Source organism: Panthera tigris, chromosome B4, assembly GCF_018350195.1.
Source record: "Panthera tigris isolate Pti1 chromosome B4, P.tigris_Pti1_mat1.1, whole genome shotgun sequence".
Lineage (NCBI taxonomy): Eukaryota > Metazoa > Chordata > Mammalia > Carnivora > Felidae > Panthera > Panthera tigris.
In genome coordinates this window covers 113,481,832-113,553,920 of record NC_056666.1, presented here as the reverse complement: position 1 = coordinate 113,553,920, position 72,089 = coordinate 113,481,832, and the positions used below count along the sequence as shown (strand labels likewise).

The following is a 72,089-nucleotide window of genomic DNA, read 5'->3' as shown; positions in this document are numbered from 1 at the left end:
CAGAGAATCCAAAGTGGGCTCTACACTGACAGCAGAGAGCCCAATACGGGGCTTTAACCCACAAACCTCGAGATCATGAGCTGAGCTGAAAATGGACGCTTAAACCAACTGAGCCACCCAGGCACCCCTAGCATGATTCCTTTTTAGGAGACATTTAGCTTGGATAATGCTGTGTTCCTTACTGAGTCATGAACCTGGCCCATTCTAGATGGAGAAGGAAACTGGATTTCCCATATCCTGAAACTCTTCCCAGCATTTAAAAACTGCTTTTCTGATTTGCTCAGTGACCTTAGGCGAGTCACAACCTCTCCCTGTGCTTTGGCTTTTCCTTTAGTGGAAATAAAATGGAAATAATAGTTACACAAGATAAAAAAAATGATTCAAGACCTTCCAACGAAAAATGCCACATGGAACCCAAAGATATTATTTTTATGACAGTTGTTAGTTGAGCTGCTTCTTGTCTCATCCCCTCTCATTAGGCCACAGGGCACATAATAAACACCGGTTTGCCCAGTGACTGGTATTTGATGATGTTGGCACAGAGATGAAGGAAGGAATTTCTCTCTGGCTTGTGTTTCACTATTAACCTCCTCACGTCTGGATCTCAATGTCTACTGGTGTAGAAACTGGAGACTGGCAGGAATCTCAGCTAGTGGCTTCATAGCAGAAGCAGCCTGTTCAGGAAACCTTTAAATAACGATGCTATTAAAATGTTGTCATTATTCCTTCCTTAATTCCTTTAATCAATAAACGTTGATTGAGTGGCTCTGTTTCCCAATCATATAGCAAGATGCATGGCAAACATTAAGCTCTCTGATGTTTGATGAATCAAAGAATTTGTCAGAGATGTAAGGTTTGGAGAACTGGTCTCCAACTGCAGTCTTGCATACCTCTTCTCTATCCTGACACTCAAGAAACATTTCTAAATGCAAAATAGCTCTTGTTACCCATTTCTTGAAGATCAAGACCAAACTTCTTGCTATGGCATAGAATAACCTTCAGGGTCTGGTGCCTTCTGTCTCATCTCTCATTGAGCCCCTTTTAGGACTCCTGAGCTCCAGCAGCTGAGACTTCTCTACAAGCCCCTGATATATAGTAAATATTTTAGTTTTTTTGAGGTCTTGTGGTCTCTGTTGCAACAAGCTGGTGCTGCTGTTGTAATGTGAAAGTAGCCATAGACAAAATGTAAATGACCAGGTATGGCTGTGTCCAAATAAAACTTTATTTACAAAAAACAGGTGATGCCACAGATTTGATCCATGGGCTGTCGTTTGTTGATGTCTGCTTTAAGCTTTTGTTCATGCTATGCTTATTCACTTGCCTGTTTGAAAGACCTCTTCTTCCCCCATTCATTTGGCCATTATCCATTTGATGGTCACCTCAAGCCTGAAGCCTTTCTCTACTACCCTGGCTAGAACTGGTTACTCGCTTCTCTGTATTCTATACATACCATTTGCTTATCTGTTTTTTCTCCCTTAACCTGATTTATTGAAATTTTATTCCTTCATTCATGCATTTATTAGTTCATTCATTCCATAATATTTAATGACTGCTCACTGACTGATAGAGTTGACTTTTGACTCTTTGTACAGCATCTACCAGAAAGCCTGGCACCTAAAGCATGCCTAATCCATGCTTGCTGAATAAAAGGGGATAGAGCACAAAGGAAGAAGTCCATTGCCAAAGGTATTATTTGTGGTTTTGGTTTAAGTGCCTCAAATAGGGCAATTTTCTTTACTGATTTTGAAACTGCTCCATTGTATGGAAGCATTTGGTCAGCCGCTTGCGTTTGGGGCTTTTCCTTCAAGGTTTCTGTAGATTGGTCTGGAATAGTGTGGTGGCTCCGACTTTTTGTCTGTCCTTATTTCCTTTCCTAAGTCCCCGGGGTCCCACTTTCTGGTGACACCATATGGCAGGACGAAGAGTAGTGGCACCAGATTCCAAACTCCCATGTGGACAGGTGACCAAACTCAGGCGAATCGGAAGTTCTACTACCAAAAGTATCTCTTTTTCTTATTTTTATACAGAAGATCAGTTGTTTTCATTGCTTTCTAAGACAGCAGGTCTATCTGGACTAAGGAGCTTAAACGGCTCATAGCATGAGGATATTAAAATTGCCTCTTGCAGTCTAAATGTTCTTTTTATTTTTTATTTTTTCACCCACAATCTCTGGCTCTTTGAGAGTGATTCTGAGGTATATGTAAAAATGAAGCTTCTTGGTTACTCATATTACAGAAATCATTTCATGGATCCACGAAGCCCAGAAATATTTGAAGTAAGGCTTTTAAACCCTTTTTTTCTTTCCAAAAATTTACAACCCGTTCTAAATGTAAGCAGAACATTTATTTAATTGCTTGTCACCAATAGAAACAAAATGACTTCATTTGGTTTCAACCTGGTCAGATGCAGATTTTCAGTGGTTACCAGGAAGGTCATGTGTTTGTGGTCAGGGACAGGGAGAAGAAAATGGTAACAGCTTGTTACAAAACAAACACAAAACCTCCACATGGTTTCTCATGTTACAAGAGCAAATAGGAAAGGAGCCCCAACTGGGGATTGTAGCACAGAGTGTAAATTGGGTAAACACTAAAGAAACTGGAGAATGTTCTGGGTCTCTTTACCTTCTTTTAAATATGACAAGCCAGTGAAGGAAGTGGCAACTGAACAGAATACAGGATTGTTGTTCACCAACTCACCCCGTAGGTAATAGAAAATTAAATAAATCAAAGTTCCATTGTGACAGAGTCCTTTTCGTGGGTGCGTCTATAATCTATCTGCCTTACCAGACATTTTAAGACTGATTACCTCTGTGGGGAAACCATGGTGAGAAGAAATGATGTGCCAGTGTTTCAGAGGAGGAAGGAAGGAGTCAAGGTTATAAACTCATCTTTGGTTACAAAAGAAAAATAAGGCATTTAGTGTTGGTAAATGACCAGGACCACAAAGGGTAGTAAACATAGCAAAAGCAAAGTGGAGAATGTGCGGTATTAGTGAACTAACCCCATTGCAACACGCACACAATTTGGTGGTAAAAAACTTCTAGCAAGTTCCTCATTTAGTAAGTTGTTGTCACAGTGTATTTTGAGTAGACTCACAGTAATGTCTTTGCGCGTGCGTGCTTAGGTGGGTAAGACATTGATAAATGAGTTTCATAAATAAATGTGCTGCTTGCCTAAGGTACTAAAGTTTAAAATAAGATACTGTCTTCACTCTTGTTTCTGGCATGAACAAGTATCTTACTTTTAGCAATTCCCATCCGGAGCTAAGTGTCACTATTTGAGACTGTCCAGCAGAATTGAAATTTACATAGGCTTCGTCTCTGCAATTCTACTTTAAGGCATTGATTCATAGTTCTGTTCATATATATGTGCAAAAAGATGTTTGTGGGAGCAAAAAAAATGGGAAACCACCTATTTGTCTATCAGTAGGGGGCTGGGTAAATTTTGGGACAGCCATACAATGAAACATAGTCCAGCTGTTCAAATGAAAGTGGTAAATCTAACTGTATGGATTTACAAGTAACTGCAATATCTTGTTAAGATTCACTAAAGGAACAGAGAAGGATGTGCAAGAAAAGGAGGTGTGCATATAGGCATATAGGCTTGTGCATATATAGACTATTTCTGGAAGGATACCCAGGAAATATAATAGTGGGTGCCTCTATGGCACAGACTAGGTTGCAGAAGTGGATGAAAATTTACTTTCTGCCTCCAAACTGTTTTGCACCATGAAATTTTTATTGGCCATGTATACAAATCATTTTTCAAAAAGAATTTGAATGAAAATGTCATTTTTACCAATTAGTTAAGGTTTTGCTGCTGGTGGGATCAGTGCCCAATGAAACGGACTAAAATCTATGGTCTGATTTGCAGACGAAAAATGGCTTAAAACTCTACAGAAGAAGGCATCTTTCAGTTATGTGTATATTTGGGAAGAGTATTTCAGTAACTAATGGACAAAAGAACACTGGTTCAGGCTGCGACTTTTATGCTGACAGCTTGGAATCCTAGAAAGAGCTACATAGGAAGTCCGGGGCCTCTTCTCAGGAAGTCATGGCAAAGGCCTCATGTTGTGAGGTCGCCCTGATTTCCAGCCTGTATAATTAAAGCCTCCTAACCCCTCGTACATGCTAATTCCATATCTCTCCAAGAGTCATCATTGCCATTTCTTTGCCTGTGGATGAATGAAGAGTGCTTGGGCAGATAAATACTTACTGGTTTTTTTGCATTAAAAAATACCCTGCTGATAAACTCTGTGGCCTTTAGAAACCAGTCACATGACAGCAACCTAGCAACTTCTCTCTTACGTTGGGCTCCTGGGCAGAAAAGTGGTAAGCAGGGAAGACTGGCCAACACACACTTTTCTGTGAGACCTGCTGCTGATTCAACGCTCGCTGCTTGGGGGGCAGGTTTCTGACAGGACGTTCTTATTTGACCTTTACTAGCCTGTGTTTTCTCTTGTAATGTTAGGTTTATTGTCAATTAACACTTTAACCGTCTGTGTCTTCTCTTGTCTCAAACAGACCGCAGGCTCTTTGGGTGTTAGACTGCTGTCTTCAATCATTCATTTGTTCATCAATGGAGCAAATACTTAATATGTAGCTATCACAAGTGGATGCTGTGCTAAGACCCAGGGGTGCAGGGATGCATGAGACCTCTTCCTTGCCTGCAAGGCACTGACAGCCTGCTCTTCACAATCTGATAGTCTCATTCAGATTTGTATCTCTCAAGATCACTGACACAGAAGGGGCTCAAGAAGGTGCTTAATAAATGCCGGTGGGTTGAGAAACTGCTCCAGCTATGAACCCAGAACTGCTCTGTGACACTGTGGGTGTGCCTTAAATTTTTCTGAGGAACTGTCAGTAAATCTTCAGACAGTTTCTTGAGACATCTTCAATAATAACATTTAGAAATGAAATTTCTTTCTTAGATCAGATGTTCCTAGTCCTGGGAATGGACTCTTTTAGGGCTGATGTTGAGGACAATTTTTCTGGCCCAACAATAGCCACAGTTATAAACCCCTTAGGAAGTGGCCTCACTTTCTACTTTTCACACAGACAACCCTATTCACTAGCAAAGGGCGCGGGGAAGAGAGAAGGCAGTTAGAGAAACCAATGTTTCCCGAGGATCCCTCATGGCCTGGAAGTCCACACGCTTTACTTCAGTTAATGAACCACCACCCAAGGAATAATGATACCATGTGGAGAAAAAGAAATGTGCATTTTTTGGTATCGGCCTGGTGGTTAGTAGAAGACAGATCTGTTTGTATGTATGTATGCATGCATACATATGCATGCATAATTTAAAAGTAAATATTTACCAAGCACTCTTCTAGGTGCTAGGTGCCTCAAGAGGTATAAACCATAGTCCGTGCCCTCAGGGAGGTAAATGATATAAAGAAACACATCCAAAGTTAAATAACCACCTGAAAATTACATTAAGAGTAACAGGCTTTAGAGCTGGCTGGATCCATAGTGAAAATTTAATCCAGATTTCCCTATAATGGCATGTGTACATCATTGGTAGCATGAAAATGGTTTGGATATTATACAAACATTTTAAAATGCCATGAAGTATTTACTTTAACATGCATTAGAAAAATCTATACCTAGCGTATTAAACCCTTGAATATATGGGTATTACCACTTACTGCACAGTTACATATGATAGTGAGTTGATTTAAAGAGTGTCTGAAGGAAAATATCAAGTAAGTATGAAGATGTGGTTCAGGCACATGGTAATAATTCTACTGGTCTTATCTGAAAGATCTGAGTTGGGAAAAGGCAGACCAAGTCCAATCTCTGGGATGCAGTGAGGTTACATGAGTTGTCCAAGGTCAGGAAGCCAATGGGGAACACAGACCAGAACCTGGCCACCTGACTGGTCCTCTGTCCCCACATCCTCATTCAATGACTATTTCCTGTTTTGCACATGAGGAAACTGTAGCCCCGAATAACCAGTCCTCTCTTTAGGGTGCACAGACTCATACGAGAATCTGACTATAAAGTAGAAAGGATAGAATTGGCCTCAAGAGGCAAACCATAAGAAACTTTCAAATACAGAGAACAAACTGAGGGTTGATGGGGGTGGAGGGGTGGGGTGGGGCAGGGAAAATGGATGATGGGCATTGAGGAGGGTACTTGTTGGGATGAGCACTGGGTCTTGTATGTAAGTGATGAATCATGGGAATCTACCCCCAAAGCCAAGACTACACTGTATATACTATATGTTAGTTAACTTGACAATAAATTACACACACACACACACACACACACACACACACACACACACACATATATATGTATATACATGAGGCCAATTCTATCCTTTCTACTTTACGTATATACATATGTGTGTGTGTGTGTGTGTGTGTGTGTGTGTAGAGAGGGAGAGAGAGAGAGAATTGGCCTCAAGAAAAATCAAAGTTAATATTTATAGAATGTTTTCTATGCATGCCAGTATTATAAAAATTTCATGCATACTTAGATTAATCCCCAAACCACCCCCTGAGATGTACTTAGCTATTTCTACCATCCCTCTTTCCATGAGGAAATTACAGAACAAAGATCAAATAACCTTCCTAAGATTTGAACATGCAGAGCTGGGATTTGAACCCAGGAAGTACAACTCCAGAATTTGTTCCCTTGAACACTGCACACATAGCTCACCAGTAATAAGGGAAGGGGTGCAAGAGGCAACCATCTCCTGGTAAAATTGGAAAGAATCTGCTCAGGCAGTAGCTCCCCCCCTGTGCCCTCTAGTTTCAAATTCCTCAGCTTGCCTTTTGTTCATTTCATGGAAGGCACCCTTGCTTCAAACCATCACTTTTTAATGCGAAAAACCCATGAAAGCAATCAGTGATTACCAAAATTAACACTTTAAAAAAATGTTTATTTATTTTTCAGAGAGAGAGAGAGACAGAGTGTGAGCAGGGGAGGGGCAGAGAGAGAGGGAGACACAGAATCTGAAGCAGGCTCCAGGCTCTGAGCATCAGCACAGAGCCCAGTGTGGGGCCGGAACCCACGAACCGCGAGGTCGTGACCCTAGCCGAAGTTGGACGGTTAACCAAATGAGCCACCCAGGCGCCCCCAAAAGCAACACTTTTATAAGATTAATTTGTTAGATTACCAATGGAACAATTATAAAGAAATAGTTCTACCCCAAAGGGAGGAGAGAAGGAGTCACGGGAGGTAAGTGGAGGGAAGGATAGATAATTTGGGGACATGGTGAGGCTGGAAGTCACACAGGAGGAGAGGCCCATGTAGGACTAGCCCAGTGTGCCCCAGGGGGCCACCAGGTGTTGTGAAAGCCCTGTCTGGTGTCCAGCGCCTGGCACAGCCCCTGGCACATGGCAGGTGCTCCAAAGCTTTGTCGAGTAATGGAAGCCTAGATGGAAACAGAAGCCAAACAGGGAGGCAGGCACGGGTACAGTGATTGGAGGTGAGAGGGCATCAGACACGCAGCTGACCTACTTTAGAACCGCTCCAGGTGAGCGGAGGAGGAGAGCACAGCGCCAGATTTCCAACCAACAGACAAAGGAGCTGTGAGCAAACCATTAACAGTGCTCCTGATCTAACTAGGACACCTTGCTTTGGGGAAATCCGTTTCATTTTTGTCACCTACTGGAGCAGCCCCAGTTCAGTCCTCTGGCCTAGACTCCCTACATGAAAAGCCCTCACGCTCCCTCCCTATAGGGTGCTGTGTGGTAGGCCAAGGCCACCTGGGGACCAGAGCCAGCCTCCTTGGTGCTGGTGCCAGAAGCGGCAGCCTTCTCTACCTCTCTGGCAGGTGCCGACAGCTGAGGCACCGTATGCACCTTTGGGGCAAAGAACTGCCAGAAACCAGGACCACGTTCAGAGCCTGAAAATTTTTCCCGAGGCTACAAGGAGGAGAAACCTGGAGGGCCTCGTCCTGCATTACATAAGCCGTGTGTGTTCGCAGGGCCCCGCTGATGCACGGAGCCCCGTGCCTCTGGGAATTGCGCAACTCTTACGCACAGGCACACTTGTTAAGTGTTGCAACATGACTCCACATCTTTATCAAAAATGTGAAGCATCCACCCAGCACACACTTAGAAAACACTAAAGCTCTTCTCCACCAGGTGGTTAAGGCTGCTTGATCCGGCTGACAGGAGAGAAGCGGCCCAGGGGGGCATGACTTACTGTAGCTCTTGGCCCACGAAGCTGAACACTCAGTACCTTGTACCCCACTAGCCTTGGGCAGCGTAGGCCTCTGATAAAATGTACTTTTTTTTGTTTGTTTTTCCTGGCAGTCTCATTTTGGGTTATAAATGGCTCATTATTTCCATCCCATAGATCCATTCTTGCCGCTCTCATGTTCTCTTCCTGCTTTCTGAAATAACTGGAAGATTGGTAAAATCATCACTGACGAACCCTGCTTGTTCTGACCTTGAGCAGAGGCCAAATTTCCACATAACTCATGTTGTCTACACTTGCTCCTATGGGGGAGAGGTTGGCTGGAAAGGCCCCCCAAAAGCAGGGGGTGTAATTCTATTTACACTAAGGCACTCGGTGCCCTTAAATGCCAGGAAGCAGCCCAGACTTTCGCTTGCTCCAGTCCTGCAACCTTTTCAGAGGGCTATTAGGCAATCATCAGAGGTTATAAAGTTGGAACAGCATTCCCCTCGGATAGGTCGTTTTCCCTGCAGGACAGCTTGGAGGCAAATTTTATTAAGTATCAAGTAGCTGACTGAAAGCAGTATAAATAATGAAGGAGCATATGACAAACCCAGAGTTGAATGTGGCTAAACCCCAGGCTGAATGTGTATGTGGAACGTGTTTACTGTTATCAGCACCCATGGAGATGTTTGCCCAGCAGCCACCCAGGGAAGGCATTGAACCATAGAAATGGTTATTAAGATTCAATCTTAGAAAAATCATTTTATCCTTACTTTTGAGAACTTGCTGACCACACAGTTAACCCTGGGAAGGGATCTGTAGATAGGTTGGATGTGCTTACATGCCATTTGCCCGTAGAACCGATCTTTATAAAACACCCTAAATTTGTCCAGGTAAGAGCCAGGGAAAAGCTGGGAAGCATGGTTTATAGTGGGGAGGAACTGTAAAGAGTCATCGTCAGGTAAAAGGAACCCCCCAAATTAAAGTCTTTCAAGGGAAACATGGAGTGAATTTTATTCAGGTCTGTTTCCTTTCATTGTTCCCTATCTTTGTTTTAGGATGCAACACAATGTAAACCATGTTTTAAAGAGATTGATCAGGGGTGCCTGGGTGGCTCAGTCAGCTAACTTCAGCTCAGGTTATGATCTCACAGTTTGTGAGCCCCACATTGGGCTCTGTGCTGACAGCTCAGAGCCTGGAGCCTGCTTCAGATTCTGTGTCTCCCTCTTTCTCTGCACCTTCCCCGCTTGTGCTCTGTCTCTCCCTCTCTCCAAAATAAATAAACATTAAAAAACAATTTTTTTAAGAGATTGATCAGGCCACAGATGATTGAGTTAGGAGAGGCCATTGAGCTTTCCAAAGCCAGTTTCCTAAACCAGCTGCTTTGTTACACCTGGTCCCCACTGGCTAGAGCTGTTGAGATTCTCTAAGATAATCTTGTGTTCTGGGGGGCGCCCAGGTGGCTCACTCATCAGTGTCCAACTCTTGATTTTGGCTCAGGTCATGGTCTCATGGTTTGTGGGATCAAGCCTCACATCAGGCTCTGTGCTGACAGTGTGGAGCCAGCCTGCTTGGGATTCTGTCTCTCTGCCCCTCCCTCATTCACATGCACACGCTTGCTCGCTCTCAAAATAAATTAACTTAAAAAATTGATTAGATTTTTAAAAAGATAATCTTGTGTTCTTACGATGGTGGGAGGAAGCTCTGGGAAGGAGTGGTATAAGTTTGATGTAGAATGGAGTTTGTTGAACATTTTTGCTCAAAGACAACAAATTTCAAAGGCATCCATGGTCCTTTCTGCCACTAAATCTTCCTGTATCCCTTGTAAGGAAAGATTTCTTCTCCATCAGGATCTAAATTGCAAAAGTATTTTGAAGGGTGGCATATTGTTAGCATCTGACCTCTTTGAAGAAGACAACGACTCCCTGACTATATCAATTCTTATATGTTTATTAAAAATCATACTTTGTGGCACACCTCAGTGGCCTTAGTTAGTTAAGTGCCTGATTCTTGATCTTGGCTCAGGTTGTGAGCTCACAGTGTGTGGGATCGAGCCCCCGCATCGGACACTGTGCTTACAGCACAGAGCCTGCTTGGGATTCTCTCTCTCCCTCTCTCTCTGCCTCTCCCCCACTCACACTGCCTCTCTCTCAAAATAAATAAACAAACATTAAAAAAAAAAATCATACCTTGTGTCCAAAGCCAAGACAAAGGGCCATATGCTTTCAGAGGCCAGAGCGACCACGAGGGACTGATGCAGTCAAGAAATGCTTCTTAGAGGGTGTGGGGCACGGATGAAGCCCTGGCCTTTCCTCAGATTCCCCTTCTCTCCTGTAAAGACTGTTAGCTCCCTACCCAGTACTTAATTTTTATTTCTTCCTTAATAAAACAACTCCAATGTGGCAATGTGCCTGGATAAAAGACTGCATTTCCCAGCTTGTCTTGCAGTAGAGGTGGCCAATGAGATCTAGGGAGATGCCGTTAGGGGGGCAGGGTTGTCAGATAAAACACAGAATGCCCAGGTTGAATTTGAATTCCAGGTAAACAAAGAATAATTCTTCACCTAAGTATGTTCATATAATGTATAACATTTGTATTGGCCAAATCTGGCAACTGTATGGGTGGGGCTTCTGGAAAGCAGAATAGAACACTCCTTTTGTCTTTTGCTTTCCTTTTTCCTTTTTCCTGGGACACAGGTGGGATGGCTGGGATTTCAGCTTCCACGTTGGATCATGAGGTTAAGGATGGCAAAGAGACTCTGAGGACCACATTCCTTCAGACTTTCTTCATAAGTGAGAATAAACCACTGATTTTCTTTAGCCACTTCTAGTACCTATCATTTGCATCCAACTGCTATTCCTAACTAATAGAGCCAAAATAAAAAGTGCACTATTGGGGCGCCTGGGTGGCTCAGTTGGTTAAGCGTCCGACTTCAGCTCGGGTCATGATCTTGCGGTTCACGAGTTCAAGCCCTATGTCGACCTCTGTGCTGACAGCTTGGAGCCTGGAGCCTGCTTCAGATTCTGTGTCTCCCTCTCTCTCTGCCCCTCCCCCATTCGTGCTCTCTCTGTCTCTCTCTCTCTCAAAAGTAAATAAAAAAAAAATTAAAATTTTTTTTTAAAAAACCGCACTATTATTTGGGGTATTTAGTTAAGTCTGCTTACCGTGTGTCCTCTTTGTCTTTGCCTTTTATGTAACATAAAGTCCTCCGCCTTTCCTTACTGTATTTTTTAAGGACTCTAAGAAGAACGGATGGTGTTCCCTATACCCTTTGAAATAATAGTTGTTAGCATGAGTTTTTACACTGTGTTATTGCCTGGCTTTTTTCAAATAGCACTTAGGTATTTTGAGTCATTGCCTTAGATAAGTAATAATAATGATAGTAATAATAATATTTCTAAAGCATAACAGTTTTTTTTTGAAATTTATTGTCAGATTGGTTTCCATACAACACCCAGTGCTCATCCCAAAAGGTGCCCTTCTCAATACCCATCACCCATCCTCCTCTCCCTCCCACCCCTCATCAGCCCTCAGTTTGTTCTCAGTTTTTAATAGTCTCTTATAAAGTGTAACAGTTCTTATCTGCACAAAGACTAGGCCTGAAAAGTCAAGTCCCATGAAATGATGCTCTAAAACTGCACAGCCATATTCCAAAACAGTAAAAGTCACATTTCAGTTTTCATAGTTCTACGTTGAGAAAGTTTTCTTTTATATTCAGTCTTCATTAGCCCTTTATTGACAGCTTTCCTTATGTGCTATGCAGATTAGCTAGGGATCATCATGTGCACAGGTAAAGCTAATTTGTAAATCTCCATCAACAATTCAGGAATGATGTAAAAACTGAACACCTTCAATCTTGTTAGCAATTCACCTGCTTTAAGTGTCCACTGTTAGGCATTTTGGAAAATGGAGGGGGTCACAAAATTGGCCTCTTTGAATGTAAACTTAAGCTAACTGGCTTAGCTCAGGGGATCGCCCAGAGAAAAAGAAGTTCCCTGGGCTGTGAACTGTGTAAATACCTGCTCTCCCTTTTGCAGTGGAATCTTTCGAAGGTTAAGTAATAAATAGTAAATAATCAACTAAGATTTCTCAGATTGGCTGCATTTACCTTTCTCTGAAAAAAAAAAAAAATCCCCATGAAGATGAAGCAACTTTGGAATGAGTGCAGTATTTCCTTTAAGGCATCCCCGGCTTCAGACATTCAGAGAACAAGATCAGGCCTGGCCTGGCTGGCAGAGACTGCCTGGGGCAGACAGCTAGACTTGTGGTGTGAGAGAGAGGAGGTGAGTTAGAATTTAACAGAAGGGAGCGGATGAAAACTCCCATTTCAGTTTCTCAGTTTCGGCATAGGCTGCTCAGCAACATCTATCAGCAAGAGGCATGAACGCAGTCTTGCCCATCATCTATCACTGGGGGTAAAGAAAGTCTGGGGATCATCCCCGGAATGTGAATTATGTTACTATGTATATATATGGTTTATACAAAGGAACAAGTGAACAAGTAATACATAAGTGGAGAGAGCTTGACCTGGAAGATCTGGCCTTGGTGTCTGGTGACAGGCCATAATGGCATGATGACCTGACTCAGAAGAAATGACAGAGGAGTCCACCTGTACCCCTCTACTACAGATGCAAATACAAGTCAGACTTGTGTGAGCCGTGAAAACAGAACATGAATCTCATAGTATTGACTTCAGAATGTTAAAAGAAAAAGAACTTATTTCTTTTGTCTAGGGCACACTAATTATATTTCTATCGAATCCGTTCAGCAAACATTTATGGAGTACCTACTATGTGCACGTATTGCGCTAGGTGCTGGGAATGCACCCAACATTACAGCACTGATAGCAGAAAGGTTAATGATGTCTTCGAACTTCACAAATAGTTTAGAATTTTATAAGGTCCCTCTAGTCCCTGCTCACAACAGTAGCACAGCCAGAGTAACCACCTTCCTTGTACTCTCTTAAGGTAAAGACATCTTAAGATGTCTTAAGATAATGACAATTGCTGTTCAGAAGTGCAGATAACACTTTAATGGGCGTATTTGTTATTTTCCCCCTTTTAATAGCCTTATTATAAGCCCCGTGGTAAAAATTAGACTCTTTTCTCTGCTACCAAATAATAACAACTTTGGCCAAGTTCTTTCATTTTTCTGGGGCTAAGTTTAAACGTTTAGAAAATGAGATGGTAGGAAGCAGGACTAGGTTGATTTAATTACTCCAGGTTTAGGATATGCAGTGAGAGGAGATTAAAAGAGACAGACACTTACAAGCCACTTACATGCTGTATGATCTCATTGTAGTCACTTCAACCTCTTAAAGTCTCCATTTCCCTATCTGAGAAATGGGGATAATATGCTATTTTCGCGAGGATGAAATGGATTAATGGGCACAGCTGGTTCAATGCAGGGCCTGGAAGATCCCCCTGGAAATGTAGCTATTTGTATCCTACTCAAAAACTATTTGAATCTTTCCTATTGTATTATGTATGTATGCTTGTGTCTCATCTCCCATTTACCCTTGCTCTGCCATCGCTGATCTCTTAGTAAGTGGTTATTTGAGGGATCTCAACCTATTGGGGCACAAACATGTAACGATTCTCTTTTTTTCCCAGTCAGTACTTTATTTTTTTATTTTTTATTAAAAAATTTTTTTTAAACGTTTATTTATTTTTGAGACACAGAGAGAGAGCATGAACAGGGGAGGGTCAGAGAAAGAGGGAGACACAGAATATGAAACAGGCCCCAGGCTCTGAGCTGTCAGCACAGAGCCTGACGTGGGGCTCGAACCCACGGACCGCGAGATCATGACCTGAGCTGAAGTCGGACACTTAACCGACTGAGCCACTCAGGCGCCCCTCCCAGTCAGTACCTTAAAAAAAATATTTTTTTAATGTTTATTTCTTTTTTGAGAGAGAGAGAGAGAGACAGAGTACAAGTGGGGGAGGAGTAGAGAGAGAGGAAGACACAGAATCCAAAGCAGGTTCTGGGCTCCAAGCTGTCAGCACAGAGCCCAATATGGGGCTCGATCCCACAAACTGTGAGATTATGAGCCGGTCAGGTGCTTCACCAACTGAGCCACCCAGGTTCCCCTCTCAATCAATACTTTCAGTGGTGCTAAGCCTAATCCCTTTTCCTATCCCTTAAAAACATCTAGGGCAAATTGTAGAAATTTGCAGTTTTAAAAAGCTGGGTCTGGATAAATGACTCTTATTCTCTTCCACAGCTTCTCTTCTCCCTCCAGCCTTTCCTGGGCTCAAGCTTCTCCAATGTGTGGGGCCCAGAGTGAGGAGGGAAGTGTCTGGCACCTCTGAACTGCCCACCCACATCTGTGGTTCTCTCCCCACTCTTGGTATGTGTCTCGGGCGAACACTACTGGGCATATTGGGGCCCCTGTGTGGTAGGAGCCCAAGGGGTGGTGGCACACTGTGGGATTTTGGAGGCCCTTGGGAGGCTCCTGACTGTGCAGGCCAGTGACCTGGCAGACCTAGCCCTGGAGGGACTTCCTCTAGGCCCTCAGCTCCCACTATAGCTGTTACCCTCCCTGCTGTGCCTGTTCGACTATGGCTTTCTCCAGCATCTAGAGACTTGTCTCTATGCTTGTGAATAATTTCATTGGTATTTGAATTGTGTTCCAAGAAAGCAATTTTCGCCTTTTAGATGCCTAGAGCTCCCTTGGGTGTCTACTCCTGCCTGAGACACTGTATAATTAAATATTGGTATGAGGGGCTACATCGTCTTCTTGATTTAATCCCATGATTTACTTGTCTTTTCACTAATTCATATTCAAAGTCGTTTATTAAAAACCAGGTAGGGGCGCCTGGGTGGCTCAGTCGGTTAAGCGTCCGACTTCGGCCCAGGTCATGATCTCACAGCTCATGAGTTCGAGCCCCATGTCGGGCTCTGTGCTGACAGCTCGGAGCCTGGAGCCTGCTTTGGATTCTGTGTCTCCCTCTCTCTCTGCCCCTAACTCTCTCGCATTCTGTCTCTGTCTCTCTCAAAAATAAATAAACATTAAAAAAAATTTTTTAAATAATAAATAAATAAAAACCAGGTAGTTGGTATAATAACTACTTTGTTTATATATATTATTTTCTATATTATTTATTTTTTCTATATTATTTTTCTATATTATTTCTTATTTATATAACATATGTTATATAGAACACATGTGATTACTTATACTTCCATCAGAGAAGGAATTGTTTAACACTTGTTAAACAAAAATGTTCTTATTGACTATATATTACATATAATATATTTTTATGTTATATTTATATGTAACACATACATATTTAATATAAATATTTATATATTAATAAGGTCATTTTCATTTAAAACTTGGTAAAGGAAAGAGCTCCTGCTGTGAAGGAAGAATCTAGTTGTCCATCTCATTGTGTCTCTGTTTTTTTTTTTTAAGAAATAGAAATTCTTTTTTTTTAAGTTTATTTATTCAGAGACAGAGACAGCACAACTGAGGGGGGTGCGGAGAGAGAGGGGGAGAGAGAGAGAATCCCAAGCAGGCTCTGTATTGCCAGTGCAGAACCTGATGTGGGGCTTAAACCCACCAAGCTGTGAGATCATGACCTGAGCCGAAACCCAAGAGTCAGACACTTAACCAACGGAGCCACCCAGGTGTCCCGTGTCCCTGTTTTAAATGTATGTTCCAGAACAATGATGTATCCCTTCCTTTTAGAGACTATATAATATATCCATAAATTTTCTAGTGCTTAAAATTTCTTTTTTGATTACAATATAACTTACATAAAATACACAAATTTTAAGTGTTCAGCTTAATGGAATTCTACATATGTGTCCATCCATGTACTATTAAGTATATACATTTGAAGTATTTTTTTTGTTCACACAGCTATCCCTTTCGTATGTCTATTTTATTTTCATTTCTACTCTTCAACTCTCTGATTAAAAAAAAAAAAAGCCATGAGGAGCAAAGGGTGAGAATAAAGAGAAAAGAGTGAATATTGATTGAATGCTGCCTTGTGGCAGGAATCCTTGCTTGGTTCCTCACACAGACTATCCAGTTAAATACTTAGACAAATACAATGGGGTCAGTCATGTTATCCTCATTTTAAGGATGAGGAAATTTGGCCTGAGAATGGCTAAGTCATTTGTTATGGTCTTACAGTTAGACAGATTTTGAAACTAGATCTTTGGTACCAAAGGTTTACCCTTTCTTTTAGACAGTTACCAAGAAACCATGATATGCTCTCTTAACTTGAGTTTCCCTAAAAGCTGAACCTGAGATATTTTATTTGAAAAGTGATCCCAGAGAGGAGAAGGTAACAAGGGATGTGAGACAAGGAAAGAGGGAAAACCAATTCAAGGATGAGTTATTGGTTTGGCCACTGTTGCAGACAACTGCATTATATATTACTGGAATCTTCTCAGGAGACTTATGAATTGTGTCTCAAAAATGGCTGCCTGGAAGACAAAAGAGGGAAGTATGTATTCATTAGCTTCTGTTATCTATTGGTCAAGGGTGGTCCCATGGCATTAACTCCCGTCTTACTTCTGGGTTGTAATGTGTTAGTACTAAGCAGGTTCCCCTAGGGTGTAATGCACCTTGCACAAGAGAAGACCTGGGAGGGGTTGCAAAAAGCATGTGACGGGGGCCCAGGTAAGACACTATCAGATTATACCCATGGACAAAGACCAACCGTATGGAACTTGGTGCCACAGCAGTGGCTGCAGTGGGAGATGGGGCTGAGAGGTTGTGAAGTGATGTGTGATGGGTATCCAGTACACATACCAAGAATGTTTTGATAATGTAAATTCAGATTGGGAAAGAGTTTTCTAGTAATATGCCTCTTCTTATTGAAGAGGATTCAACCTAAACCCAGGCTTATTCTTCTCTACTGGAGTTCATGTCCAGGCATGTTTGGAAAATTAATGAAGCAGATCTGATTGAGCCTATTTCGATGCATCAATATGCATGAGTTTTTGCTCTTTTCCTGAAGAAAAGGAAGGCATTTTTATGTATAAGACCCTTGAAAGAGATGTGAGAAAGATGGAAGGAACTAGGTGGTAGCTCCACATGCTCTGAACTCTGTGGGCAAAAAGGCTCAGTCTAAAGGAGAGGGTCTGATTTAGGGGGGATTCGATGCCTTGATACCCAGTATTACAAGTTCTTTAAAAGTCCTGGTGACAGAGTGTGATAATGAAGTAGGGAATTTGGGCATTCTTCCCACTTCTGCATGGTTCCTCAGGGAAGATCAAATGTTTATAATGCAATTAACACGATTTGGGTGCCTCCAAGAATGCTGTTCCATGTGGCCTGATTACCCCATATAGTTAGAGACTGAGGAAGTTTTTTTCAGGGATGTTAGTAGCTGTCAGGGTCTAAACCAGCCTCCAGAGATAGCACAGAGGTGGTCCAACCAGTGGGCAATAGGAAGAAGACTTGACAAGTGAGCAGAGTTCAGTATCCAGCTGCAGACGGCTCTAGTGCAGGTAGCTATTTAATGAAAGAGTGGAGACTAGTCATGAGACTTAGTAAGGGGATTATACCAGGAGAGAATAAAGTAATATTCCAGGCCCAGAGGAAATAATATATAGAGTAGGAATCTGAGATGTAGCTCGGGAAGGCATGGAGAGGAGCCAAATAGGATCCCAAATGGATGTAATTATAAGGCAACTGGGGCTGAATTCAGTTACTGAAAATAGCAAGCCTTGAGACTGATTGGCCTAAGGTTCCACTTAGCTCCTCTTCCTGGGATGTGTCTAAAAGCCCAGAGGGAGGCAAAGAGGCTGTTTGCTGGCTAAACAGGCAAGTGGGCAGCCAGGGCAGTCAGCCAAGCAGGTCTTCACTGTTGAATTATCAATAGGCTCTGTGTGTCTGAATCGCAACAAGAAAGCAGGGCCCAACTGGTGAAAGCCTATTTCAACAGGCCTTAGAAGACTTCTATTGTTTTTGTCCATCTAGCACCTCTTCTCTTCTGCCAACAGAACTACATTTTAATGGAGAGCTCCCTTCCTCAACATCTCAGAGAAGTGAGTGTGTTATCTCAGCCCAGTCAATCAGAATGCTCCACTCCCTTGGTTTGGAGATAGGCAGGAAACCTAGAAAGGCCCATCAGATGCTTCCTTGAGATTTGATATTTAGGAGCTTAAGGAGGGAGCAGAGCTCTTTCTCAGTCTTGGAATCACAAGCCGCAGAGATGTTGTAGACTTGAGTTGCTTTCTGCCAACTTCTCCTGATGCATGGGGAAAGTCATCTGCAGTAAGAGAGAATAAGTCCAACATTAAAAGAATAGGTAATGAAGAGAGACGAGAGATAGTTCCTAAAGACATTACTTGGGCCCTGAATCTAATCATATCTGAAGCAAAAGCCATCTCGGCTCTTTCAGGAGCAAATAAGATCTCTTTTACGTAAGCCAGTTTCAAGCCAATTTCAGTCAGGGTTCTGTCATTTACCATATAAGGAAAGCGGACTAATATGTTTTGTTTATTCATTGCTTCACAGAAACACATGTCTGTTGCCTCCATCCCTAGTTACCTTGAAATTTAGAGTTTGAACTGAAAACACTTGCTCAAGTCTGGCCTCCATTCCTCTTCATGAGGACACACGGACTATGAGGCAAACACATAGCCAGCGCTCCCTGTCCTTGGTGATGTCAGATCTTTGTCACTGTCCAGCACTGCTCTTGACATTTGCTTGTTCTTTAGAGTTCATTCCTTCCTCTTTCCCCATGGTCTTCTCTGACTGTGGATGGAATCCTCAGCCCTTTCCACTTTGAATCTTCCCTTTTGACAATGAGTTTCAAACCTATAACTCAAATCCTGACCTTTCTCCTAAAACCAGATACCTGTATTAACTTTCTATTTGTGGGTTCAGTGATCAACTCATACTCAGCAAGTCTGAAACAGAGCTCAGCAGTGTCCTGTTACTACCGATGGCAACACCATGAGCCAGTCATTCTACTAGAGGAACAACCCAAGGCAGAAAGTGCTAAATGTCAAAACAGCAGCAGCAAGAAAGGACTAAAGGAGCCTGGCAGAAGGCATGCCTCCTATTGGGGATCAGGGGAGTCACAGAAGAATTTCCACAATCTATGAAGGGAGAAGGGCTAGGAGAACGATGCACTAGAGTGCTCTTAGAATGGCAAGTTCTGTTCGCTGGCATATGCAAACACCAGTGACAGCTCCATTTTGCCTGGTTTTTCCATATTATGGAGTTAGAAAACTGAAATACCAGGATACCCAGCTTTCCTTGCAGTTATGCATTACCAGCCTCTGGAGCAAGAGAGTAAAAGAGTGTAATCTGGTGGAAGTCATGGGACAGCATTTAAAAAGTGGACCAGATGTGCTGGCATGCTCACCTTGGGCCTCCTCACCTTTCTCCATCATACCTAGGGATACACACAATTAATTGTGGGTACAGCAGCCATCCTGGCACCATGAGACCCCTCCCCCAAGAATGAAGATACGTTTGGAGGATGGCAGAGGAGAGAGACAGAAAGACATCGATGACATCATCTGGCTCTTGGGAAGCCCTGGATTGCTTTCCCTCACAAGCCTTGTGCATGGGGGAAAAATCTCTATTTGAGTAAAAAATCACTGTTAGTCAGATTGTCTATTGCTTTCAGCTGAATAAAATGTTAGCATATATAAATCCATATGTTAGAAATACTGAATACCACTCTAGAGAAACTGAAGTTTATTCTGTAAGCAAGGAAGATGCAGACATCTCTTTACATAGAAGTTAGGGGGATGCCATTTGCTGTCCACAGTCCATGACCTTTAAAGCTCAGTTACTGTCACCCCCACCATTCATGGAAGCTTCTTTCTCTCTTCTTGGCCACCTTTATCCTTACTCTTGGTTGTCAATCAAATATAGCTTAGTGGCACGTATGGTTATTGATTCTTCATAGATTTATATTGTGGGTGCCCAAAGAACTATAAGCACTTTGCACGTACTGACCATGTTTTAAACATTCTCTGTCTCAAAGTTCCCAGACTGGAGAGAATCACACCATGGTTCAGTGTTCAGGCACCACAGTCTTGGGTTTGAATCTTGACTCCATCATGGAATATCTGTAGATGTCAAGCAAAGTTTTCAACCCCTCTAGGGCTCAATTTCCTTATCTAGGAAACAAAGATTGATATTGAACTTGCCTCACAGGGTTATTGTGGGACTCAAATGAAATATTTTCATGAATTCCTTAGCAGCATTTTAGTCATTGTTCCTTATGTCCCAGAGGAAGGGCATTCGTGACCTCCCTGTATGCATGTGTTTTCCAATGTGACTCCTCCCACAATGGAGTGGACTCCACTTCTCCACCCTTGAATCTGGGCTGCACTTAGGGCATTCTTTGGCCAACAGAATGTGGCAGAAGATAGTGTGCTAATTCTCAGTCTAGGCGTGAAGAAGCCTGGCATATTTTCACTCTCTCTTTTGGGACCCCTGCCTTTGCCATAAAGAACACCCCCAGGAGAGCTGCTGGAGGATGGCAACCTTGTGGAATAGAGAGGAATCTTCCCAGTGGAGGTTCTTCTAGACCAGCCCATCTGCCTGATGGCTACAGATACATGAGTGAGTCTAGCCAAGATCAGGAAGCCCATACACTTAAGGCAGTAAATTTTGTGGAAATTTGTTAGGCAGCAATAGCTAACTGCTATACGTTACCTAACACAGAAGGGGAACTTTGCCTGCTTCATTCACTGCTACATCCCCAGTGCCTAGAACAGTGCATCACGTATCACATCCTCAGGTGCTTAATATATGTGTTGAATAAATTCCTGAATGTGATTATAACTGCTATTATCATGTTAAAGGGTGAGAGTGAGTAGTAAATGAGATATTGCTGAGAAAGCACTTAGCGCTGTTTCTGGAGCATAGTGACTTCTCAATTAATGTTAGCTATTGTCTAAGCCCAGTGAAGAAGAAATTCTCTGTCTTTCAGAAAACCTAACATTAACCACAGTTTTTTAGCCTGTCCTGATAGATAGATAGTTAGATAGATAGAAAGAAGATAGATAGACAGGTAGATCATAGATGAACTCCTCCAGGAAACCTGAAGAATAAAATTCCATAAGAACCCTTCTTGGAACCCTGGAGCCTGGAGCTAAGGCATTGTCTCCTACCAACCACTTTTTCTTTTTTTTTTTTGCCCCCTGGCTTCCTCTCCTCTGCTACTTTCCCAGCCAGGCCACTATGTGTTGAGTTTCCAGTTCCTCTCAACATGCTGCTTCCTCCCCACTAGATGGTGGGGAACCCTCTCCTCCAAGGCACTGTTGGTGACAGTGGGGCTAAGTGATATGTCTGGGAGTAGGACATGGGTGTAAAGCCTGGGGTAATTCCTTTCTCACTGCATTATGGGGCTGATTCTGTTCACCTTCTCATCCTCACCAAGCAGAAGGCTCACACTTTGTAATCTCTCAGTGACCTCAATAGTTCCCAAATTACATTTGGCCTCTAGAAAGATGAACACATTGTACCTTCTCTGTGGGACTCATTATTTCCATTCTGGAGACTGTCATTTATGAAATTCTGACTTTCTTTCATTTTTTATTTACACTGAGCAAAGCTAAGAATATTGTAATTGTGATGTTTTGAAAATACTTGTCACAAACCAAAGCCAAATGCTGATTAATGTTAAGTGTTTTGAAGAACCAAGCTTTTGGCTCATTAACTGGACTTGAATGGCATTACCCATCAGCTTCAAGTTCTGATAATTGCTCATCACAGATTGGTGCTAATTTAGTAATAATGGTGCTGACCGATTTGTATGTTTTCCCCACATTGAACATATACACACAGAAAGCCTAGGGTGAATGCCAGAGCCTGAGTTAGAAGACCTGGTCCCAGATTTGCCACAGTACCACGTTGGGAAAATCGGCTAACTTTTCTCAGTCTCTATTACCTTAAGTAAAATAAGGAGGTTGATGAGATGATCTTCCATATCCTTCTTCACCAAGTTTCTATGGTGTCAGTGTTTTGTAGTTTGGTCTTGAGTTGCAAAATAAACACATATTCATTTCAGGAAAGGCACAAACATTGAGAAAAACTGATACACATGGAATATGAGCAAAGATGTCATTTTACTTCCTTTCTTCTCTGCATCTTTTCTATATTAAGAGGGGAAGAAATGTTCCCTGTTGGGCTTGCAGGATAAGCCCTTAATCAAATGTTACATACCATCTGTTTGAGACAGTATTTGGTAAGTCAAACTTAAGTAGCTATAATCACTGTGGAATCTGAAACTGTTTCCTGTTATCCTGTCTATTTTCTGAAGCAGACAGGAGGTAGTCAGGCTTCTTAAGCTGGCACAAAACAGTAATATTCCAAGGAAGAAAGACACTTATTTTGAGGCCCATACTTTGAAAGTGCTTATTGAATTTGTCTTTCCATCTCTCTCTAGATATTTTCCCATTATTTACACTGCTTCTCCTCCTCCCCCTCTGTATCAATGTTATCTATGCCCTCATTATGGCTTATTGTCTTCCTCTCTATTCTATTTCTTGGCATAAGCCTTGGGGATTTTGACATACATGTTGATAATTCTTACCCTGGCATTAGAAGAGGACCAGGCCCAGAGATATCAATGCTGGCTCAAGGTCATGTTGCTGGTTCACACCAGAGGATGATAGATGGTCATGAAGATTAATTCAGACAATACATATTAAGGGCCTTATGGAGTATGGGCCCATGAGATGCCCCCCAACAGGTGTTAGAATCAAGGAAGTACAGAGCTTAGTATGGCTGCCTGTTCTGCTGTCTATAACTATTAGCCCTGGTGATTTATTTTTTGAGTTTAAAGACTATGAAAATAATTTCAAAGCTGCCCTAGTTTTCCTTCCAAAACATTTTCTTAAAGGTCCCCTTTCTCTTCTACTGTCTGGGTAACATGTAACACACCACATTTTTCTATTTGAAAGGCTGGAGTCATTCTCTGGAGCCATCAGCCGATTCCCGCAGGTTGCAGAGGTGGTGACAGCCAAGCAAATGGTGGAGATCATCTTGAGCTCACCACTGGTCCAAGTCCATGGGGTTGGATTACTTGGATATGGGCACCCCCATATATGAAATGCCTTCCTGGATATTAAGTGTCATGTAAACACAGCTCCTTCACTGCTGCCCCGTGAGTGTCTGTTGTCACCTGTCAGAAAGCAATGCCGCTTTTTACTGGATGTGGAGACAGGACACCACATATTCCTGGAGCCTTTGAACTTCTTAAGTTCTGATCCTGGACAGCAGTGGTGCTACAATAGCTGTAATTACCAAAGAACACTGATGGGAGAATGGGGGATTGTTGATAAAGGCTTGGGGTCTTTGGAGGTAGAGATTGCCCAAAGGTCTTGCCCAAAGGATAGAGCCTGATGGTCTGGTCTTCTGCACAAGTGCTTCTGTGTGTATGGGGAGAGCTACCCTCTATGCTAGTGCCTGCTCCAAGGCTGTGTCACTTCTACTTAAAAACCAGCTTACAAGGGGGATGCTAGTAAGACATGCTAACCCTCCCTTCAAAGATGAGAACGCTGAAGTCAAGGATCTAGCCCAAGGTCACCCTGCAAAGTCTTATTGGAGGAAGACATGGAATCTGAGCCTCCACTTGGGATCTAGATCTCATTGCTATTGCAGCGTGCTGTGGCCGAAGTTACATGGTGAGGCATTTAAACCTGAGAGCCAAGTTCTGGGTTTAGGTTACGCCTTTCTATTCTTTAACTTGGCCTCCTGCTGCTGGGTCAGAGCAGCTCCTTGTTCTAACCTGTTGGTGTTTCCTTAGACTGAAGAGAGTTACCATACTTCCTGGTCCTGACCTCCAGTAGGAAAGGGTGGGACCTCATACCAACACGTGGATCATACTCAAATGAAGTGATTGCTCTAAACTGTGAGAGCAGGGAGTTGAAGTCTTTGTCTTTGAATCCTATCAAGCAGAACTGGTCTTTAATGCATGATTTGCAATAATGGGGGTGATTCAGACAACCGTCCCCTCTCATGGGACCCTGCTAGGGAGGCAGCAAGAGGCTAGGACCTAAACTTTGAGGGCAGGGTGTACTGATTCAAGTCCAGACTCTGTTGTTTTCTGGCTGTGTTACCTTGAGCAAGTAGCTTAATCTCTCTGTAGCTCAATTCACAGGGTCTGTAAAATGGGTAAAAGAATTCCTTAGGATGACATCATCTTTACAAAGTCCCTGTTACATAAAGAATATTCAGGAAATATTGGTTTCTTCACTCCTCCTCAGCCCACACACATGTTGAATCCAGTAGTTGTATTTTGAAGATCACATTAAAAGAATAAATGTTATGCTTCGTAAGCTAAGTGGCTCAAGAGCTAGCAAAAATTAGGTGTTTGATGTTAGTAGCCATGCGACAAACCAAGTATAGATTTCCTGTTAAATAGGCTTGAAATACATTAATGAGAGAATATTTATGCTCCTTGGATGGAAGGACAGTACAATATTTGTGCCACTGGTGTCTTCATAGGCTGTGTGTTGCAAATAAATGGAACTCTCATTCTTCTTACACTACTGGGGTATTTGATCCCAAAGTGGGGAGCGGGGGGGGACTCTTTATGTGAAAACATATGACTGCATGTCATACCCTGCAATTTTAGTTACTGATAACTGAAAGTGCAGTACAGCTTTTTACATAGGAGTTTTATGATAAAGGATTAAGAAATAAAAAAATAATTAACCACAGGACAGATTTTTCCTTTTAAATGTAATCAGTTTGAAATGATGACTGCAATACTTTTTTTAAATATTGAGATCATTGCATTTGACATTTCTCTTTTGTTCCCTCGCCAAATCAAAAAGCAGATCTGTCCTCCCCACTTTGTGGACCACAGTTATATTTAATTAAAATCCCTCTATTTGTACTACACTAAGATTGGCAGTGGTCAAGAGAGGCAGATACTAAGCTATGTGGCTAGTCTTGCCCTCAAAGAATTTACACTCTGGTCAATCTTCAGATGGGTAATAGCAGCCTCCCCGACCCCCTCCAAAACCCTGCCAGAATAACCAAAGGGAAGTAGGCTATTCTCTCTCTCTGTCTAAATGAGAAGCCAGCTAATGTTCAACCTAAAGTAGAATCCTAGATTATTGAAACTAACAGGTTTTTGGGGGCACCTAGGTGGCTCAGTTGGTTGAGAGACCGACTTCGGCTCAGGTCATGATCTCATGGTTTGTAAGTTTGAGCCCTGCATCGGGCTTTGTGCTGACAGCTCAGAGCCTGGAGCCTGCTTCTGATTCTGTGTCTCCCTCTCTCTCTGCCCCTCCCTCACTCATGCTCTGTCTCTCTCTGTCTCAGAAATAAATAAACATTAAAAAAATTAAAAAAAAAAAGAATATAACAAGTTTTTTCTCCCAAAAGTCAGAAAAAGAAATAAAGGTGTTAATCATTATTATTTTTAAGGTTGTACATTAAGGAAAAGTAGCTTAAATTCTAAATGATTATATGTATTTCAAGTAGAAAATCTAGTAAATTTTCATTTCTTTATCTACTGGAAAAGTAGGATGCCTCTTGTAGGCTATGACATTCCAAGTTCTCATTTGTATACTGGTAGGCACAATGCCCTTGTAGTTCTGTATGTGCAAGGTGATAGTGTGCCCATCAGTTGTGTTGATGAGTATATTAAACATCATCTGGGTTTATACAAGTAACAGGCATTCATTCCAGCCATGCTTCCAGCTTATGTTAACAAAGTGTTTCATAAGATAGGAAAAGGATGTTCCTAATGTGCTGTCAACAGGGCATGAACTCCCAAGTTGTATTTTTTTTTATTTATTTACATATTCATTCAATTGTTCATTTATTCACTCATTCAACCAAGATGTATGTAATACTATGTTCCAAGTCCTATACTACATGCTGAACTTCAGAGATCATGTGATCCCATGGCCATCTTAGATGAACTAACAGTTTCCTTGACCTGTGGTGCATAGATTTTCAGTGGGTCTGAGGTTGGACTTTAGGGGATCAAGAAATCCCTTGAAATTAAATGCAATCATTAGTCTAAATTTTTGTATGTAAATTTTTCTGAGACAACAACCCAAATCTTCCATCAGATTATCAAAAGAATCAAGATCCCAAAAGGTTAAGGAGCATCTGGCCTGGAAGGGAAGAAAACTCAGCCCTGGCTTCAAAAGACAGCCATTCAGAAGACTGTAACCCTGCCTGGAGCCCAGGTAGCACTTCAAACATGTTCCCCACTCTGGTGCTCCACCATCAATGTGTCTCCAGCTCCGAGTCTCTCTCTTCTTGCTCCTAAGTTACTCTTTCCTTATATCTTCACTTTGAATTTCTGATAAGGGGCATTTGATCAGCCCTGTAAATTCCCATTGTTTCTGGTGGGGGCAGAGCCTTCTTGCCAGGACACCTCAAAGCTTTTTGGCTGCCCATTGACTGCTTTTGGGTCAAGCACCAATCTAGCTCTAATCAGTTATGCCAGATTGAGGGGAAGTGTCACTGGGAACAGATCCTGGCCGCTGCTCTTGTTTACGAATCCTCCTGGGAGAGACTGTAGGCGAGGATGTTTCCTGAGAAGTTACATACAGATGGGACAGTCCCCACTCTCGAGTATGGATGGATGGATTTAGGAAAATAAATTGGACTAAGCTATCCACTAACTTGCCAGATCCCTCTCAGGACAGGTTAGTCAGATAACTGGTCGTATGTAGAACTGTTATTTGCCTATTTAGAACCTGAAACTTTGGCCTTATTAGTCTTAGCTCAACCCAACTAACTGGTAATTGTGATTATGAAAAGCACAGACACTAGCACAAAGTGTCTTTATTTCTGGGCCGCCATAAACTCTTACTTGTCCCAAGTCAGGTACCAGGAATCTAGAGACAAGTAAGACTTGCAACCTGTGCCTGTGGAGATCACATAGGAATAGAAGTTATATTGTTTGATATAAATAGCTGAATCGACATGGCAATGGGCTGGGGGCCAGGAGGCCAGAGTTCTGGTGCCCAACTCTGCCACTTACTGGTTGCATAAGCTTGGCTCCATTATTTGAGGGCTCTGAACCATATTTATTTTAAAATGGGGATAGTAAAACCCACTCTGCTTGGCTCTGTGGCTGTCAGAGGGACTAAATAAGATAATACATATGAAAATACTTTATTTTAAATTGCTAAAGCAAAACAAGGCTTTAAAAAATTACTGCTTTAGTTTTGGGTATTATTGGCAGAACCGAACCATTCATTACTGGCGCCATGTTAGTTCCTATCATTAAATACATTCTTTGTCCTCTCAAGGTCTTTGTGAATAAGTTGAAAAGAAATCTGATCACGCTGGAAACATGCGTATTTTAGTGGTATGCATTTGGTTTCAAAGAACATCTGATAAAGGCTTTAAAAGTTTAAAAGTACAAACTGAATATTAAAAGCACCAGTTAAAAGTTAATGAAGCAAGGCCCATCAGGTAAGAGAACCCATTTACTGAGGGTGAATCAGTGCCTCTGTCTTTTGCAAGAATTTTCTCTCAGAACTATGGTAGAAATTTCCAAAGGAATTGATTGGCATAGTGCCTAAAGTCTTATTAAAGCTACACAAGACTTTCAACCATGGGCACCCAACGTTTCAGACTGATTATGATTTTAAGTGATTTATCCATGGTGAGTAAAGTATATGACCAAAAGTTCCTTTTCTGATTTCAGTCTGGTAGGATGAGTCTATGAGTTGCTCACTCACATAGTAAAGTAATAAGGGCTTTCTTCTGAGGTCTTTTGATTCTCTGCATGTCTCTAGTACTGTCTGGGCCATTAAAGGCTTGAATTGTTTATGTTCTTGAGTATTACTGAACTCTCTGTCTCCAGGCTCCCCAGTAGGAGTGTAAGATCCTTGGAAACAGGAACTGTGTTATATTCCTAAAAATGCCTATATGAATGTAATGAATATCACATTGAGAAAGCAAAAGCCATATCGAGCAGAACTCTGAAGAGGTGATAGTTATCTATTTTTGCCCTTTCTGAGTTCCAGAGTCTTATTGATAACAGTCAGGTATGGTTTGCTGGATCAGGTGTCTATATGTAGCACTTAAAATGGTTCCTTAGACTTGGCTTTCATGAAACCAACAAAAGGATATGTTAAAAATGACTAAGTCTGCCCATTGAAGTGAAGATCACATATAGTTTACTAATCATATTTAGAAGCAAGGAACTAAAAAATACCTATAGTGGTGTTCACCCCTTAAGTAAGAAACTGGCAGACATGTTCAACCACCATCATGGTTTAAAAAGTTGGGCTCTAGAGTCAAGAAGGCTTGAGTTTGAATCTTAGGTCCACCACTAATTAGCTGTGACCTTGATCAACTTACTTAATTCTTCTAAGACTGTTTTGCCCTCAGCAAATGGGGATGATGATAATACGTCCTTGATAGGGGCTGTTGGGATGATTAGATGAGGTGATCTATGTTAAAGTACTCCGTGGATGGGGCGCCTGCGTGGCTCGGTCGGTTAAGCATCCGACTTCGGCTCAGGTCATGATCTCACGGTCCGTGAGTTCGAGCCCCGCGTCGGGCTCTGTGCTGACCGCTCAGAGCCTGGAGCCTGTTTCAGATTCTGTTTCTCCCTCTCTCTCTGCCCCTCCCCTGTTCATGCTCTGTCTCTCTCTGTCTCAAAAATAAATAAACGTTAAAAAAAAATACTTTATAAAGTACTCCGTGGAGTGCCTGGCACATAAGGCATGACCAAGGCCTGGTAGCCATCCCCATTAGCCAAAAGCCAGAACTTTTGCACTGCTCCAGGCTGCAGCCCATTCCGTGTGCCTCTAACTATCCTTATCTCAAGGTCTTCTGCTCTTGCTTCTTGCTTTATGAGTCACCACAAATTGTTCTTCTCTTTGTCTTTGAACCCTGGGAATGGCTGCATGATGAAGGTTCCTGCCCGTATTCTGAGAGTCAGGCCTGTCTCATCTAGTGGCTGTATGCAGGGTTAGTGTGAGTGTGCAAGCCGTAGTGATTGGAGGAGGGCTTAAACCCCTGTAGGCCAAAAGGAGTCACTTTTCACTGGGGATGTAAACTGAAAACAGATTTCCCGTCATCTCAGGGCTCATGATGCATAGCACCATTAAATAGCCCAGCAGCAGAGGCTCTGGACATTATAGTTTAATCACTTCATGCCCAAAGCCATATGGCAGAAGGCAACTGGATACTGAAAGTGCTCCATTAAACGACTGCCTTTTAATTTAACAATCATTAGCAGCACATAGATACTGACTTCAAGCATGGGCTTAGGGGTGAAATCTGGAATGCTCTTTGAAGCTCTTTACTTTGGAGGTAGACCTCTGTTTCAATTGACATCTTAGCGTGCTTTTGGCATTAAGGATCATTTACTTCATAAAAACAGTGGTTTCTTATTGGGCTAGTGTGCCAGTGCTGCAGCTGGATGTCAGAATCCCACTGTGGGCTCTGAGGTGAGTGCCAGATCTGGCTAGTTTGGCCAGGGAGGATGTTAAGAGAGGGAATGTGAGTCATCCTAGGTTAGCTTATAATGGAGTAAGACAGCTCTGCTGTGGGAAGAGCCTTGTCCCCAGGAACACGGTATCTTACCTACAGCTGCTGAACTAGAGGAATGTGGAACTCTCTTTTTATGAATTGATGTGTGTTCTTTGCTGAGGTTCCAGACTTCTCCCAGTCTCCCTCAGCTTTCTTTCCAAGGACTGTTGGCACACTGAGGGCTTCTCAATTCAGGTCAAGGAATCACAGTTACATCTTGTCCACTAGGTTAGTGTTACAAATGTGTCAGCTAATCAGAACCCTCAAGCTTGGAGGATTGATGATGGTCTCTGAGAATTTTAACATAGTTTAAAATTTTAATACAGTTTGTAATGTTGCCAGATGGTTCCCAAATGGTCTCAATAAACTGAAAGTCCCTTGAGAGTGGGGACTGCCTGGTGGGTGTGTGTCTGCCCCATCTAGCCAATGTCTGACCCACAATACATGCCTTATGAATGAGGGAATGGACGGATGAAGCATCTGGAATAGGCTAAGGAAGGTACCATAGTTTACATTTGATGGAAGCAGCAGCATGGAAAGGAAGGAGATGGCTTGCTAGAAGGACAATGAATACCAACAAAACCACATGGAAGGATTAAGGGAAGGTGAGAAGACAGTGAAGCCAACATAAGCATAAGAGTTTGGCAAAACAGAAACTCACAACTAAAGACTGAGAGACAAAGTTCCCTTCTACACAAAAAGTTAAGTCTATTCTTTGTATTAAAGAAATTCTCTAACATCACCGACATTCCTTTCTCCAGTCAAAATGCTTTTGTCTCTGTTTCAAAATAGTCCCATCATTTCTATACTATATTTTAGCACATTTTTATCTTTTTGTGAAGTCAGTGGGCGAGAAAAATGTTCTTTCCAGAGAAAAGTACTCACCTTTCCTCATCAGTTCATTAAAAGCAGGATTTCCAAAGGGTCATATCCAGACCATCCCACAATAGATTGCCCTGGAAGCAGATGAAGGTGTAGGTGAATTCAGGCCCTGAGCCCCACAAGCTGTAAAGTTCCTATAAATATGCCACCACATTCTAATAAAGTCCCTGTGTTTTCCTCGGATTGAGGACAGCATATATTTCCTCTTTGCTTTCAGCAGCTTCTCTAAGAACAGAAGAGGAATTAAGCCTCAATACATTGATGGTGGCTACTGAAGATTTAGTTTCAAACCATCAGTTACTCCCAGGCCCACCTGACAAGTATTAAGTGAAGCCATGATGCAAAGTTATAATTAGAGATTGAAAATGCTGACCAGGAAGCTCACAGGGCCTTTCAAAATGCTCCCAGGAGCTTGCTCAATTTCAAAATGCTATTGGGACAACACAATTAAAGTCAACAATTGGGGGCTGGGGGGTGGGGGTGGGCGGTGACTCTAAGAATTTCAGAGTGGGAGAAGGGAGGTGACCAGAAGTAATATTTATTAGAAACTTGACTGCTCTCCCCCCCTCCCGCATTCCCCCCAGCTTTCCTGTAAGACCATCAATGGAACCACTACAGCATCAGGGGGAAAGACATCCAGATTCTTTCTCTATCGGACCTTTTAGGATGCAGAGTTAAGAAGCTGAATTCTACCCTGAGAAGGAGCAGAAGACTAGTACCCATATGGGAGCTGTTTCATGGTATAAAGAATTGAAAAGCAGGCCCTAAGCACATGCCTAAATACATGTAGAAAATTTGCTACAACTTAATGAGGTGGTATGGTTTTCTTTTCTGTCACCCTGAATGAGAGGCCTGTGACTTTCAGCACAGTACGTCTCTAATGTAGCACAAATGCTTATAGAGGACAGACTGTGTGCTAGGAATCATAATGGTGTGGGGACACAAAGACTGGCCTTGCCCTCAAGGAATCACAATCTAATGGGAGGAGAAAGACAAGTAAACAGGAACAAAGACTGAGGTGGATGTAAGGTGATTGGGATCTGAGGAAACGGGCAGGTACAGGGAGGTAAAAAGAGATGTTTCTGTTTGTGTAGAAAGTGACTAGCTGTTTGGTGCATCCAAGATGGTGGTGCAGGTTAGGTCAGGAGCTCCTGATCTGGATGGTAAGGTTAAGCAGAGTGTCAGTATATGAAGGTACTGGAAAGAAAACCAGCTTCCCTTTAGTTCAGTGGCGCCCACAAGTGGTAATGACAAAAAGCCAGGAAAGCTTAAATAATTGACTTCTAACATGTACATTTCGCTGACAGAAGTGATGGTGAACAATTTGGTCTGGTTAAGTAAGACATAGGACACCCCCGCCCCGCCCCCTCCCCGCCCCAGCCACCACCACCACATTGCAATGCTGGAGCAGAGAAAAGCCAAAGCCAACATAAAGCTCTTGACTTTACACTCTGGAGTTTACAGTGAGGATCAATTGGCAACAAGATTTTCAAAAGGTTAGCTCTATGATAGCAACACCATCGAAATGAACCTGAAATAATACATGAGTCAAGTGTAGCCCTTACCCTCCCTGCAAGAGACCTGTACAATGCCTTGTCTCCTAATTCTTCATTCAGAGCACAGAGCCAGGATTAGGAGTGCTTTGTATAGACTGTGTTGGGAAGAATGGTGGCGCTCAATGGAGAAAGAGTGCAGTGATCAACTAATGATGTCTGCCAATGGTGTGAGAAGGAGTGGGAGGCAGCATATGAGCTATGGATTTGCCAGTCCTGGACTAGTGCAGATGCTTAGACAGCTGTCTGTGATGTAACTATAGCACATAAAGCTAAAACTCATTCAATTGTAACACTTCTGGCATGAGATAATAGTGGTTTTGGTGACATATGTAGAGAATTTTCAGTCTTTACCAATACTTTTCAACTATGACGGACACACTTTGGTAGATGTTAATAGTCTTGAGCTTAGATACACTCCACTGCAGAACAGAGATGATTTATTTGTACTGTTCATATCCTGGAGTATGCATCTTTCAAGACTTTATATTTCCTATCTCCTGGTTTGATACTCAACAAATGTCCTCCTTGTTGCTAATCTGATTTTTTGCTTCTGGAAAAGGAAGGATCCTGGTTAATAGAAACAACATTATTGTTGTGGGAAAGCTATTTCTCCAGTGAGGATAACAATAGTATCTCTTCGATAATAAGTTCGCATTTGAGATTACATGCCAGTTCATTTTAAGTGTAAATTGAAGAGGGAGTGATTGCTCTTGGGAGTTTGGTTAATTAAGTTTGTCAGTTTGGTTACCCCACCAGGGGACTCCCACCCCAAGAATACTTTCTCCCATAGAGCTCTAACTTCAACATTCATAGAGGTTAGCTGGCTTGCTTGTTGGTGACTGAAAGTTGATCAGTGTTCTCAACAGCTTTTGATAACAAAGCTGGTCACCACCACTCTTAATAGTAGATGATCCTATAGCTGGTGTCAAAGATGATTCAGTTACACTGATATTATATCTTTTTTGATAGCATATTTTTAGTTCATAAAATTTTTGGGGTTAAAGATGTGATTGCAGGAAGAGTCAGGTTTGGGGCAAAGCCAAAATTTTGTTATTAGTAAATTTTCATAGCCCCTCAGAAGCATGTTTATTTTTTTATTTTTAAATGTTCATTTATTTTTGAGAAAGAGAGAGAGCGTGCACACATGTGCTCGCTCTAGTGGGGGAGGGACAGAGAGAGAGAGAAACACAGAATCTGAAGCAGGCTCCAGGCTCCGAGCTGTCAGTACAGAGCCCGACGCAGGGGTCAAACCCACAAACTCTGAGATCATGACATGAGCCAAAGTCAGACGCTTAACCAACTGAACCACCTAGGCTCCCCTCAAAAACATTTTTAATGAGTAAACATTATTATTAATGTTAGAGATTAATTACCTTCTGTGTTTAGCAGCATAGTAAATAAAATGAAGCATAAGACAAATACTTCATATTCCAGAGTATATAATCTAGTTGGGTACAGAAAATATGAAGATAATAGTAATAATACTAGGTAGTATATACTTTATTACAATATAATTAAATATGATTGTTGGAGCTTTCAAGAGCCAATTGCTACATTTTCCAAAATTCTGTTCAGCTGGTTACTAAACATAGGCATTATTAAAAAGTAACTTATATAAACTTCTAATAAGCTTATAGAAACTTATAGGAACTTTTCTAATAAAAGAAACTATATTAAAAACAAAGGAGTTAATAGTAAAAGTCCTCACTTCCTAATCATTTTACCACATTTTACTATTTACTCTTGAAGTTATATCTACTATATCTGTACCACTGTGCACCTATTACAACTGTGTTTAGTGACATCCCGTTGATGGCTCGAAATCAGCCATGGTGGGAGTATTTACTCCACCGAAATGGACAAAACCACAGTCCCTCCCTCTACCCCCAGCCAGTTGCGAACATCTTCCTGCCCAGCACTGTATGTAAACATTGAATAGGAAGAGTAATACTATCACTAGTCACTGAAGGGTAACTCAGGTTAGGGAGCCGGGGAGGTAAACATTTTAAGTTGGCTTTGAAACAAACTTATTTTTAGTGGGCCGGGACCACCCTTGGGGACATTTAGAACGAGGACACATCACAGAATGCCCACATGTCCCTTAACGCTTCCATACAGGTGAAATCAGGTTAACATGAATATTAAAAGCCTCTGTGAAGGTGGAACAAAGTAAATTTAAAAAGTAACAGGAAGCCTAAGGGCATGCGTATGGGTGTGTGAGTGTGAGGTACATAGAACAATCTTGCTCACTGTGGCTGAGAGGTCATAAGGCAGTTGAGTAACTAGGGTGATGGCCTGTGAGGAGCTAAAGGCCTTTCCGCGCTGAAGGCCCAGGGACAAGGTGTTCCTTTGATCTTGCTGTATAACAGTAAGAGAAAAAAGAAATTGAAATTTTAAAAATGGGAAAGGTAGGTTAATAGAGAGGGTGTATCTAGGTGGTTCCCAGAAGTGGAGGAGGGACAGTCTTTGAACTAGCACGTAGATCATTGAACTCTTCTACCCCCAATCTTTGAAGACCTCTTAAAAGCCTCCTGGGAGAGAACGGGGACAGTTACAGACTTTTAACCAAAGGAATTTTTTCTTGATGTTAAAAAAGAAAAAAAAAAGAAAGCTTAAGAAAAATAAACAGAGAGCAACAATGGCAGAAATAAGGTGACAATGGCAAGCATTAAGGAGTTTGGGAAAGGAAAAAACAAAAAAAGGAGAAAAGCTTAAACTTTTAATAAGTGGCCAAAGTGCAAAGTGTAGGCCGGCGTGAGGCATAGCCCTGAGAGGACCGTCATGGATCATAAGAAGGGGGAGACAGAGGGAGAGGAGGACTCTTAGTACACAGACAAGATCCATTTGCCACTTGGGGCAGGAGCCGATGTCAAGTGAGGAGAGGCTGTTGATTGCACGAGATCCTCATCTGAAGGATACAGATACCATATTTCATCGATGCTGAAGTACCCATTTTCTTACAATTCAACAACTTTGAGATCAGGATGCATCATACAGTCGATGGTATCAAAGTCACTATTGGTCAGTGACAGACATGATGATGGTTGTGGTGGAACATGTGGAAACTTGGCATAGATATTCATATCATGGCCCTGCGTTGCTTAACAAATACATATTTGTATCAAATAAACGTAACATAACAGAAGATGAAGCTCTCTAATAAGTAAACATGGCGTTGAGCTTTGTTGGTGTTTTTTTTTTCCCTCCATGACTTGTTAAATAATGGGATGTCTTATGATCAGTGGTACCTTATATTCAGTGAAGGACCGGTTAATTCATCCAAATTAACTGTTTGTAAATTTGGGTTCCATTTACACACAGTTCAGTCTTTTCACTGAGCACTTCTGTTGAACATGAAATGTGTGAGTTAGATTGATCAAAATGATCACCCAGAAGTCACTATTCTGTGTTCTTAATTGGCCAACCATTTACTAAATTCGGTTGTTCATTTACCATGATGCGTGTCCAAACAGGGACTGTTTTGGCTTGGTACTATTGGATCCTGAAGGTTATAATTACATGTAGATAGGTGAGTTTAAGGGCTTTTTTCTTAGCATCAAAGAATGAAGCCACCCTCTCATCTGTCTTCTTCGTGGCAGCGAATTGCTAGTCACTACATCAGACCAGTGGCCTCCTCCAACATAGGCGGCTGAGAGAAATCACCTGCATTTGGTACCCTCTCCGAAATGGCTCGTCAAGCACAGCGAATGGTATTTATAAAGGTCATCAGAAAGTGAACACTGCGTTCGGGAGATTTGGGACCATCACTTGGAGTGAATTGGGTTTGTGTGGGAGAAGAGTTACAGGTAAAGATGGTGGGTTAGACTACAACTGTGTACGGGGACAGATGGGGACAGGTCAAAATCAATGCACACAGGGCACACTGACATTCACATACAAATCAGCACACAGAGCATCTTTTGTTAAGCAGAATAAGCAGGCTAATGAGGGAATAGGAAGCTGCCAATGATGCAAAATTCTTGGCAACCTTTGTCAAAAATGAGGGCTTCTATTCCAGGTACAAAGTTGGAGGGCACAATCCATTTCACAGCTGGTGGCCTGTTTTATTTTTCAGACAAGATTGGAGAGAGGAGGTGGGAAACCTATCCCCGGATGGCACAGCTGAGACAGAGGTAGGAAGAAGGGGATCCGGCTCATTTATTTCCCTTTCATTAGGCCCCTGAAAAAAATAAAGACTGAGGATTTAATTGCACTGTTTGCTTCTATCTCTAGAAAAGCTGAATTAGTAATTGCATTAACTTGTTACTAAGCTTTGCTCTTATGGGGTAATATAATTCTAACTACTGCTTCCTAATTATAGGGTTTTCATTATTCTGCAAATCCCATTCAGCATGTGTTCCATTTTCACTTTTATGAAGTGCTTCGTGGGAAAATGGGGGCTGTGTCTTTGAAGGACCCAAGCTGAGCTGAAGCTGTGTCTTGCCCAAAGCCATTACCTCCTGTGAAAAGCAGGGCGCCACTGTGATTTTTATCCTCCTTTGATAAATAATGCTGTTGGCAAAGACCATATGCTCTGTCACATGCTGGAGTTTGGTGGCACGGCACAACAGAGGGTAATCACATCAAGTCAGTGATGGTTTTATTGGGTGGTGGTAATGGCAGAAGTAATGATAGTCATTAAAATCCTGCTGCAAATGGCCTTGGGCCTTCAGACCACAGTTAACTCAGGATATGTCAAGGACAGTTCACTCCCAAAAGCTGTCTGCAAGGGATTGCCCATTATTCCCATTGTTTCCAAGGAGAGCTTTGCGTTTGAGAATTACAGATCCAGCAGAAGGCAGAGGTGGACCTTGGATCTTCACCGTCTCTTGCATCTACACTATGATGTTTTTGATACTTCCAGAAGATCTCCCTTAGGGGGGAATCAACATGGAAACATACAAAATGGAGTTCATTCGTGGAAAGGTAGTAGGAAATATCCTTGAGGTATTCCACTCCAGTTCAACAAATACAAATTTTATTATAGCTGGATACATAAAGCAGTGCTAAAAGCTATGAGGGATTTGGAGAATAGAATGGTTACTTTTTTTTTTTTTAATGTTTATTCATTTTATGAGAGAGAGAGAGAGAGAGAGAGAGAGAGAGAGAGAGAGACTGAGAGAGAGAGAGGAAGAGGCAGAGAGAAAGGGATACACAGAATGTGAAGCAGGCTCCAGGCTCTGAGCTGTCAGCACAGAGCCCGACATGGGAGGAACCGTGAGATCATGACCTGAAGTCAAAGCCAACACTTAACTGACTGAGCCACCCTGGCGCCCCCTAGAATGGTTACTGTTCTATGGGAACAACTCTCTAGGGAAGCAGGTCTGTATTCACAAGGAACTCTATAATGCAAGGCAGGCTATGATATTATGTATGTGTTATAATATGTGTTATAAGAGAATTGGGCTGATGAGCAGGATGTAAATTGGTTCAGACTACAATGATTTGAGAAGACCTACCTGGGGTATAGAGGAGAAAGATGTGAGTTAAATTTTTCTGCAAATTCCACAAAGGTGACCTTGAACAAAGAATTTAATCTCTCATCTGTCAGTTTCATCATCTTTAAAAGGGGAGGAGCTATCTGAAAGATTATTGATAGGGTAAAGAACACTCAATACATCTCATTGAAAATCTGAGATTTTAACGAAGCCCTGAATTCTCGGTAGGACTGGACAGGCAGAAAAAAGAGGAAAAGAAATTCCAGGTGGAGGGGACTGCATGAATAAGGGCCTGGTAATAGGAAAATGCTTTTCTGGTTGGAGCATAAAGTTTGTGTTGATGTTTGTGTCTGTGTCTGTGCATGCACACGTACACGCGCAGGGGCTATATGTAAATGAGGATAACCTCCCGTCATCCTCTTCACTTAAAACAAAAACAGCCCCCTTAAAATATTGAGAAACCCCAATACAGACGCAAGTTTTTTCTTAGGTTACATCTGCAGAGATATTTGCACAAAGAAGGAGAAATAGAAATTTTTAGATTTCTTGACTCATAGAGTCATGCTTGAATAATGACTCAGGGGCAAATTGAAAATTTATAGCTGCTACCTTAACTATGGGATGATACTGTTTATAGTAGATAGCCTGAGTGCTGAAAAATACATCTTTCTAGTCTCTGGTTCTAACTGGCAGAATTCTACCTGTAGGAGCACAAACACTTGTAAAAGACCATAGGAAAACAGTAAGATTTAGCATAAAAATTAGACTAAATAGAATTTAATTAATAATATTACCTTACACTTACTTAGTGCTTTATACTTTACATATTACTTTCTTAACTACCTGATTTTAGGCTCACCACTAACCGGAAGAGGAGCATTTCTGATATTACTCTGTTCATTTTCCAGATGGGGAAACTGTGAGAAGTAAATGAGAGGATTCATTTTCAGAAATACCAAATTAAAAGCTGTGCTGTCTAGTATGAACAGCTTTTCGAACCCCACCCCCACCCCCACCCCCCATGGAGTCCCAAACCCTTAGACACTTGACTTCCTGGCTCTTCTCCCTCCTCTCCCCCCTCCATTTCAAGGGCTTATTTTTTGGGGGGCTTTGCAATGAGCATGCGCCAAAGAGCTGAAGTCTGCGTCACATCAAGGAATGTACATTTGTTCCAATCAGACTACTTTTGGCCTTACGTGGGCACAGGCAACTTCCGGGTAAGGCTGTAACCTCTGTAGTACTCAGCCAATGAGGAATCAGGGGCGGGACTTCACACTAGGAGATAACCTGCAGGTGGTAACTACTGAGTAGGCCTGTCCAGCAGACACCTGCTCTTGCAAGAACATTGGTTAAAGCCTCACTTTACTGCACTGTGCTCCGAGTCTCTGGGTCCCTCCTCTGATTGGGTTGGTGGGCTTATTTCCAACAGAAATCGAGGTTCCAAGAGGTTATGTGACTTGCTGTAGATTTTACACCTGACGGGTACTAGGATTGGAACTTAAAGAGTCCAAAGACTCTTGCTCCAGAGTTCTTTCTAGCACATGTGTTGTCTTAAGAGGATACAGTCAGTCCACTCCTCTTATTTGTTTGTTTACTTATTTATTAATTTTGGGGGAAACAGGCCCAAAGAGTTGAAGTGATGCATTCAGGAATCACATGGTTGATGGCCCTGCTGGACCTCAAACTCGAATTTCTTAATTTCTTGCCCAGTTTTCTTTTCATAACGCAACGCCGCTAGGGTCACAGGTGTCTGTGTCTGTGTCTGTGTGTGCACGCGCCGGCACGTGCAGGGGCTATATGTAAATGAGGATAATCTCCCTTCATCTTCTTCACTTAAAACAAAAAAAGCCCCCTTAAAATATCGAGAAATCCCAAGACAGAGGCAAGTTTTTTCTTAGGTTACATCTGCAGAGATATTTGCACAAAGAAGGAGGAAGAGACCTTAAACTCAAATTTCTTGTTACCCAGTTTTCTTTTAATAACACAATGCTGCTAGGGTCACGGGTTCAAACTAAAAGAGTTGCAGAATTTTTTCTCATGGTATTGACCCCATAGGATAATGTTGTTGGAAATGTCACGTGATAAAATTCCTATAGGTAATTTCAAGGAAAATAAACTAGAACTAAAATGTATGACACACTATGCATTGAACTCTTTAATTACTTGACATGAATCAACTCCTTTAAATTCTCCCAAATACCCTCCGAGGTCACTGTGGTTATTTTCATTTTATCATTGGGAAAACTGAGGTACAGAGGGGTTAAGTAGTGTGGCCAGGGACACACAACTAGAAAATGACAAGCTAGGATGCAGATCCCAGATTCCGGTAAGGCCCTGGAACCTGACCTGTGGGCACTCAGTTATATACCAATATTTGTATATAATAGCCAGAATATACCAATATTTGGATTTCAAAACTGAAATGAAGTCACAGCTTAGGAAACCCTTTTAACAAACTGAGTAAATTAATAATGCAAAAGCAGTATAGGGCAAATGTTCAGAACAATTAAGCATACAAAAAATGTTAATTATATATCATTTTATCTAGTCACTTGCTGAGTACATCTACTACTTGGTTCTTAAATGCACAGCAGGTTTGGAAATTATATGCCACTTCATTTCTTTAAATAGTCGATGCATTGCATTTTTGTTCATTCAGATCAGCATTTCTGTTATTAGTCTGAACCTGAGTAGTCCCTCCTATCTTTAGAACACTACTCCAGGGTTCAGTGGAGAGAGCAGAGGGAAGCACTAGTGAGCACTGTCTTTAGAGTCAGACAGGCATCCGGCCATGTTATCTTCTGTTCCTTAGGACGGATCAGATCTCAGCCACTGTCTGTGGATTCTATAGCCAGCACAAACACTCAGGAATTCCTCTGGGCTTTGCATGTTCAGGGGCAGAAGAGGTGTAGCTTCCCCTTGTGAGAAAATTGTACTCATCAGCTGACATTCAGCACAGTGGAGGAACACAGACCCCTGAGGCTCCTAAGCGCTGCATTTCCACATAAGGCACCACCCAGGACCCCTCTCTGCATGTGCAAGAGAAAGCTCTTGTGGAGAGTTGATATTACTCTAGAATCCTTGGGGGAATGCAGATAGAAAGCCAGCTGGAATTACAAGAAAAGGCACCCTCACTTTTTATTCCTTTTTGTCTCCTTATTTCCATAAATGCAAATTCTGCCAACAACCTCAGTGGTTTAGTGGTGGTTCCTGAATTACAGGAAAACTAAAAGCCATTTGTTTTGCTTCTTACTTATAAGAAGCAATAAACAATTTGAGGGGTGTCAACATATTCCAGCCACATTTGTCTTCTCCCAAGTAAATAAAAATGGGTAATAATAAGAAGAAGTTATTGCTTATTTAGTCCTTGGGATGTGGCAGGCACTATAGACCCATGATCTCACTTAGTCCTTACAGCAACAGGCATTGGATGTCACTACCTTGTCAAGTACAACCATGGCGATCAACATGACATAGCTATTTGAACTTAAAACTGAGGTCCCCCCTCCCCCGCGCCTGGGCAGCTCAGTAGGTTGAGCATCTGACTTCAGCTCATGTCATGATCTCAGGGTTTGTGAGTTTGAGCTGCACATCAGGCTCACTGTCAGTGCAGAGCCTGCTTTGGATCTTCTGTCCCCCCACCTCTCTCTGCCCCTCCCTGCTCGCACTCTCTCTCTCAAAAATGAATAAACACTAAAAAACAAAAAAACCCCTGAGACCCCTCCCCCCCATGCCAATATGACTTAGTTATTCACTCTGAAATATTTGCCAGGGGAAGGTAAGAGTATAAACCAATAAATAACTTCTCTGTTTGCTTTGGGAAATTCCTGCAGATCAACTTATCTGAGATAACAGTCTGCTCACCCTCAGCAAATTTCTTGTTCTCCTTAAAGCACAGTTACCCATCAAGACTTGTGCTTTAAGACCCTCACATAGCTGTAGTCATGAATCCTAACCTATAATGTCAGGGTCTTAGCCCAATTGTAGGCAATTCCCTTCTTGAAAGACTTACCTGAAGTCGCTTGAATTCAGACCCGCAAACTCTATAAATATCCTCTCCCAACCTCCCTTTCCTGAGATGCTAAGGCTTTGTCAAGGTGATGTCTCCTGCATTCAATTATCCGATAATATTTTGGGGAGTTCACTGATTCTTATTTTACAAATGAACAGGAGAAGCCTGGAGAATTTCAGTCATCTGTCCTAGTTTATCCATTTAAAGGGTTCCTATCTAAGACTATTTGACCCTGTCCCTTGTTCCTGATTGCTGTTACTCTGCCTTTCAGTTGAAGTAAAAATTCAGTTTTTGGTTTTTTTTCAGTTTTCCTTCTGAACCTATTTTACTTTCTAAGATTTAGAAAAATTCAAGCCAGGGCGCCTGGGTGGCTCAGTTGGTGAAGCAAACATCCAACTTCAGCTCAGGTCATAATCTTGCAGTTCTGAGTTTGAGCCCCATGTGGGGTTCTGGGCTGACAGCACAGAGCCTGGAGCCTGTTTCAGATTCTGTGTCCCCCTCCCTCGTTGCCCCTCCCCTCCCACACTCTGTCTCTCCGTCTCTCCCCAAAATAAACAAACATTAAAAAAAGAAAAGAAAAATTCAAGCGATGGTCTATAGTCCTGTGAAAGGTAGTTACTGTGTGACCTTATACGTTTAATCAGCCATAGAAATTTAACAATGTATTTCAAAACAAACTGCAGCAATGGTGGTCCACCAAAATCCTCTAAGGGAAGGATGTCAGTCAAACAAGAGCCAAGAGAGCCAGACTTATAATCGGTGTGACTTATAAACTGTTAGTAAATTATTCAGCTGGTCTATTTGATTCCTAGGGTTCCCATAACAAATTACCACAAAGTTGGTGGCTTAAAGCAACAGAAATGGCTTCTCTCACAGATCTGAAGGCTGCAAGCCCAAAATCAAGGTGTCCGTAGGGCCATGCTCCCCCTGCAGATTCTGAGGGAGAATCTGCTCCATGCCTGTTTTCTAGCTTGTGGTGCCTCCTGGCACCCCTTGGCATTCCTTTTCTGGGGCTTTGTAACCCCAATCTCTGCCCTCTTTTTCACACAACTTTCCCTCTATGTCTGTGTGTCTTCTCCTTTTCTGTCTCTTATAAGGACACTTCTCATTAAATGTAAGTCCCACCCAAATCCAGAATGATCTCATCTAGAGACCCTTAATAATATCTGCCAAGACCCATTTTCCAAATAAGGTCACATTCGGAGGTTCCAAGTGGACTTATCTTTCAGGGACCACAATTGAGCCCATTATCCCTTCAATGCTCACATGCGCTCTCTCTCTCTCTCAAAATAAATAAACATTTAAAAAATAATGTAAACAATATGTAAAAATAGCTCATTTTAAAAAGATGCTGTCTTTAAAAAAATCTACATTAAAGCACTATGGGGGATTGTGGTGATGATATGATGTTTGATGATAGGATGCATATATGGAATTTGTAAAACCTTATTCATAACATTGATTGATGTAGATACAATAGCTTTATGAGCAGATCAGACTTCAGAGATGTATCACATGCTTATTTAGAGCCTTTGATGTTCCAGGCACTGGGGAGGGACCTGAATGATAAAGGTCTGGCTCTTACCTTCTCCAGTCTGAAAAACAGGGAAAGGGAGAAGAGGATGGTGGGATAGTAACTTGGTGGCCGACCCCACCTTCAAATCATCAATGGAAGGGCGTATTAAGGCTCAAAATAGGGGCGCCTGGGTGGCTCAGTCGGTTGAGCGTCCGACTTCAGCTCAGGTCACGATCTCGCGGTCTGTGAGTTCGAGCCCCGCGTCAGGCTCTGGGCTGATGGCTCAGAGCCTGGAGCCTGCTTCAGATTCTGTGTCTCCCTCTCTCTCTGCCCCTCCCTCTCTCTCTGCCCCTCCCCCGTTCATGCTCTGTCTCTCTCTGTCTCTCTCTGTCTCAAAAATAAACGTTAAAAAAAATTTATAAAAAAAAGCTCAAAATACATGATTCCTATAGATGCTAGCAAAATTATTTGTGAAAGCACTACTGTATTTTCTTCCCTTATTTGCCCCCACATTGATACCATACCAGAGTAATTTCTGAACTACAGAGTTTAGTCAACCAGAATTTTTCATACTTTTCGGGCCCTGTGGAAATACATTTTACGTTGTAATCCATTATATGTATCACCGAAATAAGTTTCAGAAAGCAATATTTGCTCCTAGGACCATGAAGCATTCTCATATTTTCTATCCCATTGTATTTCGTTACTGATCTAAATTCAAATCTCACACACAATGGATAACCAGTTTCTTGAATAGCATTACTTGCTCCTCGCCACATCCACCCCAGCACATATTAACAAGAGTTCCTAACAAGTAGCATTCCTACATTTTGAACAGTAAATATTTAGACACAGTCTCATTCATATGACTTGGGTAGGAACAATACTTCTGGGGACTTTAAAGACACAGTTCAGTAGCTGGGAAAACTACATGAGATGATTTTACATTTCTTGTGTATTGTTAAAACATCTTTTGTTTCTGAATATATAAAAGCCTTTAAAACATGAACAAACCACTACATCTGTTCCTTTTCCTCCTTAGGCCAGTTTTTCAACAGCCATGGGGTAGCTTTAGCTTGCTCGTGTCTTTGGGTGGCCACGGCCCTGACTCTTGCTACCTCTAATGATCTTATAATGCTCAAGCTCTCCTCTGGTTTAATCACTCAGTCTCCATGGCTCTACGCCAAATTCTCAGAGGAGAGACTCTGGTTGGTTCAACTTGGGTGGCTGTTCATGTCTTATGTGTCAGCAGGGACCTGATTATGTGGGATCATGTGAAACGCTGGGGGCCCTTCCATAGGTCTCTAAGAATGTAGATAGTAGTCAGGGTCCCAGCAAAAGTAGATAACACACTGAGACTGGGGAAATTGAAGGTGTTAATAAAAAGGTGATTCATAAAGGTCTAGGCAGGATATAAGAACACCATGAGAAACTACCAGGGTGAGTAGCGCAGTATCCTTGGGTTAGCAATCACGAGGCGCCATTGCCACTCCTAGCCCCAAAGGGCCAGCAGGAGACAGCAATGACCAGAACCTGGGGGAAGAGAGCTGGGTAGAGAGGCCTGCTCCACAGCAGTGTGCCCTTTGGTTGAGGGACACAGCCAGGCCACAGTGACTCCACAGGGAGAGCACCAAGGGAACAAATACATTACTCTCTTTCCTCCAATTTCCTGCTGGTTCTCCCTGCCCCTATAGTGCAACGTGATTGGAAGGAAGCTAGAGGGCAAGGGGGAGCACCTTGCTGTGGGTCAGGATCTAGAAGCAGAGAAAAGGCGAGGTGGGGATCTGGAAGAACAAATGCAAAGTATCTCGAAACCTGGGAAGTGTGGACAAGGAGGGAATGATTGGCATCTCAAATGCAGGGGGACATCCGGAAAGCTTTCTAGAGGTAGGAGTATTTTGGGGTTCATATACTGCCACTAAAGATGGGGAGACCCCAACATGGCAGGCACTATTCTAAACACATTGTCTGCTTTCACTTATTGCATACCAAAATAGGCCTCTGAGGTGGATATTATCATCACCCTTATTTTGAGGGGAGTGGGGGTGGAGGTCCTTTTTACTGAAGCCTAACATACACACAGAAAAGTGCAGATATAAGGGACAGATCAATAGTTGTCACAAAAGCAACCACTCAGGTCACCAATCCCCACATAAGGAGACAGAACACGACCAGCCCCTCTAGAAGTCCCTTTTCAGTCCCCACCACCCTCGGTGGTGACCACAATCCACTGATGATGTCTGCCTGTTTTTTGAATTTTACATATTGACAACATACCGCACTGATTCTCTTGTATGACTTCTTCGCCCAATGCTATGTGTGCAGCAACAGCGTTCTTTTTTAAAAAGATTTGTGGTAAAATATACATAACAAAAATCATGACTTTAACCATTTTTTAGCTTTATTGAGATGTACTTGACAAAGGTTGTATATATATATTTAAGATTACAACTTGATATTTTGATTACATATACATTGTGAAATCGTTACTACAGTCAAGCTAATTAACATATCCACTGCCTCACGGAGTAGCCATTTTCTTTTTTCATTTTAACTATTTTTAAATGTACAGTTCAGCGACATTGAGTACATTCACAATGTTGTGCAACCATCACCGGTAACCATCTCTGTAACTTTTTCATCATCCCCGACAAAAACTCTCTACACGTTAAACAAAAACTCCCTATTCTCTCCTCCCTCTAGCCCCTGCTAAGCCCCCATCTACTTTCTGTCTCTATGAATTTTCTTATTCTAGTCGCCTCATATAATGGGAATCATATAATATTGGTCCTTTTGCGTCTGGGTTTTTTCACTTAGCGTGATGTTTTCCAGGTTCAAACTTCCATCTTCATTTTATAGGTGACGAAACTGAGGTACAGAATCATCAAGAAAACAAGTCATGAGCCCAGGATATGAAGGCAAGCAGTCTGGCTTCAGAGCCTGAGTACTTAAGTGCTTCAGTGGGCTGTTCATCAGTGGGTCTTCTAGTTTCAAAGTCAGTGATAAGTATTTAAGTCATGGGACAGTTGGATGTCTCTGATTCTCTGATTCTACCCACGCAGAGGGAAATGACTTGAAATTCACTTTCTCTCTCCTGTGTTGCAAAAGTGTGAGCTTCCCTTTATCTTCCGTGTCTCATTAAAAGGGCAGACTTTTCCTCCTCATTGCAGACTTTTACCTGACTGTTTCTATAGTCCCTACCATTTGTGAATTTCTATGATTTCTCTGCTGCCTTCCCTGAGACTGGTTTCCCACTCCAGAGCCTTCGTGTGGTTGTCTCAGCGCCCTGTTGGGTGGAACTCATCCTCCCATTACTCATGATTCTGTTCAGTTTGCTCAAATTATCAGCTGGATGGAGAGCCTGCTGTTGACATAGGAACTGGGACAATCCCCTTTGAAGCCAAAGATGCCAGCCTGGCTACTGTTAGGAACAGGGGAGCCGGGTTGGCAGGCACCAATGTGTCTCATCCAAAGTGAATTCAGGGTCCAACAGAGCCTGGGTCCAAGCTCCTCCCTGCCCTCAAGCAGTAAAACCACAGAAAACTCATGCATATTTACAAAAAGACCGCATATGGCCTGTGTTTTCCTGGCCAAACTCCCTGAATTTCCACATCTCAGAATGTTGGGTGCCAAGAAAAGGCAGGTAGCCACAGCTATCTTGGATGGCATGACTCAGCGGCTACAGAGCTCTCCAGCAAAGAGATGCTGTCCTTTGAATGCAGGAATGACGCGGCAATACCAAATCATAAGCGAATTTTTTAATTTTTAAGATTTTTAAACACTTATTTATTTTTGAGAGGCAGAGAGAGAGAAAGAGCACAAGCAGGGCAAGGACAGAGAGAGAGGGAGATACAAAATCCAAAGCAGGCTGCAGGCCCTGAGCTGTCAGCACAGAGCCCGACGCAGGGCTCGACCCCATGAGCCATGACCTGAGCCAAAGTCGGATGCTTAACCGGCTGAGCCACCCAGGCGCCCCATGAATTTTTTAATTTGGGAATTTTTAACTATAAGGCCCCCTATGTGCCTATCACCCAGTGGGGGAAAAATCAATTTCTACCAACAGATTTTCTTTGTGCAATATAAAGAATTGTATTACCTTTCTGGTCCCTTTTGTCAACAAGGACAAGAGACAATCTGACCAAAATGCTGGCTCTTCCTTCTTCTGTCTGATCGTTACTATTACAGTGTGTTGAAGGTCAGTCCTTGCTATCTGTGCTCTTTGTGTAATCTCATCCAGGTAACAGGGCTTTAAGTGCCATTTGTTGTGAGAAATTGCTCGGTTGTGAGTAACAAACTCAACTATCTGAAGCAAAATGAGAATTTATTAATTCACATTATTGTGAAGTTAGTTTCAGGAATGACAGAGTCAAGGTCTTCAATGCCGCATCAGAGTGTGGCCTCTCTCCCTTGTCACTTGACTCTGTTTTCTGCTGTCATTCAGCTCACTCAGGCTATGGCCCCAAGGTGGTATAAAAACAAACAAAAGGTTCTGACAGCTCTAAGCTTACATTGTACCAGCTTAGCAATCATGCCAGAAAGAGAACTCTTTGCTCCTGATTGCTCCATCAAAAGTTCTTTAGCTAATTCATATTGCATTGACCCAATTCATTTGAGCATTTCTTAAGAATCACTGTGGCCATATGGATGGCATATGCTGACTGTCCAGGCATGAGATCCCTGCTGGCTACTTGACCAGAAGAGTGTTTGGGATTTTGATTAATAGCCACATCAAGATTACTAGCCAAGAAGGAGAAATATTTCCCCCAAAGAAAATCAAGATGCTTTTATGCTAGATAGCACCATGCTGTCTACATGTTGATAACTCCCAAATTTGTTTCTCCCCATCCCAAACTTCAATCCTAAACTCCAGGTGCATATTACCCAACAGCCTCCTTAACACATCTCATCAGCCTCTCAAACTTGACCTGTCCATCCAAGTACTAACCAGGCCCGACCCTGCTTAGCTTCTGAGATCAGATGAGATGGGGCGCGTTCCGGATGGTATGGCTGTAGACTGAAACTTTACCTATCCAAAATGTATCTCTCGGTTCAGAGCACCCTGCCCTCACCCTGTCTCTACCCTGTACTCATTTTGGTTACAAGCAATAAGAACTGGCACTGGCTAACTTAGGCAGAGAAGGCTTTAGGATCCAATGTATTGATAAGATGCTGGAGTCCTGGGCTTGGGAAGTAGGAAGCCCAACAACTGCCTTCCAGAGGAAAACTTTGTTAGGAGCCGCCTGTGCAGGAGCTGAATTGTGTTCTTCTCCTCAAGATTCATATTCTAGAGGTGGAATATCTAATTGGATTACCTCTTGGCTTGACTGTCACCTATATGAAAGAGGTGCTCCCTAACAAGAAATGGGGGTGTAGTTAAGAAAATGAATGCTAGACATTCAAATACCCAACACATTTCCTCTCGACACCCTGTTCTTCCCCAACTCAGGAAGCCTGTCTCCATCCAACAAGTTGCTCGAGTCAGACACCTGGAAGTGAGCCCAAATTTCTCCCCTCCTTTCACCTCGACATCCAAATCATTACCAACTACTACAGCTCTGCTTTGAAAAGTCTCCCAAAGATACCTATTTTTGTCCCTCCTCATCACCGCCTCTTTCATCCACACCATCATTATCTCTTATCTAGACCCTCATAATGGCCTCCAACTAGTCTCTCTGCCTCTCATTTTGCTCCATGCAGCCACCAGTATGAGCACCTCAAAGTATAAAACTGGTCCTGACATCTCTGTGCTTAAAGCCCTTCAGTGATACCTTGGTCTTAGAATACCATCCAAACCACTGATCTCAATATGGCCATATAGCAGAGTGGTTATGACCTCACAGACCCTAGAGCTGGGTTGCCTGGATTTAAATCTAAGCTCTACCCCTTACCAGCTGGATCTCCTTGGGAATGTTGCATAACCTCTCTGGGCCAGTTTCCTCATCTGCAGAAGTGAGGATAATAATAGTATTTAGTTATAGAATTGTCATGATGGTTAAATGACTAATACACAAAAATAGCTTGAATAGAATCTGAAATCTAGTTAAGTGCTCAATAAACATGAGCTATGATTACTATAAGAGCCATCGGATCTGGTGCTGGTCTCCTGCACCAAGAGACCTGATGTCTGACTATATTCCCGTCTACTCTCCAACCTTCATCACCATGATCCCATCAGACTAAAATCCTGATCTACTTAGAGCAGCCAATTTTTTTTTTTTCTACCTCAAGTCCTCTGTGTTTGCTGTTCTGCAGGCCCACATGTTCTTGCACCAGATTTCACGTGGCTGGTACCTTCTCACTTTTAGGTTTCAGCTTATGTGTCATCTTTTCCAGAGAGGCCTCATGCTATCCGAAGTCACCTCCCCTGTCCCCGCCCACCCCACCCCCGGCTTGTTACTCTATCGCACCCCCCTGTTGATATCCTTTAGTGCACTTACAACACTGAAATGGTCCAGTTTATATCTTTTTCTGTATACTGCCTGTCTCCTTCTCTAGAATTTGAGTTCTGTGAGAGCAAGAACCTAGGCGCACAGCTGTTTACAGCCATTAAAAATGCACTTGGCACCGAATTTGGACCTAAGAAAGACTTGAATGAAAGAATGTATAACAGCTGAGTGAAGGAGTGAACGCTTGCTAATAAGTTAATAGGATTGGGTTTTTTTTTTTCAATGAAACACACACACACGTTTCTATTCCAAGAAGTCCCAGCTGCGTCCGTGGGACTGTCATTATTAAAAGGAGAACTGAGTTGGTAACTCCCAGAAACACATCCTTTCCCAGAGATGGGTCTGCTTGCTTTTAGGTTTCAATTGACTTGTATTTTTGCTGTTTTGCTGTTCTGTGTCTGAGGGCAGCCATGGGGCCGGGGAAGCATGACAACTTGAAGAATCTCAGCTTCCCATGTACCGATCTACTACTTAGTAGCTGTGTAATTGTGAGGAAGTTACCACTTCTCTGGGCCTCAGTTTCCTTGACTGTAATATGGAGATAAAATATAATACCTTCCGAGAATGTAGAGAAATTAGAACACTTGTACGTTGACGGTGGGAATGGAAAATGGCATAGCTGCTGCGGAAGACAGTCTGGCAATTTTTCAAAAACCTGTAAATAAAATTACCATGTGATCCAGCAATTCCTTTTCTCAGTATATACTGCAAAGAATTGAAAGCCAGGGCTCAAACAGATACTCACGCACCAATATTTGTAGCAGCCAAATACTGTATCCCTTACAGTAGCCAAAAGGTGGAAGCAACACAAACGTTGTGTGATTTCACTCCGTGAGGTACCTAGAAGCGGCAAATTCATGGAGACTGAAAGAATGGTGGTTGCCAGCACCTGGGGGGAGATGAAAATGGGGAGTTCTTGTTTAATGGGTGCAGAATTTCAGTTTGGGATGATGGAACACTTCCAGTGATGAATGGTGGTGACAGTCACACAACAAAGTGAAGATACTGATGTCACTGAATCGTGCACTCAAAAGGCGTTAATGTAGGGAATTTTACGTTACGTCTATATTACCACAGTACAGAATAATGACGCCTTCCTCACAGGGCAGTTTCAAACAGTAAATGAGATGGTGTATGTCATCACTTACCAGAGTTGGTATTCAGTCACTTTGGCGTGAAATGAGCAGCAAATACAGAGAATCTTCAGCCTTGAAATTTTTGTCAGTAGAGACGTGGCAGGCACAGAAGATGCAGTAAAAAGCATCCCAATAAAAAAGTACTAATGTATGGACTGTGCACTCGGCGGTCTTTGCTGACATTCCATTCCATCCTAGCCTGACCCAGGTTGGGTGGAGGGTAGGCTTTCTCCTGAGAGTACAGGGGAGCGTTCTCACTGTTTTGCTCTGAAGAGCTAACTCAATTTCGAAGCAGTGACAAACTACTATGGCATATCCCACACTCAGCCACTGGGTTCTTCCTCATTGTCTCATATGGTTGGTGGGGGGTGCAGAGTCAGGAGCAGGCTTCTCTTGACCTTTCTCTGTGAATGCAGACATAAAAAGAGAAAGGAAAAGGAAGTTAACTGATTCCTGTAGTTGGGGAAACTTACTAGAGCAGCTCAAAGGAAAGCTTTAGGAATCACTGTTTCAAAACCTGGAGAGAAACTCAAACCAGCTGGAATTTTCTCTCTCCCTTCTGTCTGTCTCTGCTCCTTGTGTGTGGTCTAATTCCCTCCTACTGCAGATGGCAAATGGCTTTCCTACGTAGCAAGGAACATGTCTGCTGGCCATCCTAGCACAGCCATGGGGCAGAAAAATGTTCCACCTCTATGCTGTGCTCGTTAAGGTAGGCCAGAATGATGACAAACATCTATGGCTTCACCAAAACATCATTGCCATCTGCGTCCGGCTGGAAGACAAAAAATCATAGAAGGAAGGACTTTGTAGACCAGGTCTGACAGTGGCACGTGTCATTTCTGTTCATACTCCGTGGATGTGGCAGTGCCAGGCTGCAAGGAAGGCTTTGTGCCAGAAGGAGAGGAAAGGGATTTTGGTGAATGGCTATCGGTCTCCACCATGAATGTTCTTACCCCTCCTTGTCACCCCCCCCCGGCTTCTGACACCAGACCTTCTCTTATGTACAGCCTCCTGGAAAGTGGTTGCTTTACTCATAGGTAGTGGCCTCCTCCTCATCACTCACTCTCAAATCCTGATGAATATGATTCTCTCACTACGTATTCATGTCTGATGAATTCCTTGGTTTACTTTGCACACTGAAGACTGAGTCTTTTTCAGAGTAAGTGCAATCCCACGGTCATGCTTCTCCATGGGCCAAGCTTCCCAACACCTCTTCTCCCTCCTTCTTTCAGTTGAGACACAGAACTCACACAGACACACACACACCCTTGTCCTCTACTCCTGAAACTTATCGTCCTCTTAACTATGCTTAAGCGTGAAACTGTCATGGGTGTATTCTTATTTTGATTTTTTATTTTTAGTGTGTTCTAAGCGTATTGTTCGACTGCTTTCTATATCTGGTTTTAAAGGTCCAATTGACAGGAAATTTGAAAAGAATTCTTAACAGGGCTTAAAAGGTAGTGCTTGTGTATTTAGGCATTGAGTAAGTTCTTCCCTCCTTACCTGCCCCTTCACTTCTTTCCTTCTCCATGTGGCAGAGACAGACTACCAAAAGGCTTGTACTCTCTTCCCATTGAGTGAGTTTTTGCCTGACCAGCCCTTCCTTGTGACTAGGTGGTGCCATGTGACTAGCTTTAGCCAATGGAATGGCGAAGGAAGTCATTGGTGTCACTTTGGGCCAACCTAGTATCTACTGTACCTTCCCCATGCCCTGTTTCCTGTTTGCAATGCCCTTAGAGACCACATGTTGGAGATGGCAGTGTCACAGGCTGGAAGAAGGCTGGATCCCTGATTTACCTTCTGGAGGAGAGCTGTGCATCCAGGCACATATGCTGCAGCCCACATGAGCCTTTGCATAAACTGGGCTTTGTTACTGGACTTGCATTTAGCCTACTCTAATACTCTCCCTTTCCTTTGTTAAATGTCTTGGAGCCCCTACTATTTGTTGAGTGCAGTGCTGGGTATTAGGGATGCAAAGATAAATAAAACACAGTCCCTTCACTCAAAGAGCTCACAGTCTGGGCAGGGGGGGAATAGATGTATGCCTACATGTTTTTGTAACAACATTATAGGCATGTCCACATAGCTATGGTGAAGCAGTGCAAGACATCTAAGCCAGTCTGCATGGGGAAGGGAGTAAGGGTGGGAAAGATCAGCTAGATGACATGCATTCCAAGGAGATGGGCATGAACAAAGGTCGAAGCAGAAGAAGCAAGTCATGGGCAGATATGTGTAGTTGCTGAAAAGGGGAAGAGAGGATAACAAACTAGGAAATTTTGATTAGGATGTGCTATTGGTGTGATTCTGCAGGAGAGGTTTACTCCACAGGGACAATTATAACAAAGTCTCAAATGTAATTAACTCTCTACTTAAAATAGTCATCCTGTGGGACCATGATACCTCTGACTCTCCAGGGAAAAATATGACTGGGACTCAGATTTGAAGGTTTACTTTCTCATAATCCCTAACTTCTATTGAATGGCTTGATTCCAATGGATCATGACTCTACTCAAGGGGAACCAAACTGCTATTTCAGAGACAGACAATCACAGATGTTTCTCATTTCCTATGTGCTTAGCAAATCTGCACTTTGTGGGGTATTGCCTGTTTGTGCTGCTTTCCAGGGAGTTCTAGTAGCTGTTGGACAAAAGCCTTGTGTACATCTTAGTTCTATAGATGGTGTCATATTGAGCCATATGAGATGGTCAGTTTTTGACCATTTTCTACATAAGAGATGGCAATATTGTAATGTTTTAACTAATATAATCGTGGGTGGCAGATTGAAATCTTGGTCCCAATTCCTCATGCCTCGTGATAACACTATACTTCACACCTTTGTTCTATACCTATTGTAGGAGCAATATACTTCCCCATACCTTGGCTCTACTCTACTCTGAGTAGAGTAGGAAGCTGTTCATCGATTTTGGGTGGTGAGGTGACATGATTTGATTCACATGTTTTAAAAAAAAAAAATCCATCTGCCTTTTATAGTGAAAATAGATGATAAAGGTTCAGGAGTAGAAGCCAGGAGACCATTGCACTAATCTGAGTGAGACATGATGTTGTGACCTGCATCAGGCTGGTGGCATTAGAGGTGGGAAGAGAGAGAGAGATTCTGGGTTACATTTGGAAGGCAGCACCAACAGAATTTCTTGACAGATCGGGAATGGGGTAAGAGGACAATAGAAGAGTCATGCTTGAGTCAAGTGTGACTCCAAAGTTTTGGGCTTGGCCTTTGGAAGAACAGAACCGCCATCAACTGGATTGGGGAAGACTGTGGGTGGAACAGGAGTTTGGGGGAAGATCGGAAACCCAGTTTGGGATGAGTTTGAAATGCTTTTAGCCATCCAAGTGGGGGTGTTGGGGAGGTGGCTACTTATAAGGGTCTGGAGTTCAAAGGTCCTGAATATAAAGCCCCCAGCCTGGTACCTAGAGAAGAGCAGATCCTCTGTGAGTGGAAGTTCCCTCCCCGCTCCATATCCCTGACTCCCAGATTTGGCCTGTAAATACTGCGTAGAGGAGAAGACTCCCAAGTCAGTACTGATTAAAACACTACACGGGTTCTCCTTACCTTTATAAAGCCTTTATACAGCTTTATAAAAAAGAAATGTCTTGATTCAGTGACCAAGTTTGTTTTTTCAACCTCATCTTTATAAAGATGTTCTTTATAAAGAAGATGAAGTAATTATGGATGCAATTCCTTTTTCGGGCCTTCCAAAGGAGCAGTCAATGAAAAAATTCAACACCCTCACATCGGATCTAGTTGTCCTTTGGGGTCCCCATTTCTACAGTCTTCTTTAGATATTGTATCCTGGTTTCCTTGAACATGGTGGTAAGGAATTGTGTTTTAAATTCTTCTGGAATTAGCTCCTGAAGGCAAAACTGCTGGAGGTGTCTCAGATAGTCTCATGGCCCCTGGACATTTGGGTGATACAGATAGTCATAAGAGACTTGTGTTCCTGTTTCTAGGGGCTGTATGCACACCCACTCTGCAGGTCCTTTTGGTTTGCCAAAGCTAGCCATGAGCCGAGAGGTGGACATCATTCAGCTTAGAGAAAGCATTTTTCCAGCATTCACTGTGGGGAGAAGGTCTTATCAAAAGGCCAGCTCTTCTGGAGTTTCAGGCTGTGAAGATGGTCCTTGGATTTGGGGGAAAATACACATAGTGGAGGAAAGGAAGGTAAGAGGGGGGATGCTTAGACCCAGCAAAACCTCTTACCTCCTGACTTCTGTCTGCAGGAGGGGGAGGTGCTGCAGAGGACCCAGGGCCTTGTGGCTTTTCTCCCTCACTTTCATGCTTAGTGCCATCTCAAGACAGTTCTTGTTTCCCAGGGTCAACTCTAAACAGGAGGCGCATGATGTTTCCTGAATGGCTCATTGGCTTTTACACGACAGGTGAGTTCTTGTGGCAGGAACCACAGCTCAGGTGTGGCCGAGTCTTGTCAACAGTGCTTCTCGGCTCAGTTCTCCCTTCTGTTTCAGCTGATCCTTGGCTCCGTGCTTGTGAGCATCTGGGAAACTGGGCATGGGAGCAATTCCACCCTTTGTTCGATAACTAGCAGACACACAGGCGAGACGAGCCAGGAGCACAGCCAATTGCCTTAAGGAGTATGGGCAGAGACCACAGCAATTCGAGGAGTGGGGGGAATGGGCATTCAGCGCTGCCACCAGAGCACCGAGCCAAGCTGGCAGCCTCCGCATCTGGCTCGGGCTCCAGCTCTCTGACCCCCCTCTTATTCCATCCTTCCTGACGATTCATTAAGAGTGCTTAGGGGAGCACAGAAGACTTTTTATAGGCATCCTGGTTCAGCCTCGGTAGGGTTGCTGAAAACAAAAAAAAAATATTTCTGGAGTGGAAAGATCTTTAGAAATGTCCTTGCCAAAATGTTTTATTTAGTTCTTCATCACTGGGTGTATTAATGCAAGAAGGATTTGCCTAACACCTTCAGAGCTGAGAGGGGTGTTGTATGCATGAGATGTTTGTGTGTCCTGAGGACCAGAGGAGCACAGGGACCAGGACCAGGGAGGTCTTGGGCTTCAGCTCTGAAGCTGCGTAAACCTGTGGAGATTTCTGGAATCACCACGCCAGGTGCTATGGGGATTCTCAGCCATACTCGTCATTTCCATGAAAATAAAAGAAATTTCTGATGTTAAATAGAAGGCAACCTATTGACATCACCCTTACCAAAAATGAAGGTCTGGTTTTCATCTCTGCTTCTTGAGCTGGGGCCAGCTTTTCCTGTTGTCTCCTGTGTGGAATTCGGAATAAAGAGCGAAAGGAAATCTCCCTAAATGGGAGAAAGACTTCCTCCTCCCTGAGTCCAGACAGGAGTGAGTGAAGCCATTTCAAAGCAGCACGTTTTAACTAGTAGCTTCACTCCATGACGTTGGAGACCCCACACTGAGCTTGTTTTCAAGCGGGCTCCCGAGCTTTTCTTCCTGTTTTCCGGTGTAACTGTCTGGACTTCTAAATTACAGGGGGACAGGCTGGGCACAGGAAAGCTGCTCTCGTCTGCTTTGGGGCCTGCCGCAGACTAGGGAGAGGAGCTGTGAATATCCTAAGATTTCCAGTGTGGCCTCTCAGACCTGCTGGTTTGAATAATCCCGATGGGATCTGGAAAAAAGGCCCAGGCACATGAGCATTTGTAAGCACTGAGTAGAATCTTTATCCTTTTCAGGTTCAGTGGAATGTCACTGTCACCACTAATAAATCAAGTATGTCATCTTTCCACTACCTCAGCACCTCGCGTCGAGAGCTCAGTGGAACAGCAAGAACCCTGCAGCCGGGATCAGAGTCCTGGGTTCTGGTCCTCACTCTGCCTCTGTGAGCTGTGTGACCTTAGATGAGTCAGTTCTCTTCTCTGGGCTTCATTTTATTCATCAGTAAAGTGGAGCGGGGAGGGGGGAGATACTAGATGGCTCTCTTTTCTTTCCTTTTTATTTACTGTGGCCAAAAAACAAAACAAAACAAAAACCCATAAAATTTGCCATCATAACCATTTTTTAGTGTATAATTCAGTAGTGTTAAGTATATTTACATCATTGTGAAACAGATTTCCAGAACTTTTTCATCTTGTATAACTGAAACCATACCCATTAAACAACTCCCCTTTCCGCCTTCCTCCCAGTCCCTGGTAACCACCTCTCTGTTTTCTGTTTCTATGATTTTGGGTACTTTAGATACATCATATAAGCATTTGTCTTTTTGTGACTGGCTATTTCAGTTAACACAGTGCCTTCAACGTTCATTTATGTTGTAGCGTGTCAGAATTCCCTTTATTTTTTTAAGTATTTATTACCAACAACAACCAATAATTATTTATTACCCCAGCACGGGGCTCGAACCCACTAACTGCGAAATCATGACCTGAGCCAAAGTCGGATGCTTAACCGACTGAGCCACCCAGGCACTCCAAGAATTCCCTTTCTTTTAAAGGCTGAGTGATATGTCTTTGTATGTATATACCATTTTGTTTATTCATATGTCAGCAGATATTTGGGCTGTTCCCACCTCTTGAGTAATGCTACTGTGGACATAGGTGTGCAAGTGTCTGTTTGAGTGCCTTCAATTCCTTTGAATGTATACCCTAAAGTAAGATTGCTGGATCACATGGTAATCCTACTCTTAATTTTTTGAGGAACCATCATAGCTTTCCCCATGGCAGCTGTTCCATTTTACATTCCCACCGGCAGTGGCCAAGAGTTCCAACTTCTCTGTCTTTCACTAACACTTGTTATATTCTGGTTTTTTTTTTTTTTTTTTTTGCTAGTAGCTATCTTGGTGGGTGTGAGGTGGTAACCCACTGTGGTTGTGATTTGCCTTTCTCTGAAGATTCGTAATGTGGAGCATCTTTTCATTTGCTTATTGACCATTTGTATATCATCTGTGGAAAAATGTCCAAGTCCTTTGCCCATTTCTTAACGAGGTACTTATTTTTGTTGCTGAGTTATATACTAGGTGACTATGGACTGTCCATCTTAGACATTTATAACTAGATTCTTAGTGTCCTCAAACAGCTTTTTCATCTTTCCTTCCTTTCAAGAGATGGATAATGGTTAACCGCCACAGGATATGTGTATATGTTTGCAAGAAATTGAATCTTATCAGTGACTCTGACAGATTTTTTTTTTTTGCCTGCTGGTTTTTTGCTTCATGTGATAGGAAGCAAAGATGTGTTATTGAGGGTTTAATGTAACAGGATGACCATCGCTTGAGGGAAGAGTGTGGAGTAGGAATCTTTTTCCTTTTAAAGTTAGTGGTTCTTTTATAACTATATGCTGATCAATTTTCTATGCATTTTACATGTATTAGTATATTTAATTCTCACAGGAACAGCCTTATGAGGTCTATGCTAGCATTTTCCCCATTTACAATGATGCAACTGAGGCACAGAGACAGCAAGTAAGTCACACCTAAGGTCACAAGGCTAGTAAAGTTGAGGACAGAGGTCCTCTGCCTCCTGTTCCTCTCATCCTTAGTTGCTGCCTCAGACACACACCTCCTTAGTCTTTATCCTGTTATTTAGATCATGCCAGAATGCTTTCTTTTTTTTCTCCCCTGCCTCCCTCCCTTCACCTTTCTATTGTGCCATCTGAAACTCCATCCCGTGTAAACAGAATCCCTACATCCTTAACATTTGTACTAAATGTTTTTCTGTTTTTTTGCTGCCAGATGAGCCTTAGTCTCTTCTGAGCTCCCTGTTTCCCTTTTATCTTGCTGGACGGCACCTGCCCTCTGCTCTGCCCCTCAGGCTGGGAGTTGGGAGTCAGTGTCTCCCTTGCTCCCCAAAACTGTTGCCTGGCTACCATTCCACACCTCCCATACAAAATTCCCTTTGGCTTTGAGGCTCGTGTCTCATCCCTGTGTCACCTCCATCATGTCCACCTGCTTACCCGTCTCTGCTCTCACAAAAGGTTTTTGGCAACAAACTCATGACCTTTCTCTCCCCCAAATTCTGCCACCTGTCAGCCTTCATCAATCCAGTGTCCAGGAGGATGACCTCTCTGAGCCACGGCTCCTCTGATCCTTGGCTTCAAGCCCAGTGTTTATTACTTGGCATCTACTAGGGCATGGTCTTTCAGGAGTTCTACCGTGCTGTGTCGTCACTCAGTACTACCCCATCCCCAAATCTCAAACTCCATGTCCTTCCAGCGCATTCGTGCCCTCACTGCCATTAGTTAGTTCATGGAGATGTCCAGAACTTAGACTCTCCCATGTGCACCCGGTCTGTATCCCCGGCCTGGCTTCTCCTCCATCCCCACTTCCCCCTTACCCTAGGGCCATTGTGAGTAGTATTTATGTCCACCCCCATCTTTCCCCATGCTTTGAAGAATGAAGCATCCCTCCTTCCTTCCAATTTAATAATTCAACCTGCGTCCACATCCCCCTTCTCTGGGCTCCTGCTCTGTCCATCATTTCCCATATGACCTGCATGTGCACCCTCTTCCCATCTCTCTGTGAATATGCTTTGCTGCCTCCAGTCTCCAGACTTCCCTTGACCCTGCACCCATATTTCAGCTCTGTCTAGTCTTACTTACTCCTTCTGCTTCTCTAAACTTCTGGGAAGACTCTCTGGTTATTCACCTCCTTTTTACCTCTCAGGCCATTAAAATTGGGCTTCTGTTCACAAGGTATTTGGGTACATGTGAGGCTGGGTTTGAAATTTGGAATAGCCAATGATGGATTGCTTCCACTGACTCAGTGGAAGGGAAGGTCAAGCTGTGTGCTAAGAACGCAGGGCCAGAAGATGGGTGAACTTGAGGAGTGTGGTAGCACTGCAGTGTATCTGAGGGGGGAAGCCAGTTGGAAAGGATTATTAAGCACCACTCTATGCATCTTAATTGAAGGTTAACTTGCACGGTGCCTGGAACACAGGAGGCATTCAGTAAAGGCATTTCTCCCTCCTTTGTCCCCTCTCTTTAGAGCTTAGTTTTCTTTTTTGTACAGCATGGCGTTGGACCAAATGACCATCAGACCCCTTCCAGCTCCAACCTTCTTCATACAACAGAATTTCTCCTAGCAATGTCTTGAGTTTGTAACTGCCTTGGAGACGAGCCTTTCAAAAACTGCTTACCAAGAGGCCTGTGTTCTTTCCACAGGGCATTCAAAACAAATACCACAAAAAATGTTTTTAGGAGACAACTGAAACTCATTGCACAAAAGCCTGTTACCTCATTGTGCCCCTTCTCGAGTAATCTAAACCAACGTGTGTGTGGTGATGGCGGCATTGTAAGGTGAAAACAATGATGTGATTTCCATCTAAGTGAGTATGTGTGCATTTCAAAGGAATTTTTAGCTTTAGCACATCAACCTTAAGGAGTATTTAGCACATCAACCTTAAGGAGTAATTGATTCTGTCAAATTTTGGACAACATAAAGAAAGGCTGATGGTTTTTAGACAGTTGGGGGCTTGTAGGGACAGAGCTGGGCAAAAAGAACATGAAAAGAATACAGAGTTCAATCAGGCAGCAAAGAGATTAGTTGAATCCAGCCTAGGCCAGGGGGTTGCTGAATTCCATCTACCCAAATTAAGCTTCTCTAAAAAGGACCAGTATGTTTGCTATTTCAAGAGAATGTAACATATTCTGACCCTAAAGGATTGTCTTTGTGATTTCAATATAAAATGGGTAACATTCTAATCTTGAGATTTTAAGGTTCTTGAAAGGTTTAAGAGATGGTGATTAAGTTTATAAACAGAACTGGAATGCTTAAGGGAACTCAATTTATGATTTTTTTTAAGTTTATTTGATTATAGTTGCAATAAGAGAGCTTAAATGCTAGGGACTTTTTTTTTTAAGTTTATTTATTGATTTTGAGGGAGAGGGGGAAAAAGAGAGAGAGAGTGCATGTGCTAGAGCAGAGGAGGGGCAGAGAGAGAGGGAGAGAGAGAGAATCCCAAGCAGGCTCCATGCTATAGTGCAGAGCCTGATTTGAGGCTCAATCTCCTGAACTATGAGATCATGACCTGAGCCAAAATCGAGAGTTGGACTCTTAACCAACTGAGCCACCCAGGAGCCCCTGATTTTAATTTTTTAATTTGAATAGAGTTGACACAACAATGTTACATTAGTTTCAAATGTAAAACATAGTGAATCAACAGCTCTGTTCACCACAGTGTAGCAAGGGAAGTTTTTGCTTGTTATAGTTGTAAATTTGCCCTGTAAGACATTGGAAGCACTTAGAAATAAGTTTCAGTGTCTTACTTTTGTTAATGCAGCTTAAAATTAAGACTATTTAATTGATTAAATTTGTAGATGGAACTGATTGTTTGAGCAGGTCAGTCTGTCCGCTGCAATTTCTGGAGAATTAGAAAAAAACTTGAAAATACTTTTCTTCCATTACTAGTCTTATAAACAGAGTTGTCATTTGAACTGAAAACAGTGCAACCCAGGTTTTTAAATTGGTAACTTTGGTAACTTGAATATTAATCGAGGAGTCCAGTAACTAAAAATCCTTTCTATGGAAAAGGCCCCAGTTAGAAATATGATAAGCCAAGACAGGAAGGGTGAAAACACCCACAGTGTATTGGCCAGGGGAGCTGTGTGGGGCTGGGGAAGGTGGGCAGTCCAGGGACATGATGGCAGATATAAGGGGGAATATGGAGGGCACTGAGTATACTCAGTGCACCAGGGGACCTAAAATATTTTCTCCTACATTTTTATAACATGAATACTTTTAGGAACACTTGGGTTTTTATGTTTATCTTTGCCTGTCCTTATTTTACAAGCAACAGATCAAGATTAATCCAGAACAAGGTAACAACACTCAAAATTGGATGACACATTAACACGATGAGGAGTGTTGATTGGTTTTTCAGCAGTCTGAAATACAATATGACATCACTGTCCACTGATTTGGTTATTTTGACTTTTCTAGAAACTGGGGACCAAAAATAGGTAAAGAAGAAATGAGCAAAAGCTCTTAAATAACCAGCAGATAAAGTCAAATCCATATTTATTTCTGACCTTCTTGATTGACTTGGACCAAATGGTGAAGTAGCAGAAGCAACTGTTCTTGAGGTGCTCAGGATTCCCGTTCTCCTTCCCCGCTAAAATGTTTTTGTCTTCTCCACTCATCAGTTTCCACTCTCAGGTAGAATATGGTTATTGGTTGACATTTTAATGTGACTTTAAGTTCAAGGGGTGATTTTTCTCTCCGTCTTGTCTTCCATCATGGAGTGGAAGTAATGGTTCAAGGCCGTCCCTATAGAGGTGAGGCCGCCTTCACAAAAGTGCCTTTGGGAGGCTGAGGTCCAGGTAGGAGAGCACGTAATGTGTATCTCTTGAGAGAAAGACCAGGAGTACCAGGAGGGGCTCTTGTAATATTTATTCTGGGACTGTCCTGCTGGATGGGATGGATGGTGGGCTCATGTATATATAGGCCAGTGACTCCCAAACCTAGTTAGTCATCATAATCCCTTGGAAGAGGTGTTCAGAAAAAACTTTTAGGCCTGGCATTTCACATTCAGATTCTGATTCAGTCGCTCTGGGGTGCTGTCTGTTCTTGGTCAGATCCACTGGGGGAAGCCAGTGGAAGAGCTGTGATGAGTTTACTATCCTGTGATCATTACTTAGCAAAGCAGGTGGATACTCCACCATAACAATACAGTTATGATTTAGGGACACAGGTTTCCTCCACTCTTACTTATAAGCCCACAAGCCACTCTTACTTAGAAGGCCTAACTACTGTAATTTCTAATGAAATTAGTTTCTGTCTTGCTTTTTTGCTCTCTGTGTGCTCTCTGAGCTGTCTCTTCCTCTCTGTTTCTCTAGAACACTCTCATAGGCTGCCTCAGGCTTTTTTTTTTTTTTTTTAAACTGGCTATCTGTCCATTTTGTTTTTACATCCTTCAGAATAAGTAAATGCAAATACATCCCCATTAGTTATTGAGAAAAAGAGGGCAACGATATATATTTCCCTCCTAGATGAAATGACAGGAGAACTATGTGCCAGACACAACACTGACAGTTTTACTTATATACTACTTGGTTCTGTCCTCACCACAGTCCTGGGAGGGCAGACGCTTGACTCAAAAACACTAACATTACTGCCTAAAATGACTCTGCTCAGAGCTGACTAATTGTAGTTTTCTTAATCACCAGCCAACATTGATCAAGTACCTAGGACAGGCAGAGCACCGAGACCAGCCTAGACTGTCCTGAGCTTGCTAATTAGATCATGCTGCTCTTTCTTTGGTACACTGTGTCTTGTGGGATTGATGAAAACCAACACATTAAAAATAAGCCTTGAAAACTTTAGATCTTTGTCTTGCTTTAAAAAAAAAAAATACTGTGTTCTCTCCCATCCCACAAGTTGAACAATTTGAAAAACTGGGGGGAGAAAAGCATGAAGGAGAATCTAAAAATCACCAATAATTCTATTAATTGAAGAAAATAACTGCTAATTTTTTAAGGTACCTCTGACCTGCTTTTTGCTACACACCCATACACATACTTATAGAATCCTTATACTTTAAAAACACAAATTTGGCCATTCCACGTTTATATATCATTTCCTGTTTTTCTACAGCAGTTGTAGCATGTGTGATAGATGTGTGGACCAGGGTTCATTATTTAACTAAACATCTTTGATTGTTGATTACTTGAATTGTTTCCATTCCCACTTTTAAAACAAGGTTGTGTTATCTAGCCCAGCTGTCCTTTAAATATGACTATAGGCAACTAGTTTTAAACATGCAAGAAATCAGAGTATATGTAATCATAATCTCATCCTGAGAAGTCTGCTAGATGATGAACTGTATCCCACTAGAAGATGACTGAGGAAACAGCAGCAAAAATGCTGCCGATGAGCACCGACTGTATTTAACTTGAGGTCTAAGACTGTGAACAAAGTTGGAAGAATAGCCTGTAAATATTGCACATTCTTCTACATTAGAAGTAGCACAGCTGACAATATTGGAGAAGAGAAAGGGAAGAGGAGGGATGCCTAGGTGGCTCAGTGGGTTGAGCATCCGACTTCAGCTCAGGTCATGATCTCACGGTTTGTGGGTTCGAGCCCCGTGTTGGGCTGTGTGCTGAACTCTTTCTCAGAGCCTGGAGCCTGCTTCAGATTCTGTGTCTCTCCTTCTCTCTCTCTGCCCCTCCCCGGCTCACACTCTGTCTCACTCTGTCTCTCAAAAATAAATAAATGTAAAAAAAAAAAAAAAGAAAAGAAAAAGAAAGGGAAGAGGAGAAGTAAAATAAAACCACTGACTGGCATTTAGGTCATAAGTGGGAGTCAAAAGATACTACTTAAAGGTCTACACCAATTTTAGAAGTCCATGTAAGGAAAAGGGGGATTATGGCCATTAAAAATTACAAAGTATTAGTTAGTATAAAGATAACCACTGTAGTAAAAATAGAAAACTTTTTAAATATCAAAATAAAAAAATAATAAAAAGATTTGCAAAAATAAAAATATTAAGACTCTATAAACTCATAAAAATAGCTACCTAAGAGGGTTGGAAGCAATTAGGGTGGAAAGGATAGCAATGGGACTAAGATTTCTCTGAGTTTATGTTTTTATACAGTTTTGATTTTTGAACCATGTAAAAATTATACATATTTTAAAAATAAAATTAAAATAAATAAAAAACAAAATTAAATACAAAGAATAAAAAGGGCAAACATTAAAACTGAATATAAACAAGGGCACCCTGGTGGCTCAGTTGGTTAAGCGTCTGACTTCAGCTCAGGTCCTGATCTCCTGGTTCACGAGTTTGAGCCCTGAGTCAGGCTCTGAGTTGATAGCACAGAGCCTGGAGCCTGCTTCGGATTCTGTGTCTCCCTCTCTCTCTGCCCCTTCCCTGCTCATAATCTCTCTCTCTCTAAAAGAAATAAAAACATTTAAAAATTAAAAAAAATATAAACAGAAAAAATGATCTTAACTGCATATCAAATTGTACATCAAGTATAACTATAGAAAAAAACGGAATTCAAAAAATGTTTACTTATCTATTTTGAGAGAGAGAGAGAGAGTGGGGAAGGGGCAGATAGAGAGAAAAGAGAGAGAATCCCAAGCAGGCTCTGCCCTGTAGGTGCAGAGCCCAACACTGGGCTCAATCTCACGAACTGTGAGGTCACACCTGAGCTGAAATCAAGAATTGGATGCTCAACCGACTAAGCCACCCAGGCAAACCTAGAAAAAAATGGAATTGATTCAGGCACAGTGTTAATACACTTTTCCAGGATGTATTCTTTGAACAGAAAGAACTTTAAACAATATTTCCTTTAACTTAGATTTATTTGTGGTGGTCTTGGTAAGCAATACTGAGATTATTTTGAATGGATTGAAGCATACAGCAAATGAGAAAATATCTTTAAATTTTTGCAAATAAAGTTCTCAATGTGAGGGAAGATAAAAATATAAACTAGGAGAAAGAGAGGAAGATTTCTATGATATTGGATTAGAATGGGAGGTATCAGTAAGAACCCACGATTTCTTGAAAAAATACATTCCTTAGTTCTGCATACTGAAAGAGTCTGTATACAGTTACATCCCATTAGCAATGAGCACACCTAGAAGCTAGATCTTGGTTTCTAAATATCATTATTTATTGAAAAGAACAAGACTCCTTGGAAAATTAACTGATTCTAGGTCTGAGACAGAAAAAGTACAAAGTGAGCCTAGACTCACTTTTGCTAGAAAGTAAGTGCTCGAGAATCAAAGAGCCAATGTCAAAATGATACAGAAACCAGATTCTATTGGCTTCCTTTGGACAAATGTGGGTCAATTGGAGCATCTAAAAGAATAATGATGGTAGTGGGGGGAAAGAATACAAATGAATGCCAACTGGTAAGTGTGGAAAGAAGAACGGAAACAGAACATTTTCAAACATGATGCCACTGTAGGGCATTTACCTTGACAGGATTCTGGATTTTATTTTATTTTATTTTATTTTATTTTATTTTATTTTATTTTATTTTATTTTATTTTATTTTATTTTATTTTATTTTATTTTATTTTATTTTTATGTTTTTAAAAAGATTTTTTAAAAGTAATCTGTACACCCAACATAGGGCTCAGATGCACAACCCCGAGATCAAGAGTTGCACGTTCTACTGACTGAGCCTGCCAGGTGCCCCAGGATTCAGGATTAAAAAAAATATATTTTATAAATATCATTTCAGGAATAAAACCTGAATTCTATTAACTAAAAAAATAGATCAAAGGGGGAAAAAGTAGATCAAGGGAAGCCAACTCAACTTCTTAGGCTAAATTTGAACAGAAGTGTTGCGTGGTTAAAGCATATTCTCAGACCTGCAACCAGTTCAGCATCCACAAGGCAGTAAGAGGAATAATTTTATAGAAATAGGGGCAGTCATTTCAAGACACACGGCAAATTTTGTTCCTTAAACCAGTCTTCAATGTGAAAATCATTGTGCTTTGATTCCTTTCCTACCCCTGGGAACAAACAAAAGAATCAAAAAGCAGTAAGGAGGATGAAAAGGACCCAAGGAAGAGGGTCTACAAATGCCTTGGACTTTAAGTAAGACTAAGGAATAGGGAAGCCAGAGGCACCTGGGTGGCTCAGTTGGTTAAGCGTCCAATCTTGATTTCAGCTCAGGTCATAATCTCGCGGGTTGTGAGATCGAACCCTGCATGGGGCTCTGCTCTGACAGCGTGGAGCCTACTTGGGATTCTCTTCCTCCCTGTCTCTCTGCCCCTCCCCTGCTCTCTCTTTCTCAAAAATAAAGAAATATGAAAAAAAAAATTAAGGAATAGGAAAGCCAGGAAGCAGCATTTCTTCCTCAGCACTCCTGTGTTAATGATTTGCCCACTTTGACCAACACAAGAGAGATCTTCATCGCAGGAGAGAAAAAATTCTCAACGATGTCCCTGCCTACTCTGCTACCGCACATCTCCCGCTGCCCCTCATTTACAGCCAGTGCTGCTTTGCCATTTACATTGAAACTGGGGGTTTTGGAAGAGTGTCACCTGGATTTGTTCAGGCACTGTTTTTTTCAGTGAGTATATCAATGTGACATCAACATGTTCTGCCTGATAGCCATGGGGTACAAAATGAGGAAAACACGTGCATATTGTGAAACGATTTTGCCACAAAACTTAAATACAAAGTTCGTGTGATTACTCACTGATAAATGTGATTGTGAAAGGCTACTTGTACCTTACAGATGGATTGCCTTATGCAGACCCAAAATGTTGCATGGAGAAGCTCTTTGTGGCACAAGGAGGCTGTAGATACCCCCAGATATTCCCATCTCTCATTTGAGCTGGTCTGGCCTCATTGTCCTAGAGGTTGTTTCCTTTCTCATCATTCCTGTGGGGGGAATTTTTGTTAAAAGGATATTTGTGGTCTGCAGTGGAGTCTTCATAGGGGCTTTGATGTCCCTGCAGATTCAAGGCTGGAGTGGTAAAGAAATCAGCCTGAAGTAGTTCTGATCTCAAACTCTCCAAAATATTTGGCATCATACAGGTGCTTTCTCATCATCTGAGCTCTTTAAATTCTCAGCTTTCCTGGAGCTGTCAGAACATGGGATATTGTCATCAGTCACCTCAACAGCAAGCCTAGAGACAAATTCATTTGGATTCAAGATTCTGGCCGAAACGAACTAAAACCATTTAAACTTCCATAAAGTTTAAAAGAATAAAGGAAGGAAAAGAGAGAAGGAAGGAAGAAAAGAAGGAAGAAAGGAAGGAAGGACTTTTATAAAGACACAGAGGTTTCTCACAGAGACCAAGGGCACATTTACACTTGGCCCTCAGGAAGACCTTGGAATCCAGGGGTGGAGAAGCCAGAGAACTCACTCTTTGTCTTGCATTGACTTCATTCTCTTTCAGTAGACCATGCTCTGAGTCTGCATATAAGTATAGCCACCTTTTAAGAAATTATCAGCATGTGCTAACTTCTGGCCCAATCAATGATGGTTAGAGAGGATGGTACATATTGCAAATATAACCACAATGCTCAGTGCCCAAAGGGGGAAGAATGGTAGTAAGAAGGGCAGAAATATTAAAAGTTACTCACTACTCATGTTGTGCAGTGTTACAATCTGGATGAGCTCACCCACCATTCTAGGCCATCCTTTTTCATTTGCCAACTATGTATTAGATATCTATAAGTTCGATGCCACAAGGACACAAAGAAAAGTCAGACATGTCCTATCAACTAGGGCAAACAGGATATTTATAAATTAAAAATTTTTTTCATTTTAAATAATAATTTCATTTTTTAAATGAATTACACATGTAGAAATTAAAATAGAAATATAACCTGGAATAGAAGTTATATTAATATATTTATGAATTAACATTACTATTAATATGTTGTATTAAAATCATTTTATATTAATTATGCTAATAAAACTAATATTAACAAAATTAAAATAGAAGCTAAATTGCACTCCAAGGTGTTCAGCAGAAATGACCATAGTGGCTCAGTTGGTTGAGTGTCTGACTCTTGATTTCAGCTCAGGTCATGATCCAGGGTTGTGGGATCAAGCCCCACATTGAGCTCCTCACTGAGCTTGGAGCCTGCTTGGGATTCTCTCTCTCTCCCTCTGCCCCTCTCCTCTGCACTCTAACATAAGTCAGTTTGCAGAGAAGGAGATTGGAGGACCACAGCCTATCTTAGGAGCCATCTGCTTTGCCTTCCTTTCAACTGAGGAATCCCTTCTACCGTGTCTGTAGCTCTGGTCATGGGTCAGCCAGCCTCTGCTTGAATGAGGCAGACTCCTTTGCATTATTGCACAATGTTAATTGTTAGGCTATTCTTTCTTATAATAAAACAAAATGAGCCTCTTCCTGATTTCTGATCATTGATTCTACCTCTGAACATCCTTTACATGTGACAACCTAGCTGATATTTGAAGGTTTATGATGACTTCCTCTCTCCCCTAAGCCAGAAAGTTGACTATCCTCCACTCTAAACTTTCCCAAATTCTTCAATGATTACTTAGAAGACCCAGCTTTTAGAGGTCCCTCTTGAACCTTGTTCCCCTCACGTTTTATCTACATTCTTCTTAAATTAGTGAGCCAGACATAGACACCATAGAGGGCCTGACCTGTGCAAACAATAGCTTTTGCTCGATGGTGGGTCTGAAGCTTCCAGAAAATCGGGGCTTTTTAAAAAAAACTCGGATTTCTGCCCAAGTGATAGCTAATCCCATTCTCTCTCTCTCCCTCTCCCTCTCTCTCTCTTTCTCTCTCTCTCTCAAAATGTGGTTCGTAGATACCCTGCATCCAAATTAACTGAAATTGTTAAAAATGAAAAATGAGGGCTTCTACCCTCAGAATCTCTGAGTGTGGAGTCCAGAAATCCTCATTTTTAACTAACTCTTTTTTTTAATCTTTCTAAAAATTTTTTAAAGTTTTTTTTATTTTGAGAGAGAAGCAGAGAGAGAGAGAAAGTGGAGGAGGGGCAGAGAGAGGGAGAGAGAGAATCCCAAGCAGATTCTGCACTGTCAGTGCGGAGCCCGACATGGGCTCAAACTCATGAACTGTGAGATCATGATCTGAGCCCAGACCAAGAGTCTGACGCTTAACCGACTGAGCCATCCAGGCATCCCACATTTTCACTAACTCTTGATGTTTCTTACGTACATTGACATTTCAGAACCATCAGTATGATGATTAAGAATGTAGGATTTCCCACTTCTATCTGTGTGACTGTGGGCAATTTACTTGACTTCTCTGAGCCTCAGTTATTTAAATCTATAAAATGAACGTAATAACTCATTTGAAGATGATTTATTAAAATGATAATGTATGTGTAGTAAACACTGTTGACTATCTACCCATTTGCTACTTTCCAGCCCAATCCTTCTCTTCTTTGCCTGTGGAGAGGTTTGTTTGGGAAGGTGGACACCATGCCATGTGTTCAAGGAAGGTGAGTGAGGGGTGAATCATGATAGGTCTAACATGGTATTGGCAGTCCATTTCCCTTGGCATTGACAGATTTAGGTGTGGTAAGTGATTTGATTCCAGACAATAAGATGTGAGGGAAATTGTAGGGACGCTGTGTGCAGGGTTTTCCTAAATAGTAAAAAGAGACATGTCGGAGGTGTACTTTTCTATATGTTGAGATATGGCCCCTGGAATCATTTCAGCCATTGTGCAACCACAAGGAGAGATGTTGCTGACTCTGCAAGAATGGCAGAGCTGGAGGATGAGTTTCCATGGTGTTGTTATGCTGCTTAAGCAACTAACCCTGGAACCAGCCCCTTCACTACCTATGGTTGTAAGATAGAAAATCCTTACTACTCTGCCAATTTTTGTTGGGTACTCCAAATTGCAGCTGAAAGCATTCTAATGGACGTGGTATGTGATGCCTTTGGCATAATGCCTAAAACATAAAATTTGCACAATAAATGGCTATCATTTTATTATTGTTATAGAAATATTGAACTTCCTATCCACTAAATTTTGGGAGGGGATTATGCACCAATTCCATTATAAGACACATCTGCTCAAAAATATTTGCTGAAAGTTGACATTAATTCTCCTTGGTTTCCACTCTCTATTTCAGCCTATTGAAATACTGGTGGTTCTATTGTACAGTGTATATCAGCCCTCCTTCCTAGCCTTGAGTTTGCCACAAATTTGACCAGTTTTTCAGCCTTTTAAATTTTCATTTAAATTTAGCCTCCCTTGAAAGATGGTTATGGTTTGAATAGGGAGAAATAGGTTTCTATGTTGAAGGTGGAGACACACCATGATTGAAAATTATTCAGGGAGGGGTGCCTGGGTAGCTCAGTCAGTTAAGCATCTGACTCTTTATCTCAGCTCAGGTCTTGATCTCAGGATTGGGAGCTCAAGTCCCATGTTGGGCCCTGCACTGGGTGTGAAGCCTATTGAAAAGAAAGAGAAAGAAAGAAAGAAAGAAAGAAAGAAAGAAAGAAAGAAAGAAAGAAAGAAAGAAAGGAGGGAGGGAGAGAGGGAAGAAAGAAAGAAAGAAAGAAAGAAAGAAAGAAAGAAAGAAAGAAAGAAAGAAAGAAAAAGAAAGGAGGGAGGGAGAGAGGGAGGAAAGAAAGAAAGAAAGAAAGAAAGAAAGAAAGAAAGAAAGAAAGAAAGAAAAAGAAAGGAGGGAGGGTGAGAGGGAGGAAAGAAAGAAAGAGAAAGAAAGAAAGAAAGAAAGAAAGAAAGAAAGAAAGAAAGAAAGAAAGAAAGACAATTATTCAGGAAAACAGCCTAATTTCATGATTTGTCATGGGTGGTCCCAGGGTAAACATTGTAAAGGCATTTGGAGGGCAGCTTGTAGAGTGCAATGAGTTGGAAATTTATCCTGTAAATCCCTGGAGGTTTTTGTCTGGTGAGGCATCTGAGGCAGTTAGCTGGAGTTACGTGCCCTGCGCAAGGTCATTCAATGACGGTGTGACCAAAGAGGGATTAGGATTCACGGTCACAGTGCCTAGAATTCCTGTGCGTGACTAGACTTTGCTACGTGATGTTACTTGGGAGGCAACAGTAACTATTGTGGTAACAATATCTCCAAAGAACAAGGGGAGAGGACAATGGTAGAGTCAGACTCATCACCTCATAGAATGGTACAACTGAAAGCAATCTCCAGGACTGTCTGGCCCAACACTGTCATTGTACAGAGAAGGAAATTGACATCCGTAGAGATATATCCAAGGTCACATGGCCAACGAGTGGCAGAACAGAGATGAAGACTTCTGACTTATGATGTTTGCCTTCCTGCTTTTTCCTTTTATTAGTTCTGCTGAATGTATTACATTCTTCCTGGAATTTTATGACATAAGAACTGCAGACATTTGGCAATGTTGTAAAGTAGACTGCATTCTCTTCTTAGACCCATGGCTTAAATTTCATTTATTCTACTGTCTATATTTATCAGAACTTCCTGTATTTCTTTCAAATTCCTATCAGATATGCTAGGTCAGTGCTTAATTTCATGGCTGGCTTATTAAGCCATCTTTGTGAAGTATGTCTATACTGTAAAGAGACTGATGCTTTTGTGGCTCTTAGAAACCAATGTTATTACTTTATATTGAAATAGTACATATGAAAATTGGGGAACTATTACTCATGACTGAACTATCATTATAGAATATCAGTCACATGATAAGAATTGATCTTGGCACAGCACACGTGATGTATCATTTTTATCTTTATTAAAAAAAACTGAGGAAGTCCATGCTACAATGGCAGTTTTATAGATGACAGTGGAGATCAAGGTCACACAGCTAAAAGTTGTATAGAATTGGAGGTTGCTAGAATTAGAAGCCAGGTCCATTTGAATCTAGAACCCTTAATGGATTCTAGAGAACACAAGAGAGAATGAGAATTCGGACAGGTTTAGAGATCCACAGAAATACTTTGGAGCCTAAGGCACAGACCACAGAGGACAATGTGGGGTGTGGAGTCATTTGGTTCACCTGCAAAAGTAGTGAGATCCCTGAATTCTAGGAAAAGCAATCACCAGAAATCAGGAGGTTGCCTCTTTCACAATGTTGCCTGGCCCTGCCCCTGCTTGTGAATATCTATCAAAAGTATGTTTGGTTTGGAAGGCAATATGGCATCATCTACC

General features: G+C 42.1%; 3 long non-coding RNA genes across 7 annotated transcripts; 2 read left to right on the top strand and 1 right to left on the bottom strand.

Moving 5' to 3' along the window:
* Positions 1 to 17,608: 17,608 nt before the first annotated feature.
* On the bottom strand, positions 17,609 to 32,214 carry LOC122240420. 5 transcript variants are annotated; one of them, XR_006220155.1, is made up of 7 exons: positions 32,042 to 32,214; positions 30,480 to 30,550; positions 22,663 to 23,253; positions 22,018 to 22,103; positions 20,076 to 20,239; positions 19,474 to 19,503; positions 17,609 to 18,369 (listed from the first exon to the last, which is right to left on the bottom strand). It is a non-coding gene; the product is annotated as an uncharacterized LOC122240420 (long non-coding RNA). The 5 variants fall into 5 exon arrangements; XR_006220158.1 differs by having other exon boundaries at positions 20,076 to 20,188; XR_006220156.1 differs by having other exon boundaries at positions 23,013 to 23,253.
* Positions 26,170 to 31,285, top strand: LOC122240424. The gene is made up of 3 exons (XR_006220164.1): positions 26,170 to 26,281; positions 27,356 to 27,521; positions 31,061 to 31,285. It is a non-coding gene; the product is annotated as an uncharacterized LOC122240424 (long non-coding RNA).
* Positions 32,215 to 35,298: 3,084 nt separating the features above from the next.
* LOC122240422 lies at positions 35,299 to 70,299 on the top strand. The gene is made up of 3 exons (XR_006220162.1): positions 35,299 to 35,742; positions 36,108 to 36,165; positions 69,355 to 70,299. It is a non-coding gene; the product is annotated as an uncharacterized LOC122240422 (long non-coding RNA).
* Positions 70,300 to 72,089: the final 1,790 nt, after the last annotated feature.